This window comes from Glycine soja, chromosome 13 (genome assembly GCF_004193775.1).
Source record: "Glycine soja cultivar W05 chromosome 13, ASM419377v2, whole genome shotgun sequence".
NCBI lineage: Eukaryota > Viridiplantae > Streptophyta > Magnoliopsida > Fabales > Fabaceae > Glycine > Glycine soja.
Genome location: NC_041014.1, coordinates 28,877,129 through 28,945,723, shown reverse-complemented (window position 1 = coordinate 28,945,723; position 68,595 = coordinate 28,877,129). Strand labels below are relative to the sequence as shown.

Sequence of the window (68,595 nt, the reverse complement as noted above, 5' to 3'; positions counted from 1 at the left end):
GCTAAGTTAGATACGACTGAGGATGGGTGTCTTAGTTTTCAAGAGATTTCAGTTGTTTTTTGACTTATGGGGATTGTTAGGGGTTCATTGCTCGGAAGTTTAATTTAGTTGTTATTCCTTTTTTAAAAAAACTAAATAAATTCCCTTAAAACAAACCAAAGAGTATGAATATATTGACGTTTCGAGTACAGGAAGGGATAAAAATTAGGTTTAAATGTAATTCGTCTTTTATTCTTTAAAATTTATGAACTATTTTTTAATAAAGATATTTTGTCCCATATTTTTTAAATATTTATATTTTTAGTCTTTCTATTTTTTAATTGAAACATTTAGTCATTCACTTTTTAAAAAATAAGTAATTTTAGTCCCTTTTTCAGTTTAAGACAATTATGTATTTTTTAAATTCTTTTTTTTAATAAATTAATCTTATTATCAATTAAATAATTTAAAAAAAAATATTTGTCATGTGGATAATAAATAGACACATGTCATTCAACATTTAAAAAATACATAGATAAACGTTTGAAATTGATCATAAGGACTAAAATTGTAGATTTATCTAAAGCGAAAGACGAAATATCTCAATTGAAAAATAAGAAACTAAAATCACGAACTTTTTAAAAGTGAAAGATAAAATATCTCAATTAAAAAATAAGGGGACTAAAATCGTAAATTTAAGAAAATAGGGAATGAAAATTGTATTTTAACCTAAAAATTAATATGAATTTATTGAGATTTAGAGTGAGTGTATTTTGTTTTAATTCATACTTAAACTTTATCATTTTTGTAAAGGATTAACTAAGTTTTTAATCCCCTGACCTTTTTCAAATTTTGAATTTTAGTCCTTAAACAAAATGTTGACTAGTACTAGTCCTCGAACTTTTACTTTGTTAATGATCTTTCGCCACTCTATATGTAAAGAGCAAACAATCTAAAACAACATTATAACCCAAACTCAAAAGATATTTTGTTAAGTCAAAAGACTCTTAATTATTTTAATTAGATGTAAATAAATACAAATGATGAAAGTTGTGTCTGACATGTTATATTATATGTCTGATATAGCATTTAAGTAATACATTAGCATTTAAATAGTGCATTTTTAAGATCTTCGTTTAATATTCTATGTCTAATATTTTTATCAAAATGCATGTGCATTTAAGATCTTCGTTTAATATTCTATGTCTAATATTTTTATCAAAATGCATATTGCATACCTACTATAATAGAAAAAATGATTTCTAATAGTTGAGAGATACTTGAAAATAAAGACTATATAAAGAAGAAACTTAGAAGAAATAAGATCCTTTTGACGGTTAAGAATACCCATTTTGTGGTAGACTTCCCTCCATGCCACCGTCCATTGATGACACTACTTAGAGTTCATTCTTATACCTTGAGGATGGATTTCTTTTTTAGGCAATATAGATGGAACCGTTGTTCGTATGTATCATTTTTTGCCTTGCACATTACTTGCCATCATACCCACAAAGGTCTGTTTTATTGTGATTACAAATAAATCTGAATGTGTTCCTTTTAATGTGTGGCATCTCTAACTTGGTGCCCCCTCTAAGTTCATGTTTCTGCGGAAACAAAAATTGTTATTAGTATCAAGAAGGAGTTGTTATAAATCTTGTATTGAGGCAAAACTGTTTCACAACTGTTTTTACATGAGTAAGCCGTGTTTTAGTTAATGAAATGGGTCAGGACTCCGAATACCTTCCTTATCATTCGTTTTTCTGCTCGTTTGATGACCTCACAACTCACATTTCTGATTGTCGTTAATTTTAGAAATATAAATTTACAACTACCTCATGGGTAGCTTTAACCTCATCTAATGCTTTCCAGTAATGCTTTATAGTATTCTTCAAACAATTATTGCATGTTTAATCGTGTGCCCTTATATTGCGTTAAAATTCACAAGGACCCCAAAAATGAAAAATCATAAACGTTATCACACACCGAAAGATTAAGGTTTCTTTTATTTTCGTTCCTAAAGATGTTGTGGACAGGGTTCAAGGCAAGATAAGAATTGCAAGAGACACAACAAAATCAAACTTGGTTCTCAATAAGCAAAATACATTGAAGCAGAATTCAATTTAAAATTAAACTGCAAATTTGATATTGAACTACTGAATCACTACAGATAAGTGACTTTTTTAGTCATTTAGACTATTCATCCTCCTGGCTGCGTAATCTGGCTGTTTTGTTTGTCACAACAACATCAAGCTGTGCGGCTCTCTCAACTATATCTTTCCTCTTTCTTGTGGATATATTGTGGGCAATCTCAGCACAGTAAGTCCTAAATTAGAGACAACGAAAGTGGTCAGCAGACAATAAATGCCAAACAGTCAGAATTAAAAACCTGATCGAGACGAAATGGTTCACCTGTTGTGCATCATGAGCAGTTCCAAGTCCTTCACATTGTGAACAACAAATTTCTTAAAACCATTAGGGAGATAGTGGCGGGTCTTCTTGTCTGAACCATAACCAATGTTTGGCATCAAAGTGCATCCCTTGAACTTTCTCCTAACACGGGAATCGATACCCTTTGGTCTGCGCCAGTTTGTCTGTTGAAATAGTATTATCAAAAGGTTGTCAGGTCAGAAAATAAGAACTGGTTGCTAATACATACTAGAATAATAATTTCATAGCCAAAAACAATTTGAATTGATCTGCAATCTCAGCCGAAAGATGGTGATATTTAGATAATAATCACAGACAATCAGCACATTATTGAAATGTCATCACAGATTGCAGATCAAACAATTTTTCTGATAAAGCAAAAAGTATAATTAGATGAAAATGCTTTATAAGACCAATAAAATTATATTGAAGAAATGTAAACAGGAAAATAGTAACAGAAGGCTTATAGAAAAGAAAACCAACTGTGTCGCAAGGCCTGTAAGAATTTTATATATGCCCTTAAAACGAGATATCCAGCTACAAGACAAAAGTCCGAACTCAGGACATCAGATACCATGGGCAAATAATAGTTAACAAACAAAAACCTAAATTGCAGTAATCACTACTTAGTGAAACAAAATTACTCAAACAATAACATGAAAAGGATGCAAGAGATCAGATGGTAGTGCATGTTAATAATCATCATTCAATTGCAGAATTGATGGATAAATATCATCATATCTCTTTGCAATCACAATTCTTACTACACATATAACAAATTTAAGGAGAAATTTATACAGATAAATAACAATTTTTTTTCAAAAACAGTAGGGGGAGTAACAAGAAATTACTGGGCGGGTCAATTTTAAGGATCAGACAATTAAACTCTCACCAGAGTACCCCAATGGAGCAAGTAAGACTGGGTGTCAAAAAATTGTCATCAAATCCCATATTCAAATTAAATAAAAAGAAATAAAAACCCTAGCAAACACAACAATTAAAACGTCATTAAACAAGAAAAAATCATAATTCTCGTATGATATATGGGATCACATAGTGGATCTTTCACCATGTATAAAAATATAAAGTAAGACTGGGTGTCAAAACTTTATCCCTGTATCCCGTCGGTCCAAAAAATAATTGACACATCAACAACAAATTAAAAAAAACTATAAAATTCAAATAAAATTGACAAAAAATACAAGAAAAAACATATAAAACAGCAGGATCAGTTATAGTGTCAATCACCATATTTACACCTTGTGGTGCAAATTAAGACTGGGGCGACAAAATACTATCATCATATCCTTAACTAAAGCAAAAAAAAAAAAAAATAGAAAATAAACACAAGTTCATGCCGTTCAACATCCATATGCTGTACAAACACATCTTAATATCACAAAATTACTCATCCAAACAACACGTCTTAACTTTGTTCGAATAAAAAAAAAGTGCGTGTAGATTAAGCAGAAAGGAAAATGCTAGAATGTATACCTTGACAGAAATTTTCCTGTCACTCTGAGGCCTCTTGAACTTCTTCACCCTCTTCTTCACGATCTTCTTCGAGAGTAGAGGCACCGCCATTTTCTTTAGAGTGGCTTGAGGTAGAGACTGAGAAGTGAATCGGAATAGAGTAGCAGTATATATAAGCGCTGCTGCGTCTAGGGTTTTTTTGATGGAGGTAAGTATAAATGGGTTGGGCCAAACCGGGGGAGTTATTATTGGCATTAGCACTTTTGCTATTAGCACTACCCACCTGGATGCCTTTCAACAGTATTCTGAAAATACTCTTCCAATAGAAACAGATTCCATTGGCTATACAGCAGTGAAAAGAAAAACAAAACACAATGGAAACATGATTCGTATAAGTGTACAAAGAAATCATATTTTTATTGTGTAATTTTTTTCACCCCTAAATAACACCACAATTTTTTTAGGGAATTCATGAGATTTTTTTACCATAAGATGTGAAGTCAAGTATTAGAGAGTTTACAATAATTTACTCACAATGCTCAATCACTTGAAATAGACCCTCACGATATTCATTTTTTTATATTATATTTGACAAAACTATCAGAACAACTAACTTATTAAATTATAAGTATTTAGTAAAACTAATTGTTAAAGTAACCAAAAAGTCTAAAATGACTAAAAAATAATAAAATCATAATTTATTTAAAAATAATAAGCATGAAAATTTGATAAATATATTAAGGATAAAAGGGAAGAAAAATAAAAAAAACTAGAAACTAATTTTTCAAAAAACGCTAAAAACTATTAAAAAATTGTTAACCAAACAATCAAATGAATTTTTCAACTAGTAAAAATAAATTATAAATTAATTGAAATGCATTGTCAAACATAACATTAATAAGCCCTCTTGATATTCAAGCAATGTTTAATAACAATGAACTTGTTTATTTTACAATAAGAACCAATTTCTCACACCATATACATGATTTTATTGTAAATTATATAATTGAGATGACTTAACTATATAGCTTAATTGTGTTTGAAAAATTCAAAATTAATCATGTTTAACCTTTTATTCTCATAATAGATTCAACACTTTAATTCTTTAACCATTGTTTGATCCTTAATTTCAACTTAGAGTTTATGACTAGAAGTACCAACTTATTTTCAAATGGACTCACTTGATGCAAGGAAATAGTTGGATTTCAAATAAAAGTATACTTAAATATGTTTTTTGTCCCTTCTAACTTGCTACGAAAACAAAAATTATTTGACAACTAATTTTTCATTAGAGACACAGCCATGCTTTAGAAAATGGAATGGGCCAGGATACCTTCCTCATCATTTACAATTAGCCAAATGATCTATTTGGTTATTTATCTTATTTTTTTGTTCAGTTTAGTCATTTATCTTTTAAAATATTTATTTTGATCATTTTTTGTTTTAAAAAATTTTAAAATAATCCTTTCGTTCATATAATGTTAATACTGTCAATGGAATAAATATATAGACGGTTAAAAACTATCACAAAATGTATGTTTCTTCTTCCTTCTCTTCTCTACATCCCCTACCACCACCCATAACCATCGCGCAACCAACCACCACAACCAAGCCAGGCATCAACACCATCAACTAGCATGTCACCATCTCCTCCCAAAACGCTAACACCATCAACACTAACTAGCATGTCACAATCTCCTTCTAAAACACCGACGCACACCCAACAATCACTAGAATGACTCCAACTCTGATGACCCTAAGCACAATCGAAACCACAACATTGCACACACCATCAACCTTAGCCACCTAGATCTACCCAAAACAGCTTAGATTTGCCACCTTCAAGAAGCCCAACACTATCAATCGTGATCCAACCACCCCTGAAAACATCATTAACACCTAGATTCGACCAAAACAACTCAGATTTGCAACCATTGATAATGGTTACTTGAGTTATTTACCTTGATTTGGGTCGAGAGCGAGCAACCCCAAATTAGAAGATGAAATAAAACACAAAATAATGAAAGAGAAAGGTTTTGCCGAAGAAGGAAAATTAAAAGATAGGAGAGGAAAATGGTTTTTGTATTGAAGGTATGGATTTTAGGGAGTGGCCTTCAAACTCCAAAACGATGTCGTTGCAACAAGTAAGTAGCAGCGAGGGGAGTTCCAAGATGGTGAGAGACGGTGACTCGGTGAGGTTTCATGATGACGACAATAACAATTTTGATGAGAAAGGGATTAAGAGCAACCCCGATACTATTGCTTCAAAAGAGCGTGATGGGAAGAAAAGGGTGAGTAGAAACGTGAAGAAAAAATATGGTATTTTCTCTATTGAATATGCTTTTTTCCTAGCTCTTCCTTCCATGAAGCAAATTGTTGACTCAAACACTCTATTTCATTATGACAGTATGTTTGATGTTATGGTGGATGCTCCTTGTGAAGCTAATGAAGCTCTACATTAATAATATGATTCAACATCCACCATCCAAGATGTTAAGTGAACTTGACATCACACTTTAATAAAAAAATATTGAGATTTTAATTTATGAATTTTTTCTTCACTTATATAGTGTTCAACCTTCACAGGCGATATGGAACTTCACCTCATACTTGGACTCCGACACTCTCCAATAATATGAAAAGTCATGCATCTTATGTTTATAATGATTATTATCAGAGAAAGCATAATAGTGGTGGAACTTGTGACTTTGATGGTACCGCTACAATTACTACCAAGGATCCTAGTAAGTCGATATGACTTCTTATTTTTGTGTTAACTCTCATATCCTTATATGGTATTCTTTAACACTTCAAGTTATTTCTTTGGACTGTTACTGATATAACCATTTTTTTTTTCAATTTGCGTACCAACGTTTTAGGAAATTTGCCACAACCCCTCCTTGTTAGAAACAGGAAAGCAGCTCCCGGAGAGTAAAATCATAGATTTGAAAGTCATTGGTCTCTGTATCTATGAGAATGACCAATGGGCCAAGGAAGCAATTATAGTCATAATAACTATTCAAGTTATAAGCATATACCAATGTGCTTTTTATATTACACGACTACTCATCTATGACTTCACTAAAGGCAGAAGTTTAATAAATACACCTAATTCCTCCCACAAAACATGGCTGGATCATAAAATTATGAATTCTTAGTGCCTTCGGTTGGTGATAATGTCTCTATTTGTCATATTAGTAGGGCAAGAAAGCAGAGTTGCAGTTTGTTATTGATTTGAACCTGAAGATCCTGTTTAGTCAAAAAAAATATTAGTTACATTACATCTTTTAATTACTTAACCAATTAATTCTGTGTACTTTGTTGCAGGTTCTTCATCCTGTATATTTGCCAGAAGGTATAGAATCTTAATCTTTATACATCTTCGTTTTATTAGACATAGAAGTAATTATTATTTTTTAAATTTCTTTTATGATAATGGAATATTTTGACAACAGTTATAACTCGAGCACTAGGCTCCAATGGCTCTTGGAAATTCAGGCCCCTTTGGTGCGAGTATGAACCCATAAGTGTCTAGCCTTAAGTATTTGATATCTGCTGTTGGTGTATTTTTGGCTCTGGCGGTGTTATGACCACAAAGGTTGATGCCCTTTAAGTTTCAATTCAATGAAATGTGGTCCTATCGATTTTGTTTCTAACTTGGGCCCAATTTATTTTTCAGATACGTCCCATCTTGTGCATTTGGGGTCATTGTAATTTATCACACGAGAGAAATATAGCGACAGTATCTCTCACATTTACGGATTAAAAATTATTGAAAATTAATAAAAAAATAAAATCTATTAAAATGGATTATTTTTAATAAATTATAACCAATGATAAAAAAATATTCGAAAGAGAGTATTAGAGAGAAAGGGTGGTTAACATTCTCTTTATCACACTTTTAAGATAGTTATTTAATCTAGTGTTTTAGCCAGAGGAGTTAAACCGAATACGGGTCCCATAAGAAATGGCTGCCAGCGTTCTCGAACTGGTGCTGAGAGTGCTAATGCTAAATTACTAAACCACTAAGGAACTCATGCCTTTTATGCCTTCAGCTTCTTGATTCATGCATTTTCTGATGGAAGATACTCTTGAAATAATTTGATCAATCTCTTCTTAATAAACTTATTAGCCTACTTATACTAATATATTTATTGTTTTATTTATAGGACTTAATTTAAAACAAACTCTTAAATAGATTTTAAGTTAATTTGAACTTTTAAATAAGTCAAGAAATCACAGATAAATATATGATAAATAAGTCAATCTCTCACATTTATGACCAAGGGTTAAATATATGATAAATTTTCATATTACAGCTACAGCATAATACAAAATATTCATTCCAAGAAAATTAATATTATAATTTTTTATAATATTCATACTTATACTTTACCATAATAATTTATATTTATTTATAGATTAATAATTTTCTTATTTCTATTTTACTTTATCCTATATTCTATTAAAAATTAGAATGATATATTTTTTTCAAAATTTAAACATTATAATTTAGAATATGTTATATTTTTTGTTATTTTTAATTTAGTTTTAAATATAGATGAAAAAGACATTTTACAATTTCAATTTCACACATCAAATTCACACCATGAAACAAACAGGAACACACAACACGCGAAAAGGAAAACTTAGAAACAAAAGGAAAGACACAAAAATAAAGGAAGCTTCCTTCCGCGTCCGCATTCTCTGCGGTCTCAAATGCAACTGCACGAATCTCACCGTTAATTTCACTTTTGATATATTAAAAGGTTAATAAAATATAAACTAAAAAAAACTTAAAGCGTTGGATTGCGTATACAGAATCCTACAATCACAGTACGGTTACTAACAAAAGAAGCTGCGAAATATCCATAGCAAAGCATTTGTTTTGGCATTCTTAATGAAATTAGATAGATATCCTCTTTTTTCTTTTGTCAAGATTTTTGTTTTGGCACAGAGTGATGTCTTTCCCAGGTGTTTTTCTTTTCTCACTCCACAATAATTTCATCTCGTTCTGAAAGTTTGAAAGAAAAAAAATTACAAGTTTTTTTTTTAAATAAAGAAAACAGAAAATTACATTTAGTTTTAGAATAAAGTTTTGTTCTCTATTTGTGCCCCCTCAGATTAAATTGCATATCTCAGACCCTTGTGTTGATGCTTTTGAATTTGAGGTTATGATGAATGAGAGCAAATGAATTCATGTTAAATTATAGGTTATTCCTTTGGCACCTGGAAGCTAAGGGGAGGTTTTACTTGAACTGGATTATAGGTTCTTATTAGCTTGCAGCTTGAAGCTATGTCTGCATATGCTCATCAAATGGAGCAGCAGTACTCTGCACCTAGTCTCTCAGATGATTCTGGTATGTAATGCTAATTTTCTCACTCTTTAGCTATGAATTAATAAATAAATAAATAAAAATACTATGATCTATTGTAGAGCCTACCCCTAAATAGATTAATGTTTGGAGTTCAGTAATTAATCCATGTACTTACTTTTATGCAATTATCATAGTCATCAATGGATTAACTTGTAAAAAGTAGTGTTTTGGGGATCACAACTTTGTCCTACCCCTCCAATGACAACAAAAGTTGGTGAAGTCAGCTACATGGTTCACATGGTGTCATTCGACTTTGTTAAAGACTGAGTGATCCATGTTAAATGTATGTTTGGATGAGCGTTGACAAAATTGATTTTGGTTAAAATTGATTTTGAAGTGATGTGATTTATGTTTGGATGTTTTCATTATAGAATCTAAGTTAGGAGTAAAATTCAGTATAAATTTTTTGATCCAAAGCAAAAGCTACTCAAAGTAGCATCAACACATACTCAAGTTTGCTCCACTAATCACGTTAACAGGGAAGTGCCACACATGTTGGTCAAAGCCATAATCAAATTTTACTAACTCTAAACTCAAGTTTGGTAGTTCCAAATGTGGAACCAAACAAGCTCTAAGTATATTAACGAATTTTACGTTAGCTGCCGAGAATCTAACACAATCCTCCTCCTCCTTTACCTGGGCTTGGGACCAACTTTATTCTCCCCCTCCAAGAACCTAAAAACAAAATCAGGCTTGTCAATTGATTTGATTCAAGTTGGACTAGTTTACCCTAAATAATGATTTACTAACTGTATGTGATGCTTGTGCTGGCTGATAACAATTTCTTGGTTATCTTATACTTTTTAGCTTCTTCCAAATGAATCTTTTTCTTTCGTGTTTGCAGAGACAGGAAGCCATTATGAATTAGAATCAGGATTCTTCATGAAATCGTTTACCGCAACAATATTCGTTGCTTCACTTGTCACTCTTGGAGTTCTTCTAATTACTTTGGTGATTTCCTTGGTGATTATGCTGCAATCCTGTCAAAGTAAAAGTGCTGGAGTTATCGAGCTTCTGAATATAAATGATTATTACAGTTATTGCAGGGTGTATTCTCTGCATGCTGAGCTCAATAACTTAGAAGGTTATAATCTTCCTGGAATCTGCAGACACCTGGCTGTACACTATATCAAAGTAGGTCAATATGCTAGAGACTTGGATTTGACTATGTCTGTGATTGATGATTACTTCAAGAGTGTTAGACCTTCAGAGGATGGTTTGGATGTGGTTTTGATGGACATAGATGACATTTTTCCTCGGAACTCTGACTCTTCCAATTTGTTTCACAGGTAATCTCTTGCAATTTGTGTTTCCAAATACAAGATGACGGAAAATATAGATTACAGCAGATACAACTAGTGTTGTGGTGACTAAATTTTTTGAGTGGTTTGTTACACTAACTTGCATCAGTTCACCAATTTATATTTCTTGCTTTTTAAAGCTCTGTTGACTATTAATTTAGCACCCTTTATGCAATTCTTCCAACTTGATGCTGATCTTTATGAGTATCTTTTATTGTGTTGCATATAATTTAACAAGTGGTTTCCTTTGGTGTAGGTTTTATAATGACAGCACTAGCAACTGTATTAAAGAGGCAAAGAATGTAAAGCTCATGTTTGTTACTAGACTATACATGTACCTTCAAACTGGTGGATGGTCTATAATTTTGTTATCGAGAGAGCCTAGAACACACCGAAATGTCACCATTAATCATCTTGACTCAGCGGGACTTAGAAGTTGGTCTGCCTTGATGATGAGGTATGGTGATCATGTTCCTTTTATATATCCAAGATCAAGCCTTGTTATTTTTAACATGTTTGGATTAGATTTAACTTTCCCCAAATCACGTGGAAAGTCAAAGCAACAAATAGTTGCTTCCACTTTTTTAATTTTTCACCATGATTTTTGGGTCCCAAAATCAATTCTAGTAGCTATCCAAACATGCTAGAAGTCTTATGGGTTCTCAATCAGTTATGCTTTAAATAGCTCATCTTGGATTGAGGTTTACAAACATATTTTAAGAGTGCTGTAATATTTCAGAATATAAGTTGATATCGAGTTATCTATCAGGCTACCACTTAAGTTAGCTTTAGCTCTTTCAAAAGCATTATAGAGGTGCATTTTTACAAACTTTGCTTTAGCTTTACCAAAAGTATAATGTAAGAATTGAATCTTATGCTGCCAATAATTTGCATTTTTGTAGAGCAGAAGATTCAGATCCTACCAAAGGGTACGAGTACTTTTCTAGGCAAAGGAATTTGATAAGGAAGAAGAGCTTCCGAATAAAAAGTATCATAAGCAGCCATATGGATGCCGTGACAGTTCCGGAGACCGGAGTGCGGAATTTTTTGCTTCCAGACCCTCTATGTTACAAGTGTGAGAAGCAGATAGAGCATAGATACTGAACGTTAGTTTCATGATTCATCCTTCAGGAAGAGAGTTCCATTCAATTAGATAGGTTCTTATTCTCTGAATCAAAGTTTGTTCTTGCTACTCATTTAACGTCAATACTACATAATTTAATCTTAACTCGAGGCATAGAATAGCTCTCCAACTTAGAGTTTGGTATGTAGTTGTAGATACTTGCACACCCATGTGATACAATATATTATCAAATATCTTTTTTTAAGCTGCGACGTGTTACAATGGACAGTTTTACATACATATATGAAGTTTTTTATTTTTTTTTATATGTATAATAACGACAATGAATACCTAAGTTTTCATATCGAATCCCATCACTAGACCGACCTGAGTGGATTTACATAGGAAGATTTATGCACCCAATACGAGACATACCAAACGCGACGTGCAAAATAGACATAATAAACATTGGAAAGTTACAGGAATTACTGAAATACTCGTAATCATGCTTCTTTCTAATGCTTAATATTCACGCTTAGCTTAGGAAACTAGGAGTATGTTTGGAAGGAAAGATGAAAAAAATAAATAAAGAGAAACTGTATACTCTTTTAGTGAGACCTACACATTTTACACTCTTATAATTAAAAAAAAAATTATCTTCTATTTTTATCTTCTAAACCAAACATACTCAATGACAAAAAATGCAGTCTTCGAGCGTCAGTTTCCAATTCAAGAACAAGGTCCTGCAACTTAAAATAATTATTGAGACTTCAAAGGTCCATAAACTCAATAGTTGTAAAAACGTGGTTCCCTGTTTAACTTGGTTTCACCATTTTGCCTTTTTTCTTTTTTCACAAGAAAAAAGTTGACATTGTGGTTGCAATTCGCAAATAATAACATCTGACTGAATCAAAACCATAGGCAAATGGAAAAGTAACTGCAATAAAATAACATTAAAATAGTATTAAGAGACTCCACTACTATTTATCAACTATTACATTATTGCGTCAACTAGTTAATGATATACATTTTTAAGCTTCCAAGTATACTCAATTTGGGAAATCACTCCCTGAAAAGTTATATCATCCTCATATTGTAAGGAACAGACCACTGCCTAAACACCACATTCTATGAAGAACTCTAAACTAAAAAAAAACTATGAAAGTATGACAAAAACCTAGACTGGAGGTGGACCACCAGACTGAAGCCGCTGCAACCATGAGATCCTCAGATTAGGCGTTTTCAACTGCAGAAAAATTTCCCTATATTCCTGCTTAAGGAATACATCTAAAGCAAACATGTAGAGATCACTTCCTTGCTCTATTTCTTCCATTCTATCAAGGCATTCAATGCATTCACCGATACTATAATTGTGTTTGCCTTCGGTGGATGAAACTGCACTAGCATTCTTCTGAATACTCACACCATTTCTTGATGCAACAGCATCACAATGACATTCAGTTTTCTCGTCTAAGTTGTCTGTATCAGGTTCTTTTGTGTCTAAAGGGAAAGTAATAACACTACCCTCACTTTTCCTTTGTTGCGCAGCAGGTTCAGTCTCTCCAGTAACAGTAGTTCCATTAAAGATGGTTTCCAATATGTCAGTGAATTGTAGTTCCTTATAGCGAAATTGTGCAGCTTCTGGATTTTCCTGTACCAAAACCACTAATGTGAAATGAGTGAAAGTGGAAATCATGAAATTCTGTAAGATTTGGAAACTTGCATGGACTACAAATTAGATGCACTCAGCAATTTAACATACCTGTAAATAGTTGGTCCAATCTTCTTCACCAGCCTCAAACTTCTGGTCAGATGGATCCCATTTCATGTAACTGGTGCCAATAAGCTTACACCAAGTTCTCCATTGTTCCTTGGTAGAATCCCAGTGATTCTTAAGTTGTAATCTACCATAATTCAAACCAGTTTTTGCATAAAATGATTCCATAATGTTCTTCCAACCTTCCTTTGTAAAATGTGTGCCAGGCTTATTCCCCTTTAATGTCTCTTGCATACATAGATTAACAAAGACCTTGTGCAGTGTAGGAGTCCATGCGGCTTTGACCTTGGTATATGATGAACTGGACATGCTCTGCTCACTTGGAATTGTGCGGATTGGGATGGCATTAACCATGATGGCACTCTTTAATCCACAATCCCGACCAACATTCCTACGTTTCTTCTCATGCTCTCTTCCATGCAATGTAGCTGAAGCATCATTCTGCCTCTTAAGCCTTGTTATCATTTCCTCAGTTGGCATAGCTCCATCAAAGATGACGTTTAATTTGTCAGAAAACTGGAGTTCCTTAAACCGAAATTGTACAGCTTCTGGGAATGCCTGTGACAAAATGACTTCATTACTATTAAATAAAAGATCTATCACAGCATTGAATGAATATTAATAATTACCCTGAATACCTTTAGACAATTGTGCCAGCCTTCCTCAGAAGCACCAAACGTTTTGGTTTGGGGGTCCCATTTCATGTTATCCTCACCAGTCAACTTAGCCCAGATTTTCCATAGTTTCCGGGTTGAATCATAGTGATTCTTAATTTGTTTTTTGTCGTATCTCATACCAGTCTTTGCATTAAAGGATCCAACAATATTCCTCCAGCCCTCCTTGGTAAAATGCGTCGCAGACTTGTTCCCCTTCAATGTTTCTTCAATGCATAAGTCAACAAACATTTTATGGTATGCAGGTGACCAAGAAGCTTTTGGTGTTGGTGAATAGTCAACCATAATGGTACTATCTGATTCACAATCCCTATCAAAATTCTTGTGTTTCTTCTCTCGCTCTCTTCCACACAAGGGAGATGTAGCTGAAGCATCATTCTGCCACTTGACACTGGCCCACCTTTTCACTTCCTCAATTCGATTCCCTCCATCAAAGATGATATCCAGTTTGTCTTTAAACTGGATTTCCTTAGACTGAAACTGGGCAGCTTCTGGAATTGCCTGTGACAACATGGCTTCATTATTATTGATATGGAACTATGAAGATGCATCTTACAATCTTGGATGAGCATCAATAATAAATTAATAATCCCTATCCATACCTTTACGTAATTTTGCCAGTCTTCCTCGGAAGCACCAAACGTCCGCATTTCTGGATCCCACTTCATGTTGCTATCATCAGTCAACTTGACCCAGACTTTCCATAGTTTTCTGGTAGAATCATAGTGATTCTTAAATTGCTTTTTGTCATATCTCACACCTGTCTTCGCATAAAAGGATCCAACAATGTTCCTCCAACCAGCCTTAGTAATTCGCATTGACCCGGGCTCATTCTTCAGCATTTCTCCAAGGCATAAATCAACAAATATTCTATGGAATTCAGGTGTCCAAGAGGCTTTTGAAGCTGGACTGGACATCCTTGTACCATGAAAATGTTCTGCTATTTTTTACAGGCAATCAACTAATATGTATTAATCTAACCAACAATAAGCTCCTATCCTTATTTTCAATTCCCCCATTTGTATCCCTACCAATCACACCCCAAACAATAATAACATCTTGCCAAGACTAGTATATACGGCAATAACTACTAACACGTGAAAAAAATGACATTAAAACTAAAATTACTCGAGTGGGTACAATGGTTACAAACCCTTTTTTCCTACGATGAATAACAATACAAATTTGGCAAAAAAAATGTATTTCCAACCTCAAATGGAGACTCAGAGCCATGATATCTAAGATTCACCTACATGCACGTGCATGCTCTGCTTATAGAATGGATCAAAGTATGGGGGAAAAGGGGTTTCAGTAATAATGGGATAAAATTGAAAGGAAAAAAATGAAATTTGAATTAAAAACGTTGAATTGGTACTATCTTTGCATGCATGATGAGTTATAAAGAGTCGAAAAATATTAGGTGGGAAAAAAGATAAGAGGGAGTGAGAGCGAAGAGGCGAAGTGTTATACCTGAAGTTCAACGACAATGCTGCATTCGGAACAAAACGTGAATTTGATCGTCGTAAGCGCTTCGGAAACTCAAGATATGTTGTTTCTTTGTTCTTTTTCCCATGCGATTAGCTTCTGAAACTTTCTCTCCTTTATGAATTATTGTTTTGTTTTGTTAATGATTATTACAAACGAAGTCCATAATTCAATGGGCCTAAAGTCGGCTCTGTTCACCACACAAATTGAGAGAGCCCAATGTCTTTTCTCAACTTTCTATTGACAAAAAAAAAATAGGTTAATAGTGAAATTGGTTCCTAAAATTAACATGTGCTAACAAATTGATCCTTGAAAGATAAAAAATTTAAATTTATTTTCTAAATATGGAAAAAGTGAGATAAATAAGTCATGCGTATAATTTAATAACAAATTAGTCTTAAACTTTGTAACTTAATATCAAATTTATCCTAACAAAATATAATTTATTGTCAAATTAATCCTTAAACATTACAGCTTAACGGTAAAATGGTCTCAAAATTTTAATAATAAGACTAATTTGTCACACTTTTTGCACATTTAAAGATTAAATTTATATTTTTTATTTTTCAGAAATCAATTTTTTATTGTATCACACTTTCAAAGACAAATTTGATTATTTATATAAAAAAAAAAACTATTTGTTGGAGAGGACTTGGTTCAATCCCCACAGAACTTGGGAAGAGGCAATGGATCTAAAGTATGATTAAGTTTCGAATCGAGAATTAGTTTTATAGCGTGTCAAAGTATCAAAGTTTATAAGAATACCTCAAGGTCCCGACTAGAGACAATAGTGGTTGATAAAAAAAGATCTTCATTAAAAACCAGACACATTTGTGTCTAAACATACTAGTATTTTTATGGAGTGGTGTCTCAGGAAATTTTTTGTCTTTTATTTAGAAAACAGGTTATATATTGACAATAAAATCATTTTATATTGTCATTCAATTATAATTTATTATATATGATAAATTTATTAATTTTTACTATAATTAACCTAAAAATTACCTTGATCCTATGAGTACATCATTAAACCAATTAATTAATTATAAAACTTAACACGACGTAAAATAAAAAAAACATTTATATTTAATTCTAATTAATTAATTGTGTGGTTGTTTATGTTTTTCTTAACTTCTATCATTTAACTATAACAATATTATTACTATATATTTGATACATCTAAAAAAAAATTTAAAAAAATGCAAACTGCAAATATATGATACTATTAAGTTATAAATCTTTTTTTTCTGTTTGGCCTTCAGAAAGCATCCAAAAAGTCAAGTAAGCTATACTACAAAATAAATTAATTAAAATTGTGATTAATTAATTATGAATGATCAGTGTATGCACAAGCTCAAGTTTGTTTCCCTTTGCTAGGCCAAGGAAGCTGTATCGCGAACAATTTGATAAACCATTGTGGCAAAACAACATCGTTTTCTTTATGATACTTCCATCCAAATAAAATTAAATTTAAAGCAACAAATTATTTTTTTATAAAGGACATATAAATAATCATAATTAGATACTAGAGTTGTTGCCATATATCTTATTTATCAGCCTCTATGCAACCTAAGGGTTCTATTTAGACTATTAGGTAATTAAAAGTACTCTAGGTCCCAGCAAAATACAGCAAAATAAAAAATATTAAAATCTCTCTCTCTCTCTCTCTCTCTCTCTCTCTCTCTATATATATATATATATATATATATATATATATATATATATATATATATATCTTCTGTTCCAAATCCTTGCTATCCAAGCTCCCATTAATCCTTAACCCACGATAAGTTTGAACAATCCATAAATTAGAATACTGAAATTATAGTTTCTTCACCTATTTGTGATTTACTAGAAATGTTTCAGTAAATTGGAAAATGACTTTTCGCAATACTGAGCTTTTTATTGAGTCTGGTTTATTCAACTTTCAATCATCGGTTAATATGTTGTTAACTACAAGAACCAAGGTTATTTTATTGGGTAATTAATTTCATTCTTTGAAGTTGATCTTGTTAGGTAATCAATGTTGTGCTATTTTTCTATATGGAAGTTTAACGTGCGCAAAGGCGTTATAAGAAATTGCCTGCATTTGCAGATTAGCAAAGCAAGCATAACGTCAGTGGCAGCATTGGTTACATGTAAAAGAAAATACATGCACACACGCACAAAAAAAGGTTGTATGCGAGAAGAAACAAACAATTCTTCACTTATCAACATCACTTTTTTGATGGAAACATAAATATTCATCAAGGATGAAGGACCCTAGCTAACAGCCTAACAACAAGCATATAAAGTGAGATGGAGTAGTAGTAGATTCTTTTAATTAAATACAAGCGTTAATTATAGGCAAAGTTTTAAAAAGGTTTTTTTTTTCCCTAAATACATCTTCTCTTCTGTTTTTTTTCCAATCTATACTATTATTTTTAAAGATATTTTCAATATATTTTTATTATAAAAAATAACTCATATTTAATGGTTATCAGGATTTTTTTGATATTTTAATCTTTTCTTTTCATACCATATCTACAAGTCATAAATAATAAAAATATCAATTCTTATCACTTAAGCAAAAAATAACTACTAAATAAATATTTTTAAAAATATTTTCAATATATTTTTATTTAAAGATATTTTCAATATAACAGTTACTACTCTTTGAAATTTTATGTCTATTGTATAAGATAGATGTATCAATTATTGTGTTTTTTAGTTTATTTTAGTACTATTAACTAATTTTCTTATTTTTTTAATTAACGAACATAACAAAAAAATATCAACAACACATAAATTTAACTACAAAAGTACATACAAAATAACTAAAAAATTATATTATAATTTTATCCAATTTTTTATTTTTCTTTATCTGTATATTTTTTATTTAAAAAAATAAAAAACAAAATTATAAAATTTAATTTAATAAATAAGTAATTTTAAAACCAATTAAAAAAATTATATAATATAATATTTTAAATTTTAAAAAAAAAACAAAAAGGAGAGAGAAAGTCCCAAATAATATATATTGAGAATTAAATTGTAAAGTAATATAAATTGAAAAAAAAAATAGAAGATAGGTGATGTATTTACAAAAAAAAAAAACACCTTTTAAAAAACACTCTGAAACCTTAATTTGGACTGCAACATCACTAGTCACTAAACTCAAAATGAGGGTCGGTCCAAGAGTAAAGTAACTAAAATTTGAATTTTGGGTCTACCAATATTTCCTATTAGTTTTTTAAAGCAAAAAAAAATCATACATGTTGATTGAAAGACCTTACATATCACTCTTTTCTTTAAAATAATAAAAAAAAAAGTCTCAAATTTTGTTTTAGGTTTCACTTTCTTGGGTCGGCCCTCAAAATTTAAGGAATTTAGCTTGTACTATCCCTCCAAGCACTGTGATATGATAATGATTTATATAAGAAGCATAGAACTAAATTTGGTGGCAGTTAAATAAAGTTAGATCACTTGGACATATAATGCGTCAGAGGTGGTGGTGGCTGCCTTAAGAAGGTAATCCGTGCTCCACCGAATAGCAGCTCTGGCATTTTCAATTTGGTCCTGCATTGAGCTTCCAAATTCAATCACACTCCATGCTAACAATGTAATGGTAAAAGCCATTGGCAACTCAAACTTGCCGTTGTCTCCAGCATCATAATAACCACATACTAGGTCCACCTGCATTACAAGAATATTAATTAATCATGCTTATTAAACTGTATGTGATCAAAATTAATCAGATTAATTTTCAATTTTTATATATATGTATATACATGATAGGAAGAGCCATTGGACAATCCAGAATCTCCCCTCCATGTTTGTTGCTGGTTGGAAGGCAATTTTCCAGATCGTTGTCCCTCAAAGAAGATAATGGATTTTTCAAGAGCTTCATGGTACTCTTGCGATGTGAAAGCTAAGCTTAGCTGACCAAACGAAGAACATAATATTGAGAACAGAAACTGCAACATTAGTGAAAATGTGGTGACTGAAGCCATCCCTTTTGGCATGTGCACTTCTTTCTTTAACTGACAGACAGACAGAATTAGAGGGCTTTAGACTCTAGAGAATGGAGTGATGCTTTGTTTATAACGTCTAAATGGGTTGTATTTATAAACGAGGAGAAGTAGTAAGTTGGGAGGTTAGTTAACTTGAACAATGAATGATCGGATCAACTGACTGATGTGGAATTATACTTTTTTTTGTTCAACTACCAGACATTTTTGGCTTTCCAGTGGGATCTCAAATATTCCCACAAACTTTAGTCTCTTAAGTGGGTTATAAGATTAATCCTTGATTAGAGACTTAGTCACACTTAAACCTAATCATTCCTCCTTAATAATATATTATCTAGAGATCAAACTCATGTCTTCTTCTCATAAACTCAACGTGTATTGTCAACTTAGAGTTATCTCCTAATGATACTTAATTAATAGTCTTCGGTTCAAATTCAAGATGTACAATTACATTAGAAGTTTTGTCGAATAAAATTATTTTTCATGATGCTTGTCTATATTAAAAAAAAAAACAAAAAGTTAGTTAACTTAACGGTAATGCTGATTGGTCACAGGATTAACTGCCCCAAACCGGCTAGCAGAAAGTCCAAACATCTGACTTCTTTATTATCATTATTATTATTGGATACTTGAGCTGAAAAGGCCATTTTCACAAGAATATATATACATACTAAATGCACGTTTTGTTAGAATATTAGATATGGATATAGATGTTACTGTGATTACAATTGGCGTAACTTACGCCAGGAAATTGGACATAAAACTTATTAGAAGTTGTAAAAAAATAAATAAGATAACATAAAAAAAGAAAGAAAAAACATTGTAAGAAAAATGAGTAGGATAAATAATAAAATGATTATTTGTTATATAGAGCAAAGTTATTCTGATCAATTAATCGTGCATTGCACGAATCGTATTCATTTCTATATTTTTTCTAATATGACTTATGTATATAACTATTTATTTTAAAATAAACAATAGAACATATGAGACAAAATCAAGCAATCAATAAAAATTTGTATATGAATTTATCAAGCATTTAGTCAAAATTGTATCATTTAATATTAATATTGCAAATAAATAAAAAGGAAAAGGAAAGAAAAAACATTTTTCAAAAATATTGTAAAAAAATAATAAAAGGAAAAAAAGGAAAGAGAAAAGGTAAAATAAAGAAAAGGAAAGAGAGAGTGTGTGAGAGAGATGAAAGAAAAAAAAAAGAAAAAAGAGAAAACATGTGATAGATGAAAGAAAGGATATAATGGGTATGATGGGTATTCGGCCTAGGCCGATGGTGTTAATTTGTGGTTAGTTGTTGATGAGGTCTTAATAGTGATTATATTGCCTTTTAAGTATTTTCCTTCCTTTAATCGAGTGGTTCTCTTATGTATGATGGGTATTCGGCCTAGGCCGATGGGTGTTCTGCCTAACATGGTAGGCATATGTGATAGATGTCTTGACCTTTATCCATGATAGTCGAAGGGAGGTGTTCGGATCAAAGTGGGGTTGTCAATCATACCCTTGTTATTGGTTTGACCCCTATGGTTATCGGACACAATATCCCTCTTAAGTCTTAATGCAATTACATATTTATTCAAGATTATGCGCTTAGTGGTAATTAGTATTTTAGCATGGACAATACAAAAAATAAATGTTTTTTGTATAAATAAATTTTATAATAAAGAAATATTTTAAAAGAATTTAATAATCATGTATTATATCAATATAAACTTTTAAGATAATTATTGTTAATATGACTTTTAAAATAATTATTTTAACACTCAGCCCATTCAAGATATTAGTGATTTGTGATCAAGTGAAAGGATAATATTGTTTTCCAGGAGATATCCTATTTTCTCATCTTTAAATAGGTAAATTATACCACAAATAAAATTTATATTAAATAAATATTTTAAATATATAAAGTATATTTCAAATATACAAAAAATAATTTATATTGTGATAAAAAATTATTTTTATTTATTGACCTTTTTTAATAAAATTATTGAAATTCAATACATGAGCATATTTTCAGATTTACATCAAATAATCAATTAAATTTACCACATACTTCTAATTTAATCAACTTTCATTTTTCAGTAACTTAACTTTCAAATTTTGCCTTTTTTTTAATCTCATGTTCTGTTCTATTTATTTATTTTTCATAGCATACTTCCATCGGAGATTTTCATTCCATCAAGCTTTCATTTCCTCAGTTTAATGCTCAATTATATTAGGAGTGAGAGAGAAATGGAAATTAACAACACGAGATTTTTTGTACAATGTAAATCAGAAAGAATAACTCCCCAACTCCAAAGCATAACATACATTAGAATGAAAAGCATGACATGTTCAAAGGACAAATCAATAGGGTAGGCTGGTGAAAATCCTAAATTACTTTTTCACATGCATAGGTGTAAGTTCCACTTCTTTCTATATTGGTGTAGAGCATTACAAATATCTTAATTGAATATTCTTGGTATAAACATCAGCCTAATCTTGCTTCTCTTTGTAACACCTGGAAGATAGAAACCCCGAAAGGAAATTATCAGTATAGAATGTAGTTAACAGTACACATGACAAGAAAAACCACTGACAGCGTACCTCTTCAGCAAATTTTATCAAAATTGTTGTCCGCGGTCGTTGTTGACCTTCCATGGGCACAAAATGAGCTGTTACAACAGCTGGAAACCCAGCACCATCCAAAACGCCCTTCATTGATGAATGAAACAAAACAAAACTACTATTTAGAACTTTCTCTAAGAATAAGATAACTATTTGACAGTAGCTGAACAAAGCAAAGCACTTACCCGTACTATTCCAGCAACAAATGCTCCACAGTTAAACGTTCCCATGTCCTTTGGGATAGAAATGAATCTATAAAGCAGAGATCCATAACCTCACTACTAATTGATGAACAAAAAATCTAGTATGTGTAATTGTCTAATAAAATGTCGAGACTGGAATTACTTGTTTACGAGGAGCTCCTTTTCACTGATCATGTATTCATCTTCATGTTCAGTTCCTTTCTCCAGTGAATCAGCAACCTAATATTAGATAAATAAATAAAAATAAGTTGAAACTTAGGGAGCTGCTAAAAAATTAAGATAGTAGATAGTTGACAACTTTCCACATTCCAAGGAAAACGAGTATATGATACAACCAGAACAGAAAAAATAGTCCTTGATTGTTACAAAAAATTGGTACTAATGCTCCATTGGGTTCAAGTCACATCTCTTACACCATTCATTATGATTATAACTACCAGATACATGCCTAGGTATTGAATAATTTTCACAGCTAATGCATTCTATATGTGGTTCAGGTCTATAACACCAGATCTGCAAAGTGAACCAAAAATACAAGCTTTCAAAAGACTCAAGGAAAATCATGCTATAGAACACACATGACAAAAATATAAAGGTTGATCAAGAACCAAGATTGTATCAATGTATTGATGATTCTTTGCATAAATAAGTAAACATAATGATGATCAACCCAACCCAAATGCCTTCAAGCACCAAGGTCATGGTCTTTTCAATAGATTTCCATGAGTAGTGGAATATAACACTCTGACCAATAGAATGTAAAATAAAACCACAATATATTTAAATGCTCAACATTTACAGTTTTGGTGATTAACAGTTCTCATCCCAAGGACTACATCAAGGTGAACCTTAAGGATCATTAGTTAAATTACTCCCACGAGCTTGCTAAAGCCAATCATCATAACTTTCAAGTACGTACCTTTTCGCCAGTCTGGAAAGGCCATACCATAACAGGATGACAAAGGCTCAAGACTAAGAAATCTCATGTCTCTAAGCAAAGGATATTTCATGTCATTGTTTAACAAACAAGCAAATTTTGATAAAGAAGCTCACCTTTCCAAATAATACTTTCCATACTGTACTGTGTACAAAAGAAAGAATACCCAACAGCCGTGTCTCCCTTCTGTTTCCCTGTAATTCCAAAATAACTCTAAATCAATCATGCTAAACACATGCAAAAATACATAGATATTCCACCCTCATGACCAAACTCAAATCAGTACATGTCAATTTTCAATATACACAAACAATCAACTTGCTGACACAATGAATATGCAAGTCCATCTTTGAACTATAATATCAAATGTACAAAATAAAATTGAAAGTGCACGGGATGTGCATGGATTATCTCACTTTAGATATAGAATGTTAACAAGCAAAAAGAGTGGATGAGTCTGTTTAAGACAAAGAGAAATAATGTATAAATAGCACCTCTTTTAGTATAGGTTCAATTAAAAAAAAATTATTATAATAATGGATGGCTGGATTGCACAAACACTGATACAACTTCTTTTTCTTAGTAACAAATTGCCATTACCAAATTTAGAATACAGAGTGGAGAAATGATTATGCAATTGCCCCAGGCTCAGACATCATATTGGATGATCTGAACCCAAGTGTTTTATCTCCCCCTCCCCCCTTCATTTCTTTGATAAAAGAGTCAAACCAAAGTGATACTGCAATCCTGATAGAAAAAATTGCTTACAAGTACAAGACTTCAAGCCCAAGCTCATGGATCAACATATAATATTGATGCATAGTTTTATACCAAGGGTATATGAAAGTAGAACAGATTATACCATTCAAAATGATAAATCCTTCAAAGAGAGGAAACTGCTGGGTAACCTAAACTATAGTCCAGTATAAGACCCCCTCTAATCAGGGTCCGAGGTTGCCTAATTTGATTTCCTCGATATTTAATCCAGGTTATGATAAACAACTAATTCTTTTACGAGAACTAGTGACAGAAACCATACCTTATCTCTGTGGCAAAGCAGCTCAAGAACTCGAGCCCCAACCGCATATCCAGCATCCTCCAGTCTGGGGGATTTACATTGTTAATTACCAAACTAATTCACATCAATTTGAATATAATAGTGTTTTCAAGCCAAATCAATCTAGAATTTATATCTCTTCAAGCTTCTTAAGTTTTAAACAAAGTACGAAGGCACTATTGAATTGTAACTAAAATGTTAGATAAAGTGTTTACTGTCCTGGATCCAGGAAAACAAATCATCCTTAACAATCAAGTACCTAACTTATTATCAGATGATCTCCCAATTCCAAACCTAAGGAGAAACTAAAACAAAACCAAATCAGCGCTTCTCTTAATTTCAGAATGCAGTGGATAATAATAACCTTCGTTCAAGCTCGCCAATATTGTCGACCTGCGTTTGGTTGTACTGAACAAGCTCCGAGAACAAGAACGCGAATGCGCTCAAACTAACCTGCACCAACACATCAAATTAACCACGGAAGCGAAGTGACGAATAACGCGAGATCTGAAAGGAAATCAGAGAAGAAAAAGAGAGAGAGAGAGAGAGAGAGAGAAAGGACCTCTTGCTTGCCCTTGGTGAGGGGCTTGTCGAGGACGTTACTGTACTGCTTGATCTTTCCGACGCCGATCATCCTCTTGCTACTGCTACTGCTACTACTTCTCTTTCTTAGGTTAACGGTGATTTGGCTACCCGATCATTTTTCCTATGCTATATTCAGGTACCCTTAACAAACAGAATAATTAATTATTACATTGAATTTTTGGATGTACCCTTAACAAATAGAATCAATTAAAATATACTGGTAATGTAAAAAAAAAATACAGAAATAATGAATTTATATCTTTTTCACTTCACAAATATGTGCTTTTTTTTATTTGGCATGGTTGATTAATACTGATAATGATTAATTTATTTGTAAAATAAATGATTACCTTATACTGGGTTGTTAAAATTTTTGAAAACCGTTAAATCGATAAAAATAAAAAATAAAAAACTACTTATATAAAAAATCACAAAAACCAAAAAGTTTAAAACATCTCATTTTTTTGGGTTTGATTCAATTTTTATATCTTATTATAAAAAAATCAAATTAAACCAAACAAATGGTACATTATAAGTATATTAATTAATTTTATTGTAGTATTAATAATAAGTATTAAATAATTTTTTTTATAATAAAAATGTATATTTTACTTTCATGTGTTAAAAAATGATATATTAATATTGTAAAAAAATAATATTAAATATTAAAAGATGCACAAATTATTATTATCTTAAAAAAGTAGGTAATATCATTTTATATTAATGTCAAATAAAATTAAAAAAATACTATTTTTCAATTAAAATATATTAAATAAAATTTAATAAGAAAATTAAATTCATTTTAAAAATAATTTAGCATAATAATTAGGAAGTTTAATGGATAAATTTTAAATTATGATAATAAATTAAACAAATAAAAACCATCAAATTGAACCCAATTATATTGCATGAGATTGATTTAATTTGGTTTGAATTTAATGATATATTTAAAATGAATTTCATCTTTATGTTATGTTTAATTTGAATGACTTTTTTTTAAAAAAATCAAATCAAAACCTGTCACAAACACTTTTATCTTATACAAATTTATTGTTGACCGGAATTGAATTGGATTTTTTAAGTAAAGTTTTGTATTTGAATCTTACAAAGGAAAAAATGATTAAGAGAAGTGATCAGTCACATTTTTTGATCGAGATTAATTATCACTAGAATAATTAATTTTTTTTAAGGTTGAACATATAAGTCTATATATGTGCCACAAATTTTATATTTAACCTATACACTAAAAATTTATTAAATTGATTTCTATACGTGTAAAATCAAAGAAGCAAATCATGGTATGAAAGGGTTTTAACATAACTCGACCAAAATGACTTTTTAAAGCCTAAACAGCAACCAATCATCAATAAACTTCAAACAAAGTGGCATCCATATTTTCAACAAAATATTCGGTGGAAATAAAAGGATAAATAAGCTCCCTTAATTTTGTTTCAGTGTCTCAATGAATGAAGCTTTGGATGTAAAAAATGGATCTTCGTGCTTTGACCTTTTAAAAACCAAAAATATCAACAATCCCAAACGTTTTAGTTCTTTTGAAATGAACCAAAGAACGAGAGGTTAAGAGAAGGGTTTTGAGGTTTCAAGAAAAAGTGTTAGAAGGGGTGACAAAGAAATCATGAAGAACTTACTTTAAATGAACCTTCTGTGGTGCCTTAAGAGAGAAATCAACGCAATATCACTTAAGCTTTGACATATTTAAGAAGGCTCATTCTTCGGGTCATACATATTGTATAATTAGGCAGTAACATATGCATATGTCATTATGCAGTTTACATTTTTTACAGTCTTATGTTATTCTTGCTGGCTCATTACCTTTTGTGGGGAGGGTAGAAGCTACCCTGGAAACCTATTGGGCATCTTTCAAGTTCTCAGTGAAGTTGTAGTGTGGCTACTACAAGTCTATGCTTAAATGTAGGCTCTTTGCTATTTATCTTTTTCTTGTTTTGGGTACAGCTTGTACTCATCTAAAGACCTTTAAGATATGGAAGGTTTATATAGATGAGAAGAAAGCAAAATGGAAGACAACTTGCTTTCTAAGATTTTTATGCGTAAAATGAGTACTCACTTAGAGTAAGTGTACTTTACACTAGATTCAAAAGTCTGAATATTGTATTTAGAGACTAATTATGTCCCAGATAATCTAAATTACATAAACTAAATAATTTTGGGTTTTTGTTTGAGTTTGAGGATTGTTTGTGTTTATGTTCAAGAAAATAAAACTAAAGGCATGCAACAATTTTAAAAAAGAAATATGTATGAGTAGAAGTGACTCGAATTATGATTTCGCATGTACTGTTTTTTCTCTAATTCCTAATTTAATTAAGAACTTTTGGTTATCAATTAATCACATAATACCTTTTATTTTAATTATCAGAGCCTATGACCAAGGTCTGAGTGTACTCTTCCCTCTAAATCAATCCTACATTGGGCATTTGAGATTTAATTTAGGATTAAGGATGAACAACAAAGAGGTCTGTCAAAAAAGAAGATTCATGCCACCAATTTGTTCATATTAGCTTTATGAACCATATCATTCTATAGGTCAGTTAATTATGAGAAGATGGTCACAAACACGTAATCAACTAATAATCTAAGTTATCAATTCCAATATAGAAGTGAAGGCAATAGAAAGATAAAATCAATTGAATAACCTAAAAAAACTTTATTAAAAAGAGAAATTAGAGTACATGAATACAACTACATCACAATAAGAGTTCTAAGGGGTTTAGCCAACCATGGTCATATTGATAATTGTTATTCAAGAGTACTAAATGCATTAAAAATGGATAAAAAGTAGCAATGTGCCTCTAATTTTATGGTTTCTTTTGTGAGATTTGTAAATAATTGATTTTTGTGTGAGTTTATACAATGGGAGTTCCATTTGAATGACTAATGTTGAAATTATTTGGATTTTTAAGCTAAAGAAGAGAAGAATTGGAAATGTTGCTGAAGGGCTCGCTCAGCGAGTCAGATTGACTAAGTGAGGCCCATCCGCTTAGTGAGGAAGCCAGCTCGCTCAGCGAGAGAAAAACCCTAGAGAATGTTAAGTTAGAGAACAGAGCGCTAAGCGCGTCGCCAGTCCGTCCAACAAAACTTTTGTATCTTCTCGCGCTTAGCGCGTCCAAGCCCGCTAAGTGCCCAATCACTAACTCTTGCTCAGTGAGACATGCTCTTTGAGTGCGCATTCATAATCTAAGAAGCCCAAAAGTCTTTAAAACTGGAATAGGAGAGGGAAACCAAGCGGCAAGCAGCTTAGGAAAGAAGGAATAGAGCATCAAGGCTGAAAGAAGACATTTTTCTTCACACTTTCACTTCACCATTCCATTTCCATACTATTTCATCCTTGTATTGAGCCCTCCTTGCTAATGGAGGGCTAAAACACTTCATTGTTAGAGAATTTTTCCACTGAGCACTCTTGATGTAAAAACTTTAACTATTTATTTAATATTATTGCTAGTGGTCTTTGCTTCTATCTGTGTTTATTTTTCATATTTGTGGCTTGATCACCCATTTATATGTTTTGTTAGGATTTAAGTATTGTAAAATGCTTTTAGTCCTTAGAACTTGGTAGAGCAACTAGAGGCCTTCATTTCTAGGAATAGTGTGAAGTAATATAGTAAATACTATATATTTTACATAATGCGGCTCGCTTAGTATGAGTTTGTTGAGAAATCAAGAACAAAACTAGGAGAGCTAGGGTCTTTTGTGTGAGGAATCACGACTAGAGTAATCTAATGGTGCAAGGGACATTAGGATAATGTTAAATAGAAAAAAAACTTCTTTAATCACGTCAAGAGAAAGTTCAGTAGAATACTCTCCAACACATTCACCTTGGTATTTGTCCATTTTTACAATTCTGCGTTGGTTTTTGCTATTTGTTCTTAAGCTGAGAAAAATTACTACAATCAATGGAAAACATAAATGAACTATTTCATTTTATTTCACTGCAATTAAATTTGCTTACAAATTGAACATGGGTCATCTAAGTATAATAAATTCCATGTGGATACGATACTCGGTCTTACCGTTTTAATTACTACTTGAACGAATTGGTGCACTTGCCAATCGTCTAAACACATAGAATTGTCAAATAACATACAATATTGCATTAAAAATATAAAATATTGAAAATCCTTATGGATTTGGACTCCAATTCTTCTCAGTGCAATTCTCCTTCAAAAGATTTTGTTGTTGGTAAATAAAATAAAGCATCACCTAAAAGATCTTTTACACTTCTATTTATAAATTTTAGAATAAGCTATAGCGTGAAGGTCAATACGGGTTGTGCTGGATCATCATGGTCTTCTACAAGGATTTGGGGTGTTGATTCAACATGTGTGCCCCATGTTGAATCAATATGGCCTGCAGGTTTAGCATGGCTCGTGCTAGTAAAAAATGCTCAGAATTCCCATTTTCTTATCTCCTTCGGTGCTCTTGCCTCTTTATTAGCTTTTCGGCTCAATTATTCACACTTAACATTTACCCATGAGCTCTACAAACAAAATAAGTAAATACAAAACAAAATGGGATAAAAATTAGGGTCCAAATACAATCTAATAACGGTTTATCATTTGACCAATAGAGAAAATGGGCCAAGGATGTATGCTTTCATGTTGTTAATAATGAAGGTACACAAGATAATAACCATACCAAGGAGGTTGGCCTAGTATTTGAAAAGATGAGACTTAATGATGAAGTGAGAAGGAAGAGGAAAGAAAGGTCACATGTTTTATTTTTATTTTTATCGATATTTCTATCGAAACTAATAAATTAATATTTTTTGATAAAAAATCATAAGAGAGTGTATCTCGATTAGTTGAGTAAGATGCATGAGTTGTTGTAAATCAAATAATATTTATCTTTGATTCCTATGAATAATAATAATAATAATTATAATAAAAGACAAGATAATAGCCAATGGTAAAAGGGGGTTAAGTGATTTCCTTAACCTAAGAGCATGTCTATCACAAGTATCTTGCACAATATTTCACAAAAAGAGTATTGGAAAGATTGAGTTCTTAAGAGATATTTAAATTGGAAGAATAATGATACATAAATCATCGTTTATTTTAAACATCTTATTAACATTTTTCATTTTTCTCTATTTCTTTCTTCATCTCACATCGTAAATCCTATCATACTTATTTTTATATCTTTTTTCTCCTTCTTTCTCTAGGTGTATGATAGCATATGAGATGCTTATCCAACATTTTCCCATTGGAAAAGGTAAAATTGAGTGTATGTGTGTGTGTATGTATAAACAAGACCCATTTAAGAATCCAAAGAGAGATGTTGCATGTCTCAATTAGAGAGGATTTAGGACTTTTTACACTTCAATCTACTTGCCAATGAAGGCTTCTGCCTTTTAACCAAAAAGGGGTAACTTTTTTCGAATTTATCAAATAAAAATAGTTTTTGAATTAATTCTCAAATGAGGGTAAATTGTATGAATCCTTATGACTTTAAGATAAGAACACCTAAACTTTTTATAACTTTTGCTTTTTTATTTTTTAATGAAGTTCTAAAAAAAATTACAACTTTTTTGATTTTTGATTTTTTTATTTGCTTTTTAACTGAGAATTTAAAGTCACACAATCCTAAACAACTTTAAAGGCGTGTCTTGTCTTACCTTACGACTTCTAACTTATTTTATGTAAACTATTAATTTGGTATAACTTTATAGTATTATTAAATAAAATTATTTTAATATTAACGGCAGAAAATAATTTACTAATAAGAATACTTGTTAAAATAAACTAACATAATACATTAATATAAATTAAACAATACAAATTAACTACACACACGATTGAAAAGTACACATAATATTAAGTGTTGACTTGTTTATATGGATAATTACTATAATTATATCCTTTAGTTTTATACAATGAGCATATTTTAAGTTTGTTTGGAATTGATTTGCTCCTCTTATTATGTATATATGATAAGTGACTGACATTTAAGTATTCCAATGCATATATAAAAGAACTTGGTGTGAGACATCAAAGGATTACAACGCATATATAGAAAAACTTAGTGTGAGACATCATTTCACTATTAATATTTTTAGACAAAAATCTATGTGCAATACTTTTTTTTTTAATTTAAGTATTTTGTTCACATCATTTTTTTATTCCTGTTATAAATAATAATTCATAATATTAAAAAAATAAATGTAGAAAATAAATAAGTTAGAAGTTATAAGGAAAGAGACAATTTTAAAATGCTTAGAATTTTTTATAAAAAGATCACAAAAGTCGTGATATTTCTTATGACTTCGTTAAAAAGAAATTAAAAAAAAATAGAAGTCACAAAAAGTTTATAACCTCTTGTTTTAAAATCATGGAGATGCACACAACTTATCCCTATTTAAGAATTAATTCAAAAATAACATCCATTTGATAAATTTGAAAAAAAATTACCTCCATTTTTTGTTAAAAAAGTCGAAGGCTGCTGATGATCTAGAGTAGGACGTCCAAATAGGTATCAAAAAATGGATGGAATTTTTCAATTTTTTTCTTATCTAAATTGGCTAATAGGATTATTAAATAATAAGTAAAAAATATAAAAAAATTAGGTAATTGAAGTATATTTAACTTTAATATCTATGATAACCCCTTTCTCTAATGTGTGAATCACACTTTGAAATCAATTGAAGTATTCCTTGTGCTTGACAAGGAATCATAATTATTTTAATAGACAGTGTTAAAATTAATAAGAAGTAATCATAGTTAAGAATTTAATATCTATGCACTAATATAAAACATCATTCAATTTATTATTATTTAAATTATTTTAAGATAATTATTTTAAAAATTAATAAATTTATTATGTAAGATGTGATTATAATTAGATGATTGTGCACAATTTTATATAATGTTATTACATAACCCTTTTTTCCATAATTAATTCCCATAGTTTCTTAACTATTTGCTTAATTTCGTAGCATAATCTTATATTTTTAGCTTACAATACAATCTTCCCTAAAAAAAAGCTTACAATACAATCTCAATTTTTTAGTGAAAAATGTTACTGAAACTTACTCACAAAAATTATACATATTTATTGTTAAATTTTCTTAACTAAATATAATTTTTCACTTATAATTATTTTCAATAAGTTTCACAAATTAGAAAAGACGGAGTGTTACATTGGGTCTTTACCTGTCAAGAAAGATTAGAAAAATAAAATAAATACAAGTTTTATTTGTATTAACCTTTTGTTTCGAGCTAGAGCAGAATAAAATTATGATAGTCTTGATGAAGTCTATTGGTCCCAAATCTGCTTTGCCAAAAAGAACCAAATCATATGTAAAATGCCAGATGATAAAAAAATATTCATTTTATACAATACACTTATTAAAATATTAGTTATTGAATAGTTTTAAATACAATCAATAAGATTATTTTTTATATTAAAACTGGAATTGAATATAATTTAAATATTTTTATTTTTATTATAAAATTTTCAATTGGTTTACTGGGTCAACGACGTTAAATTGAATTGATTGTTGAGAATGGGGAAATTTATTTTTATATGAGACTTTTTTAAGAGTTTAATTTCTGTACATGGTTAGCGTAATATTATAAATATTTTATATAATATTTTTGAAAGGATTACTATAAAAATCAATAATCTTAGTATATAATAGTAACCGTCTATAATTTGATAATGATCAATATATTTAAATTAGAACAAATAATATATATACATGAAGTGCAATGATTTTTTAAATTATATTTAATTATAAATCAACGTATTTAATTACAAATCAAAACAGTTCTTCTAATTTTCGTGCTCTGATTGAGTTGTTGCCCATGATGGACCACGACATTGAGACATAAAAAAAGAAAAAGATAAAAAAAAAAAAGCAGCGTTAGTGGATTCTACCAAATGAATAAAAAAAATGTTAATGGACACAGCAAGGATATTTGTATCCTGGTTCCTAATAGACATGCTAGTAGTTATTATTTCCAATTAAAATCTCTTCATTTTTCTCTCTTTGTTACATTTTCATTATGGTGACCAAGATATGATCTGTTATCAATATATATTCAATGACATACACAGTCCCGAGTGCTAAACCTGAGTTGTGTCTCAAGTTGCTCTTCTTCTTTTTTTCTTTTCTTTCACCCTCAAAATTTCTCACTCTCTTTATCTTCACCTTTTCAGTTTAAAGCTTCAGATCACAACAGATCCACCATTCACCTCACCACTTTCTCTTCACAAGGTATGCTGAAAATGAAATACCCACTTTGACTGTGTTAACTTTATACTATTTCATTTCTCTGACCAAAACAGATTCATTTTGTACGAGGATTTTTTTTTTTCTTTCAAGCTTTCAAAGTTTAACCCTTTTTCAAGCTCATTGTTGTTTTTATGTTTTTGGTTCATATGAGTAGCTCAAGTTATTGTGACAGGCAAATCTAACAAGAAAAAGTAGTCTCTGAAGCCGATCCAGTGTCTTGTGAATTTGGAATTGGTGGTGAATTTAGATCTAAAAAGCCATAGCAATGTCTTTTATCGGTACCCAGCAAAAGTGCAAGGCTTGTGAGAAAACGGTTTATCCAGTTGATCAGCTTTCTGCTGATGGCACTGCTTATCACAAAGCTTGCTTCAGATGTTCTCACTGCAAAGGAACATTAAAGGTGCCCTTTTTCTTTATTATTGTTGTTTTTTTGTTTTTTTCGCTTGTTTTGTTAGCTGCATTATTTATTATTTTATTTGATAGCATATAAATATTCTTCTTTATTTTTTATTTGTTAAATTCTGCTAAAGATCCTTGCTTTTGTTCGACGCTGCCTTGCATCCATGAAAAAATTCCATGAGAATTTTAGTTGGTTGATAAAAACATAGTGTGACTTCATGGTTTGATCAGAAAATGAATGGGGACACCACCCTGATGAAACCAAGAATTTTTGGAGTGTAAAATCTTCAGTTGATTCCTGTAATGGCACTGATCGGCTCCTTTTATGTCATGTTTGGATAAACTGGAAAAGAAAATAAGAAGGTAAAATGCGTTGAACTTCTCTCATAAGCTAAAATCAACTTATGTGCAGCATAACTTCTATGACAGTGCTTCTATAAAAGTTAAGTGCTTAAGTTGATTTTAGCTTATGAGAGAATTTCGATCAATTTTACTTTCTTATTTTCTTCTTTTATTAGTACTTATGAAGTTTATTCTGACAGGACCTTAGTAATGTTGGACACTAATTGAATTAGCATTTGTGTATGAGTTTAAAGTTTTACACGGATTATAGTTGATGATCTTTATGTTTCAGCTGAGCAACTATTCCTCAATGGAAGGTGTTCTTTATTGTAAGCCTCACTTTGAGCAGCTCTTCAAGGAGAGTGGGTCCTTCAGCAAGAACTTCCAGTCACGTATGTGTTCTTCCTTTTCTTCTTTGAGAATGAAGCTGTGTTTGTGTGGTTTTTGAATCATATGCCTCATTAATTGGCCATATATTCATTTTGAACAGCTGCAAAGCTAGCAGATAAGACAACACATGAGCTGGTAAAATGCTTAATTTTGCAAATTTCAAACTTCATTGTGATAAGTAGGTCTAAAGCATTCGGTCTTATTGAATAACTATTGGCATCTTTTGTTTATTCCAGACAAGGTCTCCTAGTAAAGCTGCGAGCATGTTTTCTGGCACCCAAGAAAAGTGTGCCACATGTGGCAAAACTGCTTATCCATTGGAGAAGGTAGGATTCAAAAATCTTTGAAACAAATTAGTTGATGATATTCATTATAATAAGGTTACAAAATGTCTGTTACAATTTGGGTATATGGATGCTCATGCCTTGAGCAAGGAAATTTGTTATTATTCCTATCTAGATCATGTTGATTACTAGAGTATCCTTCTTCTCTATCTGTATATATGCGAGTAACCTTATTTAACATTGATATGTCTTTCTCTGAAGTTATAAGGGGATAAATGGAGCATAAAGAAGGTTGACGTAGAGTGCCTCTTTATGTCCTATTCAGGAAATATTGATAAGTTTTGGCTTAAATTACCAGCATTAAAGCACATGTATTAGTTTAACCTTTTGCCTTTGTTTTGGTACTCATGGTTCTGTGAAATCAAGCAACATGGGTTACTGCCTCCCAAAATATCATTGTGCAAAGTCACAGGAGTTTGAACTTTATTTTTAATTTGGACCACAAATAGACTTTGGTTTGGCTTCCTTATCTTAATGGGAGATACATTTGCAAAGATAAAAAAAATCATATTTAGTTTATGTGCTTGAGATGATGAAAACTATATTCTGATTTAGTTCATAATTCTCACTAGTCAAGTAAACAAAATTGTTGCTTATGAATAGTTCTGGAACTTCTTCCTCCACCCACAAACGATTTTATAAAAAAAAATTCACAAAATGAAATCGATGTCGATAGCGACATATACCTGACAACTTGTGTTTGTGGTAATATCAGTTTATTCTATTTTTTTGTCAATAGGAGGGAAGAGTAGATTGACAAATAGCAATTGTTTTGAAAACAATTTAGCCCTGTTTAGATAAACTTCTCTATAAACTTTTATAGGAGAAGATAACTAGAAGGAAAAATGAGAGAGTTTTTTATTTGAGAGAGCTAAGCACTGCTGAAATGAAAGTGGATAGTATATAACCAAACTGAAGAATCTACTGATTTTATTTATCAGTAATTGCATGAATGAGTAAAATGTAAGTCTAATTATTATAAATCTGCTGTTCTGCAGTTAACCTGAATTAGAATTTCATCTTGGTTTTCTTGTTACTACGACATGTGAATATGTATATATCTTCGTTGAGTGTAGGTAACAGTGGAAGGGCAGGCCTATCACAAATCATGTTTCAAGTGTTCACATGGTGGATGTCCCATAACGCCGTCGAATTACGCAGCCCTTGAGGGCATTTTGTATTGCAAGCACCACTTCTCCCAGCTTTTTAAGGAGAAAGGGAGCTATAATCATCTTACTAAGTCTGCCTCAGTCAAACGTGCAGCAGCAGCAGCAGCAACAGCAACTGCAACGACCGTGGCCTCTGTTCCAGAATCTTGAATGTTGGTTCCTTCAATTGCCCTTCCTTTTTCAAATACATTTTGGTCTGTCAAGCAAGTGCTTGTATGTGTGGCCTTTTTTGGTTTTGATTGTTCTCTCGTGACTTTGATCATTTTCTGATATTTTTACTTACAACATGCGTGGCGTGCAAATCTTGTGTGGTTTATTTTATACAATGGACATTCAGTAATGACTTGACTAATGAGAGCGTGATTTGCAAGATACTATATCATTCCAAGGTTTGGTTATCTTGCTGCCTTTAGTTTCTTGGATGTTTTGATTCAGGGCATCTGGAAAGTGATTTCTTATTAAATATATTGATCATAAATTGAGAAAATATATTTTAATAAAATATAAGTATTTGTTATCTTTTAATCGTTTTCATACATGTTTTAATGGGAAAAATAATATTTGAACACTATGGAATTGATCTTGTTTTTACCTACTTAAGTCAATATATTTCAATAAATATATATTATCTTGATGAAGAAAGAAGCGAACACTTAAAATATGTTACTTTAGTCTCAGTTGATGTAGATACCACATGATGGAGTAATTTGGATACTTAAGTGGCATTTCATTTAAAGTAGTGTCACATCAGTATTTTTTTTTTAGATAAGTCACATTGGTACTATTAATGGTGTTAATTAATAAATATTTATATTAAAATTAAGGTTAAATTAGTTTTTTTAATTTATTATTTAGGTTTAATTTGTATTTTGGTAAGAAATGTGTATTTTATCACAATTTAAAATTATTTAGAGATGATTTTATCTTAAAGTTTAATTTGTTTAATTTCTTAACATGATTGATTTAGAATGATCAAATTGTATCAATTTAAAAAAAATAAAAGAACCAAATTAAATTAAAAATAAATTAAAGAACTAAAAAAATAATTTAGCATAAAATTAACGTAAGATGCTATGCAATTTTAGAGTTATTTCCCCTTCATCTGAAATCTACCACAAATTAAAAAGGAACTACTGTTACTTAATTATTTTTACTATAACTGTTATTATGTTTGATATAAAGTTTGAAAAATATTTTTGTGAATTCTAATGTATATTTGCAAATTTTAATATACAAATGAAATAAAAAAATATAATTTTGAAAATAAAAGTACTTTGGAACTATTTTAATTTTAATCCGCATTTAGATATTCATTCAACTTCAATCCCACTTACTTCTTACACATAGGCTATATACACAAGGGGGAAAAAAAAATCTCATACTTTTTTTTATCCTTAGCTAAAATTCAATTAAAATTGATTATAAAAGAAATTTAGCAACATTCCCAACTCATTGTTGAGTTTAATCCATACACAAATGAATCTAGCCACTCTTAAATCAAGTAGTTCACTCTCTTGCAAGAATGTTTAAATTATACGCTAGTTCACAACTTTTTTATTATCCAACTGATTGTATAAATATTCTTCTTATAAATGAAATAATGAGTTCTATTTCAGGAAAAAAGAATTCACTGAAAAGTATATATTTATTTTATGAATCTGACTTGGTTAATAAGTCTTTCTCTTAATTTTATAATTTTTAATAAAATTTTAACTAATAATAATAAAAATTATTATTATTATTATTTAATTAAAAAGTGTAGTTAATAATATTCTTTGCAAAATATATGTGTTTATATAATTTTAAATGAAAAATGTTAATGGTACACTCTTTTACCTTTTAAATACACTGTTTATCATTAATTAAAATATCATATAAATAAAAAAATTATAGAATTTACTTCTTATTCAGTGAATTTTATTAATAATTTTAGTAGTTTTCAATTAATAGTTAAAAATATGTTGAGAATTTTTTTAATCCATATCAGTACATCTTTTTAAAACGGCCACTGCGCAATGTCGTCAAGCCTATTACGGTGCCGTTTTAAGAAAACCGGCAGTGTTGCCATTAGCGGCGGAGTAACCAAAACCCTAATCAGTGCCAATCGATGAAACCACCGTCACCACCTTCCCCGCTCCGAGAGCTTCTTCTCCGTTTATCGACCGGAATCGCGGAGACTCTGGCCACCGTTCTCCGTTTATAACATAGTCCGTTAGTATTGATTCTTTTCATTTAATTATAAGGGAGTAACAAATTACATGGCCCTGTTTTTATAGCAAAGGAAGTTTTAGCCAAGGGAGCAGAGGTTTTTTAATTTTATTATTTTTACAAATTTACTATGTTTGATTAATTGACTTCAATCTTATCAAGTTGAGAATGAATCGATATAATGCTATTGGGGCAGATTTTGATTGTTATGTCACAAGTGAAGAATTTTTATTTACTACTTGAGAGTGTTATTTAGTTTGGAAAAAGTTATATAACTAATTAACTTCCCCATAAGCCATATAAGTCCAAAAGTTTCCTCAATATCTAAGGAGTTGGAATAATAGGCTGTCCTTTTGTTTAGACTCTTGGCTCTTTGAAGCATATCTTGCATCTTGATTTCAATCTATCATTATCTTGAATAGGTTTGAAAGGAAGCTAAATGAGATGTTAAGTCACTTGGAGCGCCAGCCCAGAAACAAAGAGCGCTGCATCACATGGCTTAAATCTGCTGATTCACTATTTAATGGAGTTGATCTTATGCTTTTAGCTCACTTCAGGCGCATTTTCCCATTATTTTTTCAGTGGATGCATGCTGATAACAATGAGATTATTATTTTGGTTAGTACCTTTAAATATGTATTGAAGCTTTGGATGACACTTTTTAAAGTTTATCTTACTGAACCAAAATCATTGGTTGTAACCTGCAATGTTGAAATAGTTTTACATTCAAAATAGTTGCAATTGCTTTAACTTGGAAAAGGTTTCGACATTAGCTTTCCTTTCTCTATATATGGTTTTGACATTGAGGAACACACATGCTACTTTGTTCTTTTAGTATTTGGTAAAAAAAAAGTAATTTCCGATTAACTCTTTGATATGTTTTTTATTCTGCAGGTTCTGAAATGTACATATATAATTTTGAGACTGACGTGGATAAGGAACTCAACGTTTGTTGCAAAGTTAAAAAATTACCCTATGCAATTTTTATTTCAGATAAATGTGGCATTGATGTGCTTGAGAAATAGGGAATCCTTTACTTGTTTGTGTCGTATTTGTATTATAATCACAATATTATGAAATCCTCTGATGTGGCTTCTAAAAAAATGAAATCGTCTGCTGTAAATATTTTATTGATATTATCTCATGATTAAATTTGATTTGCTATGATATTATTTGAAGTCTGTAAGTTTCGTTTCATTTTTAAGATGTTTACAAAAACAGATGGTCAAGAAAGGGAATGAACATTAGAAGATGAGGCCATGACTTACTGATGTTTGATATTTATTCCATCAAGGATTGATGTTTGCTCTCATATTTTTCAACGGTCATCATCTTGGTCTCTCTCCAACTCTAGGGAAGGGATGCCTTAGAAGTTAATTTTACTGTCCATCCATTGATATACTAGAGATTTAGACTACATCTGCATCCCTTTTCTTCAAAACCCATTTTTAGGAAAATTCCGAAGTTACAGAAATCAATCTTGGTTTCCCACTTACGTGGTGGAATCCTGGGTCTGTGGATATAAACATCTTTATTTCTTATCCTGTATTTGCCTCGTTGATATAATTCATTTGTAGCACATGGTTTGACTTCAGATTGGTAGATGAAGTTGCTCTTGTGTACAAGGAGGCAGCATTAAGAACAGCCCGGGAAGAGATTAGAGCAAATATATGTCAGATACTGATCCTACTTCAAAAGTAAGGCTTTGTTTTTGGATTAATTTCTACAACTGATATATTCATTCCCTCATATAGTCCATGTATATATTCAAGAGCAAATTGCATGAACGAAAAATATATTTAAATCTTATCTTTAGCAACAAACAAATGTGAATAGTGTTAAACAGTGGATGTGTAGATATCCAATTTTACAACTCTTTTTCCTCCAAGAATAAATGGCAACAAAGGATTCAATTTTCGCAACATAGGTAAGCTGGAGAGAGACACCAGTCACTTATTGCAACTATTTCTGCATCGTTGCTAGTACAAGAGGAACACCTTCAATGAGGTTTAACGTGTGGGGAAAAATTGTCTGCATATTAGAGTGAGAAAACTTTGGATTCTGATCACCAGCGTGCTAATCAAATTTGCCTTCTGGAATTGCTGTGTGGGGAAAAACCATGAATGATAGTGTCAACACGGACACAATCCGAATAAAAAACTAAAAAAATAAAAGGTTCAAAGGTCAAACACAATCCGCAAAAAAGAAAACAAAGAAAAAAGAGCTTCAAACATTAAGGGCAAGATTGACTACAAACTGTAGAATGAATTGTGAAAAATGAACCACTGAATACAGAACAAAGGGAGCACCATGTCGCAATATATTAGTATTTGTATTAGAAAGAATCATGAATGATATTGTGTCAACGCGGACATAATCCGAAAAAACAAAAGGCTGAAAGATTAGACACAATCCAAAAAAAAATAAAACAAAACAAAAAAATCTTCAAACCTTAAGGTCAAAACTGACTACACTGTAGAAAGAATAGTGAAAAGTAAACCACTAAATATGGAACAAATGCTAAATTATAGATAGATAAACAATGAGAACACCTTGCCGCAATATTTCACGACTACCTACAAAGCTCTGCGTCCTGATTACAAGAGCAAATAGCTGCTGTTGAATGGAATATCCCAGCACATGACCAAGCAAAGCAAAACGAACCAAAGGCACACACTAAAGACTAGGAAGCAAATGAGGTAATCATAAATCAGATACTACTTTTATTTTCAAAGTTACCACAACCATCCATAACTTCTAAGTTACAATCTTACCTCAAATTTGATGACCATTGGCTGTAACCTGAAAAGTTGAAATTAGCAATTGCTTCAAGTTGGAAAGCATTGACTTTCCTTTCTCTTTATATGGTTTTGACATTGATGGGCATTTATGCAACTTTGTTCTTTTAGTATTTGGATTAAAGAAAAAAAAAAGTAATTTCTGATTAACTTCATGAAATGTTTGTTATTCTGCAAGTTCTAAAATGTAGGTGCTTGTATAATTGACTGGCGTGGATAAGGAACTCACTATATGTTGCAATTTGAGTTAAGAAATTACAGTATGTGTAATTATAAATTACAAATCTTGGAGCGTGAATAACAAATACGTAAAGCTTGATTTTTTGTTTTATTTTACATTCTTTCAATTCATTTGTTACTATTCAGTATTCACTAGTTCAAAATATCACAATTCTCAAATGATATTATAGACATTGGACAATGGGCAAAAGTATGAATTCTATCATTAATAAACGATGTAAATAGTGTTGAACAATAGATGTGTAGATATCCAATTTTACAACTCTTTCCTCCAAGAATAAATGACAAAAAGTTCTCAACTATCCTATAACATGGGTAAAGTAGACAGACATCACTTATTGCAACTCTTGTCCTGTGGGCTATTTCTGCATCGTTGCTAATACAATGAGGAACTCGTTCAATGAGGCCTGACGTGTGGGTAAAAAAATGTATATTAGAGTGAGAAAAATCTGGATTCTGATGACTGGCATGCTAAACAAATTTTTCTCCAGAAATCTTGAGGTTGACTGCGCGCAGTAATGAAAACTAAAATGTTGTAGTTGTTGTAGGGTATAATTAAAGGTTGTCCTTTCAGTGCTGCTGAGAGCATGAATGATGAATTAGTATCACTTGCTTCTCTTTTTGGCTTCACTGTAGAGTATAACTCCAAAGACTGTGAGTGAGTAACCCATCATTCCAGTGACTGACACTGGGTTTCTGAATATTAGAATTGAAACTACTACTGCTACTGCCCCTTTGGCATTTCCTAGTACCTGCATGAGCCAACTCTTAGTAAGATTATCAATTGAAATGAATCAATTTAAGAATAATGATCAGTAGTTTAATAGCAAAATGAATAACTTGAGCAAAGGCAAAAATCAGACTTAATTAAAACGCAAATCTTTCCATTGCAGATACCTTAAACAGTAATTTGTATAATATTTTGCAAATTTATACATTAATTTTTCATCCTAAATTCATTGCTAACTTGATCAGGGATTTACATAGCAGAAAGTATCAAATATGATCATAGTAAAATGGGAGTTCAACAAATTAGGTTAATACTTATAACAGTCATCCTACTCCGAGTGGACAATAATTTACTAATCAGCAAGTTCTGATCACAAGTCATCTTGAACAATTGTGCTTAGCAACTAACTTGAACACTGGGAGCACCAAACTTGAATAATTGAACCTTACAGACAATATTTCATTAAACTATTCAACCACATTAGCTTTATATGCTTGTGAACTATCAGTAGCAATGTTTGAATATACTGGCCTAGCACTAGCTTTAGAAATCCAGCAGAATGTTTGAATAAAGTTTGCAATAACTATTTTTGAAATATCTGGCAATCACACAATCTAAATTTCCCCCTTTAGAAGAAACAAGAAAAAATTACATATTTATGAATTTTGAGAAAATAGATTGCAAATGCAAAATCTAGGCAATGCAAAACTTCACATGATCTGAGCTAATTTGTTTTCAAAGAATTCCATTCTCAAACAAAAGAAGAATAATGAGGGAACAAAATAACTCAACCACCAGTCACATTGCAACAGAACTAACAAAAAACAAAAAGTGACCAAAGACAATGCTGATAATGTGATACATATCTTGTGATTTGACAACCACCAAAATCTGATGTCCCAACTACCAACAGATGAGACAACAGACAGTTTGTTGGAGTGAAAAGTACATTTAAAAAAAAGAAAAGGAATGAAAGCCAATTTGGATAAATATTAAATAATAAGGACTTACCTGAAGGGTCAGAGCACTGGTATGTTTAGTGACCAAAAAGTTGGTCAGGTTGACAAAATATGCAAGTGACGAATTAAACAGCAGATACCAAATGATCTTGGAATCATCTCTGGCAAGAGCCAACGTGATGCCAACCACATTCTCTTCCATTATAAGTGTTGCAGGAAGAAGGAAAACCACAGCCATTGGAGCCATGTAAAGCAGAAGGTTCATAGAATTCAGCTTCTCTCTGACACACAAGAACTCTGTCAGTACCCATTTGAAAATGTATCTCAAAACCCAAAGACAAGCATAGAGATAACTTAATCAATTGAACACTTGGTTAGTCTCTATAATTGTCCGCTGTCTATATTTTAGTCCCAATAGGAGAAAATTGCAAGTTTTAGAACCTGTTTGGATATAAGACTAAAAGTCCTTTTGACAGCTTTTGAGAGTTTCTCTACTGGAAAAAAAAACTCTATTTATAGTAGAAAAGCTCTCAAAAAAAGCACTTATACCTTATATCCAAACATGCCCTTAGTCCCTCGCGTTAACATCATATGAAACTTTCTGGCGGTGTAAAATCACTTTCCGCAACAAAAAACTGTGTAAGGACTAAAACTTACCATTTTCTGTATCGGGACAGATAGTTAAAAAGGGGACAACAATAAAAGGAACGAATGAATCATAGACCAAATGAATCTGGAGTTTCTTGATCCTTACCCTTCGGAAGCAAGCAAAATCCCTTGTAGCACTGATTTAAGAGCCCTTGCAGCCGTAGCCGCAACACATATAATAAATCCAAACAGATGAAAACTCGGTTCCCCCTAATAATAGCCAAATAGAAGAAGACACACACAACACCCGTATCAGAAGCCATTTAAAAAAAATGTTATTTTTATATTGAACCAATCTGAAATCACTTCAGAAACAAACCCATTAACCCAAATTAACAGCAAAACATTAAAAGAATCAAAAGGGTGTTATGTTATGTTATGTGACAATACATACCCCACTTGCAATGATGACTCCAGTAACAACAGGAACAAGCGTGAGGTAAGTGAGCCAAGCCTCCCTCTTGAACGTCATAAGGTAGGCAAAAACGGCAGTGAAGAAGGGCGTGGTGGCGCCAATGGCTTGGTTAAACGACACGGGGAGGTAGCGGAGAGAGATGTTCCCGAAGACAACGGAGACGCAGAAAACGAGGCTGAGAGCAGAGATCTTGAAGAACTGCACCTTGGATCGAAGGGTCTGCAAAGGCACGACCTTCATCCACGCTATGGCGACGTAACTGAACAACGAGCACGCCGTCATGTGGCACATGGTCAGGAAGATTGGGTACTTGAAGCCGTAGTTGCTGAGCAAGTACTTGTTCAGGAGAAGCACGCCAATGTTGGAGGAGTACCACGCCGCCACCAACCCCACCGTGAAGAACCGGTTGTTCGAACCCTTCATTTTTTTTAACCCTTCTGAGATTTGATCTTCTTCTTCTTCCTGCGGTTTTTCAGTTAATGGTGGTTTAAGTTTGACTTGTAAAGGTGTTGAATTTACGAGGACAAGCCATGGATCTGGGAGGAATCCATGGCTTGCTTGTTTTGTTTTTTGTTGGGGTCGGAGCAATTAAGGTCGGGGATTTTGAGGATGACAAAGGAGAAAGAAAAAAAAAATGAAATGTGTTTGTTGTAATGTGGGATGTGCGTGTGCCTGCCAAGGCCAACCTCTGCAAAGCTAAAACAGACCCAGACAATGGAGACAGGGAAAGAGGAAAGAAGAAAATACAGCATTTAAAGCCGATCAACTACTATTAATTATTGTTTAGGTTTTATTAGTTGAAGGGAATTGAAGAAGAAGAACCCCTATCAGCTATTACTAATTAATAAAGTGATTTGATTTGGGCTGATTTGCACCATTTACTCGTTTCGTTTGCAATTATGATAAGATGTACGTTGCAAGAAAAGTATAACGAGGAACAGTTAAATTAAATTTAAGAATAATTTTGATAGTAGTTTTTTTTACAAAGAAGTTTGATTTTTTTTGGAACATAAAAAAAAGTCTGATAGAAGATGATAGTAGTTTTTTTTTATTAATTTTAACTGAGTACCTAAAATAATTGGTACAAAATTATGTTGTATTAAATATTTATCTGGAATTCGAGCTCCAATATGGAATTGTGGTAACTATTTAAAAGAGAATTTTATTGTTGATAATAGTTTTATTAGATTTGATAAGATTGTTTTCAACAGAGAATACGTGAGATCTTAATTTTTTTTAAAGTTAATTTATGTGGTGGTGGAAAAAATAGAAAATATTTTTATAGGATTGGGATTCAATTTCCTTATTATCAATTTTTTGTTATAAAAAATAAAAATAAGGTACTTATAGTTGTGTAGTCAACGGTTGGATGGAAAATTTAAAAAGGTTCTTTAAATTGTTTGTATGTATAAAGTTATAAACTGTAAAGAGGACAATAATAGGGTAAGTGTTACGGAATAAAAAGATGCCAAAAATATATTATTATTATTATGTAAAAAGATGAGTAATAATTTCGTAGGAAACAAATCAAAGAAGGGAATCGTATTTGGGAGGATGAATGAGTGCACGATCCATGAATCGACCCACGATTTTGTACAACTGGGAAAATACATTTTAATAGTAGTATAACTTTAGGCGCAAAAATTGGACTATTAATTAATATTGTTGAGCGCAACGCGCTTCTAATGCTAGGTGCTTTCAAGTCAGGCACATTGAGTTGACCAAAAAAGTTTGGCATATGGAGGTGCCAAGAAATGCCGTCCAAATGCGGCCTTATTTTCTACGTTTTAAACTTTTTTTGTGAAAACAAGAAACATTAATACTTACTCACAAGACAAAGGGGGTTTAGCTTTAGCATGTGATCGTGAGGCGCAGTTTGTGAAGTTAAGTATTCTCTTCTGTTTCTTGCACAAAATTTGGGTCACGCAGAAAACACACAATAATGTTCCCCGGGGGAGTCGTGTTTAGTACATGTTTGATCCAAAAACGTGAAACTTATGACAACTGACTTCTGGTTAAATATATATAAAAAAAAAAAAATCAAATTCACGACGTGTAATTAAACTCTATTAACCAATTATCCTGTGAGAACTCACTTGTTTTTGTTTTAGGAGAAGGCAGATAAAAAAACTCATACCTATCAAATCCCATTAGCAATTTGTATCTTTATCCAAGAGAAAATCTTTGGAGGTAAATTTATCTGCTTGATTGATAAGACACTTAGACATCTTTTGTTTATGATATTTTATGGGGTGTTCATTTGTATAAAAAGTGGATAAAAAAAAGAGAGAAAAATAAACAACAAAATAATATGAAATTCATATTTTTATATTTTATTTTAATTCAAAATTTTTAATTTTTTTTCACTTTATGGAAGAAATCCTTATGGAAACAAGTAATTAGACAAAATTAACAAATGAAAGGGAAGATATGGCACAGTTATAAATGTAGTTGTCTTCGGATCCTCTAATTGCAGAGAGGTGTCCTAGTTTTAGTGGACTCTGACATGTATGTTATGCTTGCAAAATTGGAACTGAAAACAAAAAACATGTTTCATAAGAAGAACCATGTCCTAGCCAAAGTGACCAACTGAACCAACCATTGAATTCATTCATAGACTTGAATTAAATTGAAAAGTCTACTGCTAAAATCTTAAGGGGGAATAGGACTTTTGAGGGTAAGTCTTGCGTGCAGAGTGGGGACCAAGTGTATTAATAAATATGGTTGAAAAATGTGAACACTAGAAATATAGGTGTAGGAAGAAAATAAAGACCTGACACAAGTAGTAACAGATTCACAGGGCATATAGCTGTTTACATGTAAAATACAAATTCACAGGACATATTCGTTGAGAAGAGTATTAGAAATAATAATCAAATCCTTATTTTTTTTTAATTTTTGGACCATAAGACTAGCCAATCCATATACACCAAAAACAAAAAAGAAAAAGACAAGCCTATCCTTTGTGGATCATATTTAATGTGGGCCTTTGGGCCCATTCAGTTCGATTTTGAGCCTTCTGTTTTTTGCAAGAACATTATGGTTAATCAGTTAAGTTTCTTCACTTTTCATTACAAAAATGATAAGTGAATTTTTTATATTTTACGAGTATTTTAAGAGAAGTTAAAAATAGTTTTTTGTTACGAGGGAAAAAAACAAACAAACTAGTGAATAAAATTTTTTTCCTGCGGCATATAATTGTGTAATTCATTTATTTATTATTCTTTAACACTTATAATTCATACAAAGACACTGTAATTTAAAATATTTTTTCTAAGTAAGTTAGAATAGTTTATTTATTAACACAAATAAAAAGTAATGAATATTCTTATTATGAATGATTAATAATTAAAAAAAACGTGACCTAAGAACTATAGTTTAAGGAATAAAGGAATGAATAAATAGAAATTTTTTGTTGAAGATTATATTCAACCATGAAAATGTATAATTTTCAATATAAAAGTTTTTTACTTTTTATCTCTTAACCAGTGACGTTTTCATATGGGGACTCAAAAGTAAGAATAATATTCAAGTTAGTTTGGTTACCTTTTGTGCTGACCAACCATGAGGGAGAGAGATAGCTCCTCCTTCAGATACCTTCACCACGACACTTGTCTTTCTATCATCGCCTGAATTATTATTATTTGATAAGGCTAACCTTGGAACCCTTTCAAGCCTCCAACTAGGAACCAGTGATGCTAAACTCACTTTGTTTCTTCTTGCAGCATATGATAGTTTTTGTTGTTTCCCCCTACCTGAAAACCACATGACACAATCCAATTATATATCTCTCTGATCATTTGATTTTGCTAGGAAAATACATGTGATTTGAGAAACAAAATAGGAAAAGAGAATAAGGAATGGTTGGTTGGTGAATTTGACAAGATTTATAGTATAGTAAGTAGTACATGCCAGTAATAATAGGTATAACAGTTGCTGCAGGAGCAATAAGCGCAATTTGAGCCATTGAAGAAGCAGCAGCAATTCTACGTATCTAGCCAGCAAACTGAGACACAGGAGGAGGGAGAGGAGAGAATATAGACAGGGAAACTGAGAGCAAAACAACAAGAAACTGAACATGAGCTCTCATTGAGTACCGATTCATGTATGATAGTGATGTTTTGCTTCTTAAAAAAAAAAAAAAAAACTCACATGAATGAATTTTAGAAATTTAGCAGGTAGATCTTCAGAACAAAAAACAATGTGTCAAAAATATTCAAGATTACTGAACACATGTTAGTTTTAGGCATATAAACAATAACCATAGTTAGTCTGTGAATGGATTAACTGGTTTGAAGGAGATTTTTTCCACTTGGCAGGAAATTATTGGTTCATGAAGATTGAAGCCTGAAATTATTTAGCCAACAATAATCACTAGAGGTTACATGACATTCCTATGTGGGCCATCTTGGCAAATGGATATCCGAATCTAGTATAGCATCAAGACTATCAGTGCCACTGCTCGCTATTCTTGCCTATGTTGAATTGTTCACAAGTTGGTTAATTTAAGGTTTACCTTTTTGGTAACTTTTTTCTTTAATTTCCAAAAATTAAGGGTGTGTTTGATTTAGAGGAGAGAAATAAAGTGGATGAAAATAGAAGAATGATAATTTGAAAAAAGAGAAATGAAGAAGAAATAAAATTATATGTTGTATTTTAATTTGAACTCTAGTCCTACGAAAATTGAAATTGATCTAAAATCTTAAAATATTTATATTTAAGTAGTTACGTCGTATAAACAATTATAGATTGTAAAAATATATTTTTAAGTTGGATTTAATTCCATGAGAAACCAAAAACCCGACAGTGACATGCTCTGCTTGTCTTGGGTTTTCTTTGTTTTGTATTTGGGTGTTTTGGGTTTACTTTTGGTTTGTTTTCTCATTATTGGGCTTACGGGTCCAACATAAAAGTGGTCCGAGGTGAAAACAATTACGTGCTCTTCATGGTATTCTTATCCTTCAAAAATTTCCAAAAACGTGCTCGAGAGGAAAATATACTAAAAAGAGAGACCTTAGTTTCTTATTTATAATATTTTGGAGACCTTTCTTCTATCTTTTCTTAATTAAAAAATATTATCTCTTAAATTTTATCCATTGAAATTTAAATCTTACATATGTCAACATGAATTTAATTGGCATGAAAACTCATTATTACACCTGGGTTGGGTTTGTAGATAAGCTCACGATTACAATAGATCAAGGGTACTAATATTGACACAAGGAGGGAATTGAGATGGGATTAAAAAATATTTTAGGACTTATTTTTTTTGCTGTAAAAAAATTGGGTTAGAATCTGGCTATGGATATTTAAATGTCTTTGATAACTTTGTACTGCATTTATTTTCCGAGTTTGATCACAGGAAATATAGATTGAATTAATTTTTAACCTGAATTCTTTTGCAGTGTGTTGTGAATTTGGTTAGTATTTTGAATTGTGTTGTGTAACAGTTTGCAAAGTATAATGCTCATGCATAAATAATTTGGATGACCTCTTTTATGAGTGAAATTCTATTTACTCTTATTGATCAATCTGATATATTGTGGTGACTTTAGCAGTTGTATTAAGGTGACCTCTTTTAGTCTTCTAAATTTTATTGAGTCTTGAGATGTCAAAGTTGTTATTTCTTAAATAGGACACTGAGTTGTCTGGAATTGTTCAATCTGTCAAATTATATCAGACAAGAGCTCAAAATTATATGATTTTTTTTTCCAGATTAGTTGCTTTGTTGTTTCTTAGATTAAGATTATTGATATAGGTAGCTTGTGTTTTTCTGCACTTTGCTTTTTCAATCTACCTATACTATGTCAAATAAACTGGTTTTTAAATTAAATGTTGCAGATATTAATTTATGTGGACTATTCTTTTGATAGAATCCGTTTCTCTTAAAAAAAATTAGAGGTTTGAAAATTGATATATATATATATATATATATATATATATATATATATACAATATCATACTTATTTGTTTTTATAAATATTGTATAATTCTCTTAATATATAATTAAAATATGTACTCTCTTTTTTCTTTCCGAAATTCCATTTTCAACACTTGCTATAAGTTTTTCTAACATTTGATTTCTTATTTTTATGAATAATTATAAACTTGTGACGTTGTTTTTTTTTTAAAAAAAAAGTTTGTTTCGAAAACAACAAAAACAAGGTAACATTATTTTTGTAATTCAAAAAAATAAAATAAATAATATTTTCTCAAACCAAACAAATTATAATTTTTTTTGCCAGTTTTGCATTCGTCAAATATAAATTCATTTGTTAAAGTCAGTATACATTATAATTATTTAAAATTTGTTTTTATAATTTAACAATTTGACCTATTAGAGTCCATCCATACATGGAACTGGAACTTTAATTTGAACTCTAGTTATAAAAAAATTGAAATTGATCTAAAATCTTAAAATTTTATGTTCAGGTCGTTTTGTTGTATAAACAATTATAGAATGTAGAAATATATTTTTAAGTTGGATTTAATTCCAAGAGAAACCAAAAACTCCACAGTGACAGGATCTTTTTTTTTTTTTTTTGTATATGAGTGTTTTGGTTTTACTTTCGATTTTGGGTAATTATATAACGCACCTCGGGTTTGCTTTGGTGCACCTCAAGTACATTGCATCCTTGATACAATCAAAAAATAATGAGGTGTGTTAAGTAATAACTTCGATTCTGTTCTCTAATTATTGGGCTTACGGCGGGACCAACATAAATATAGGATCCTTCTAAACTCTTGGATTCCTTCAAAGAAACACAAAAACGGTGCGTTTCGATCAGGTTGGTTTTCTCCTTCCTCGCTCGCACTTCTTCGTTCAGCATCAGCATGATCTGATTGTGTTTCGTCTCACCCCACCGTTCCGTTTTCAGGTTTTTTCAAAACTAACTCATTTTGTATCTTAACTTTGTTCCACTTTTATTGTAAAAAAAAAAATCATATTTTTTCCTCGTTGCTTTTTTTTTGGAAGATCTAGGATTCCGCTTCATTCTCAATCGTGAGTTTTGTGGCATTGGCTGAATGTTGTTTTGACTTTTGTTACTTGAACACGATTCCTCTATTTTTTTGTCTGTCACGTCTTAAAATGTTTGCACCTGTTTCTGTTAATTGTTTCCACATCGTATGAGATTATTTGTAGATTCTATTAAAACTAGGATTTATTTTTGAATTGGAAATTTGGTTTTTTGAATTTTTAGTAGGTGCAGTACATTCGTATTTCTTTAAATTTAATTAGAAATAGTAATTTAATTATGGTATATAATATGATTGAATTTGAGTTGCTCATTGTAAAATTGTAACCTGTGAGTGACATATTGTGATGTACCACCAACCTTCAGTTCAGGGAAAGTGATGAATCATGAGACTCTTTGGTAATAAGTCTCTTTTAAGCTCCCTGAAGATGGAAGCATACTCTTCTGCCCTGTAACTGTCAATGTCTAAGATGATTGTTTTTTATGGGATTAGTTATGTGATGGCCATAGGATTGGATTTCTTTGCAATGCAGGGAAATGGGTCTGTGGACTTTACTTGAGGGGTTTCTTCTTCTTGCAAATGCGCTAGCGATATTAAATGAGGACCGCTTTCTTGCACCTAGAGGATGGGGCTTCCAAGATTTCTCGGGTGGAAGGACTAAGTCGTTCAAAGGCCAGCTTATAGGCCTCATTTATGCAACTCAGTACCTCAGAGTTCCTCTCATACTTCTCAATTCCATCTGCATTTTTGTGAAGTTGGTGTCCGGATGATGCTTGACTAGGTTAGACTGAGATGTCTACTTCAAGCTTTTTATTCATTTTATATACGATTATTCATTAATGATTCAAACAAACATTTGTTGTTATTGGAGTGCCTTGAGCTCTTTATCTGTTTTAATAATGAAAGAAAAAATGTGAAAATGGACTTCTATGGTTTTTTTTTTAAAAGATGAAATCTGCATTTTCCTGAAAGTGATGTTTGAGCCATTTTGACTAATATTTTTCTGGCATCAGAGTATCATACTACTCCATCATATGCTACTGATTGACTTTATACATATGTGTACATGGGCTGTAATTTGTTAACAATTTTAGTGATTGTTAGTTTATTACTCACCTCCGTTCTGATTGTTGTACATTATTATGAATTAAGTGCCGACTTTTGGTTTGGAATAATGGTATCTGAAGTTCTGATGAAACTAAGGTCATAGTTCAATGAAGCCTAGCCAGCATAGTCAGCAATCCTTAGCATTTACCTATCTTTGTCTCTTCTCTATGCACCTCTTATGAAGTTTGGACTTTGGACAGCATAGAACTTATTTTCTTATTTAGGGAGGGGAAATGACGGTAGCATGGCCCTTTACATTACATTTGTTTCTTGAATTATTTATTTACTGATACAGATGTTTACTTCTTAAATATTGCATGTTCAGGTGTTTCTGTCAGATGATTGCACAAAGGTCTTCAAGACAGTAGGGTTGCCAAATTCCACTGTAGAAATATCAATTGAAGTAATTGTCTTGTTTTTTGTGATATTGTTCATTGCCACACAATAGTGTTCTCAATAGTAACATAGGCTGAAATGAAGGGCATTATGATTTTAAATTCAGTTTTCTATTCAATTTATTGAGTATGGATTGGCATTTCTCATTTTTTTCTAATTGATTCTATAGCTTATTTTGCTTGACCGAATTGATGCTGATAGAGTAACTCCCAATATGATAGTGCCAAATATGTGTATTTTACTGATCCGAGTCACCAATGTTGGCCAAAAGTGCAAGGTTAACTCAACAAAAACATTACTACATTGATACAACACAATCTTCTGCTAGGAAATTATATGCCTAATTTTACTTTTAAAATGAAAGCATCTGAAACACTAAAACCTCTGGCGTTACAATTGCTGAAAGAATAGAATGAATTTAATCACAAATCTGCAAAAACATGGAATGTTTTGGAGTCTATGGCAATGAGCCGTATGGCCGAAATTGTTGCTGCAAGAGACATAATGGAAAAGAAACCAATGTTGAGCCAGTGCCAGAGCTTTTGTGAGCTGTTTAGTTTGTCCTTCTTTGCCTTAAGGTACATGTGGTTTGCAAGAATAAATGTAAGGGGAAATGTGCTTATAGCTCCCGTGAGGCTCATGAAATCTCCAAGGAATGGCAGGAAAGCCGCCACAAATGTGTTAAAGGCCAGGTAGCCACCTCTTACCACCATTCGAAATGACATGTTTTTAACATTCATTGCACTTCCTTTGATCCCATATTTAGTATCCAAAAACTCGTACATTGGACTTGCAAAAATCTAGTAGAAACAGAACCGGAGTTGTTATTATTAATGTTAAGCCAAGGAAATAATTCAAGTAATACATTCAAGAGTAGGGAGAATTCTAGTTTAAATGTATATGTATGTACATGTAATGCAATGACAGATTGAAGAAATGCTGTGATATTAGCCAAAGCCTTCACCCAAACTGCACCATTCACACTATTCAGCAAATACACTTCTGTGGAAGACCCATAAGCCCAGTATCCTGTAAAGGCAACAAGGTACAATGGTAGAACTCCAACGGTAAACTGAAAGTACAAGGCTTTCATCATGTTCTTGACAACTGGTTGTTTAATCGTTGCCTGCAAGTTTTATTATACAATCAAATAAAACTCAATTTCTAGAACACACAATGAAACTAAATAGAATTGTGCATCAACGAAAAACAAACACAATATATGAAGATTTGCAAGCTTCTGTCTTACTTGTATCTCAGGAAGCATGCCAGTATTAAATGCAAACACGAGGTTAGCAGATGCCCCAATTATTGTAAATATTTTGCTTACACCTTCTCCTGGAATCTCGTAATCTCGGGGTGGTGATCGTAATCCTGATAACGTTCTATTGGTTAGTGCACAGTAACACGGGATGTCTTTCACAATACATTCAAATAAACTAAGTAAACATACGAAACTATATTGCAGGTCAATTTTTAGTATCGACTTGACAAAAAATCAAACATTCACTAAATGTGTGTTGGGATACCCGTTTTAATTAGAAAAGTGACATCAATCCTCCTCCTAGATGTAAAAACTTAGACTAAACTACTTGTTATTCGTCTGACTTGCAAGGACAGACATAAGAGAGGCAATTTATTACCATCTTTAAGCGACAACACAAATGATATAACAATATATGCTAGGCTGAAGACTGTTGAAAATCCTAGCCAAATTCGAAGAGCTGAAAGATGAGGAATGCAGACGGCAAACATTGCACACACAAGTCCAGCTATGGCAATACAATATGGAAGTTTCAGCAGACCATCATCCTTGAATAGAACATAAGTAGCCTGCAATCACAATGAACAAAAATTTGGTTTAGAAAAGAAGAAAAATACTTCAATAGACATGTATTTGAAAGATTCAATTTTAATATGAATTGAATGGAAAGAAAATATATACTTTGGTGTCCTAAATCTCTTACTTTCAAGGCTGAACCGGCCAAAATGATGTAGCCAGTATTTATCATGAAAAGATTGATATACTGCAGAACCCATGTGAGATTATAGGCTTTCTTACCTGAAATGAGAATGAAAAACGAACATAAACTGAATGGAAATGACCTGACAAAGTGAAGAGATGATGGCAGAAGCTAATAATGTGGCTTACCGTATATAAATCCAGCAAGATCTCTATACCTAATGTGCCTTTGTCCTCCTAATTCATGGAGATAAGCAACTAGAGCATTTGCATAAAGTGATACAGCGGTAGCAAGAATTAGACCAATCACACCCCCGAACCAACCCAGGGGAACCATCACGGTCCCGGGATATCCAAGAACAAAGGCACTGTTGATTCCGGTAGTGAGGATAAAAGCCACTTGAAACCATGAATCTGCACACACAAAAAAGAACAGTTTTTTTTATAAAAAAAAAATGACATTAAAGGCGAAGAAAGAAGGGTCAAACAATTAATGGCACAAAATTCCTTGCTACAAAAAATGTCGGTAATTGTTTTCCACCTCCAACTTTAGTGCATGATTAGAATTCCGTTAAAGCTTGTCCGCGAGAATTCCAAACATGCTCTCAATTTTAAAATGTTCAGATACAAATTGTATATTCCCCTCAGTTTCATTTTCACAATTCCAATACTTAATAATATAATTGAAACATAAGCACGATTCTATCATCATAATCAAAAAGAAAAGGACACATTGAACATAGATAAGAGGCGGTTGAATAAAGTCAAAATTCAGACATAAAATAAATGTATCACACAAGGGGAAATGTTGACTCCGCCAGGAGATAATCAATAGGTATAGGTAAAAACAAAAGGGTAGTTTTGAAAATTCAATGATTTTCCCGTGTCCTGTACATTACTTTGTTAAATTAAGAAAAAGCATGTGTTAATTGCGTTCTTCCTAGTTCCTACCATTTCCATAGATTCAGCTTCTCAACCTTGGACTCTGCGGATTCCGTTAACACATGAATTTTGTAAATGTAACGAATGAATTGTAAAAGTGAAAAGCAATTAAGAAGATTACAAACCGGTGCTAATCTGATGAGCGGTATCTGGGACTTCAGCGTCGTTCCCGCGTGCATCCTCGTAGTCATAGACCTTGTTTGTCTCGAGTTCCATGTTTCCTTTCCTCATTATATTTGTTGTCGTTGTCGTTGCCCTCGTAGAGCAGCGTCACGGTAAGAAGCTGCTCCCACCAAACAAGTCTTGCAGCCAGCGTGAACCAAGGAACCAACGTTTATATTTATATATGAAATGAAAGATTTTGGCTGTTCAAACAATAACCGCCCAATTGTACTTCCTTTTATTGACCAGAAATATAAGGTAAATATACAAGTACCAATTTCTCACTATTTCACCCCATTTTTACTAATACATATGTTTGTTTTTACTTATTGAAAAAGGATGTTAGAGTGTCTCCCTAAGGTCGATTTAGTTAAATTTTTTTAAAATGTGAGAGGTCTAACTCAATTTTAAAAATTACGTTGAAAATAATTGAAGATTTCAAATCTCGTATAAGCTAAAAATAATTTTAACATGTAGAAATATTATTAGAAAAAGAATATTTACCTTATTTATTTATTTTTTTCATATAATTACTTTCAGAGAAATTTACACCAAAATTTACTCTTAGTATCGATCTTGTCAGAAAATAAAACAATGTGTGTGAAAGTGTTAAAAAGACATTAAATTTTGTTCCTTTTTCATTTTTATATTTAATATATTTTTTTTCTAATGCAGTACCGACCTAGCGTAGCGCGAGCAGATAGAACGCGTATTCCAGATTTATTCAGTGTGTCCAGACTTGTGGGACCCACAGCCTCTGCTTCCATTCCGACCATCGTCGTCTTCACATCTTGGTCATTGACTCCTTGTAGTTGGATGAATCATCATCCCACTATTTTTTGGTCTTTGCTTAAGTATCAATTTCTATCTAAATTCCTAATTGATATTTTTAAAAAAAAAATCTTATTAAGAAGTATTCTTACGATATTAGTTTAAAAAAATTTAAAAAAATATTTATTAAAAAAATCATACAAAAACGTAAAAAAATCATGGAATGCACAATTCAATTTTGTTCATTCTAATAAAAAACATATTTTAGTTTCTTAACTAATATTCTAATATTCACCTTTAAAATGTTATAATATTATTATAGTATTTTATTTTTTAAAAATGCTACTCCATAATAGTTATAATTTTTTTAAAATATCTTCACATTTAATTTTTATGGAAGACTAAATTAATGATACAAAAAAGTCATAATAATTAATTATTATTTATATATTCAAAGGTTTGATTTAAAACATTACCAAAAAAAAGGATTATTTTAATAAAAGAATCAGTTCTTAAAAGTTTAACTGAAATTTTAATTTTGAGGACATTTTTGAAGGGTTTATTTTAAATTTTCAACTTAAGAATTTAAAAAATAAGAACATTTTAAGAATTTTTTCTAGTTATTTAATTTTTTATTTATTTAATAAATAATATTAACTAATGAGGCATTTAATAGAAAATAAGTTTTAAATGCACATTTATTATTAGATATTAGGCGAAAGATAATACACATTCATTAATGGTATCATCAATAAGCTTTTGGATTCATTAATTTTATTTTTTATTGGATCCATCCATTAATTAGTTAGTATTCATTCATTTATTATATTCATAATTTTGAATTTTAAAAAATGAAAATACCATATTTAAAAATGGAATCGAAAGAATTGAAGTTTTTTTTAATAAAAAAATTGAAATTATTCATATGTAATTATAGTTTAACAAAAAAATTAAATATTTTTATGATACATTATTGTTGGAGGTTAGTGTCATAGAACTAAAGAAACAACATGAAAAATTCGTAATTGGAATATATATATATATATATATATATATATATATATTAATTTAATAGATCTCTTGTACTCATTATCATTAAAGTATACTCTTTTTAGTCCTATAATGACTAATGTTTAAGATTTTTAGACACATATTAAAAAAAATAAGTATTTCAATAGAATTAATATTTTTAGAGAATAATTTTACTTAAATATTCTTATTATCTTTCTTTATTTCAATAAAAATATATTATTAAGCATTTCAAAATAAAAATATTTATCATATGAAAAAATTAGAATAAATATTTGAATATCTTATTAAAAAGTGAGAGCATGTATCAATTTGAAAAATTTTCAAAAGACTAAAAGTGCATTTATATAAATTCAACATTTAGAAAAAATCTCTCACGATTTCAACATTAATTTACAAAATCAGACTATTTATTATATAAATTCAAGAAAGTATGTTTGAGAAGAAGGAAAAAAAATAATCTGAAAACGCGATTATTTGAATAAAGAGGTGATCCAGAATCCCCTATTAATGATTGATTGATTATGATATAGCTGCTGTTAGCTCATACCTAAAACAAAAAAGCTTACGTGATGGTGGGCGTTGTCCCCTCCCATGTGATTCCAAATGAAAGGTTGGTCTTCTCTTCCTATTGGATATGATATGATCGAAGGACAACCCGATATGTATTCGTAACTTTCGAGAGTTTTGGTTTTGGGTGACTAGGTATAAATCACTTGAAACTAACGCCTTGTTTACTACACTGACATTCTTTTTCTTTTGGTTTTCCTTTATATTAAAATAACACTGTATTCACTACACAGAAAATTTAAACTGGGTAAGATTCTAACAAGATTTTTTAAAGAATGTGCGGACAAAGATTTTTAAAGAGAATGATATATGATATCATTTGGAATTCAAAGGGTCGGTTCCCATTTTGACTGTTAATAATCGATATGATGCTTGAGCTTTTTAATCATGTTGACTCTCTTTTTTAATAAAAAATACAAAAAAAAATCAGTCATTTAAAAACTGAATAAAATTTGTAAGCATCATCAAAATTATTGTTTTAAAAATACAAGGTTATAATTAATTATTGGTATATAAATACCATGTTAGGAAGAAAGATTACATTACATGTCGTCAAGTAAGTTTCCGACAAAAATTACTCCCAACAAAAAAAGAATTAATTAATTTTATTAAATCATGTCATTTATAACTTTTTTTCTAAACTCCTCTTCATTATTCAATGTTGATATTAAACATGAACTCTCTTTTAAATAAAGAGTATTTTAAACATATTCTTATTAAATAAAATATAAAAATTGTGTTTTTAAGATTAAATTAATTTTTTTTCCTCTAATTTATTATTTAAGTTTAATTTAATCTTTTATTTTTTTATTCAATTTGATCTTCTAATTTTTTAAATTATTTTAATTTGATCTTGTCAATAAAAAAAATGACATGTTAGAAAATGTATAGACGGTTTGAAATCACTCACTCGGTGATGATTTTAAATTTCAAGAGAAAGTGTTATTTCTTATTATTGTTGATCTAATTTAAATTGTATGACCAAATTAAATCAATTTTTAAAATTAAAAAAAAAAAACAAATTCAGTCTAAGAAAACTAGATAATCAAATTGAACCTAAAAAATAAATTCAAGCAAAAAAATTAATTTAAACTTTTTTTTCTTATAAAAAAAACAAATGAGTAGTTCTTTAACAAGACTAGTATTCCTAATTAAGCAAAAATATTATAGTGACCCAAAATATTATGTTGAACATTACACTCATGAGCCAACTTAAGCAAGACTAGTATTCCAGTGTTCCTTCCAAAATTTTCATAAATAGCATTATTATTTTCCCCCTTGCTTTTCCTTTGATCAAATTATTCGTGGAAATGGTTAATTTTGAATGCAAATCATAATTAATTTCGGGATCGAATCGGAATGATATAATTTTGCTTATGAACTTTTGATAAAATAACCTTATATAATATTTTATGAAATAAAAGGTTACGTATGGATGGTGTGAAAAATTTTACACATTTAATCATAACTCATTATATATATAAATTTATTGACTTTTAAAATAATTATTTTAAAATAATTTAAACAATAATTTGTGATTGAATAATGATATAAAATATATATATATATATATATATAGACATTAAACTCATAATTTATAAGAGAAAGATGGATTTCTAAAAAGGTTAATAGGAACGGAGTAGTGCTGTTAACCTTTTTTTTAACAATCATGCATGAAGTTGTCTCCTTCGTGGTGCATGTTTACTCTTTTTTTCCCACCTTGAATGACTTTCTTTTAGATGCTTTTCAATTATCACTGATGCTAAACCAAAGAATAGCTCCTATTTCTCTTTTGCTACGAAACCTAAGGTGGAAAATGCAATCACGTTGGGCACAAACCTTTCGTGTGAAAAACTTACTTCTTTTTAATTAGCAATAGCACATAGTGCTGGTTTTAAATTCAAAGACAAGAACGCAATTATATTGGGGAACAAACCTGACGTGTGGAAAACTGACTTCTTCAGCAGCGTTTTAAAATTCAAAGAAAACGAGAATGCCCTTTGGAATTACGACGAACTTATACATAAGGATATTTGTCATAATGTTTTGTTAACCTACGTCTTTTGATAAAAACATATAGTTAGAAGCCAGTCATTTTTCATTCTTCCTGGCGAAAAGTAAGAACTAATATATAGCAGAAGGATAAAAAATTAACTATAACATTTTAATTCCTTATAACATTGTTTTCTAATTAAAATTAAAATTTTTACCTTCATAATTAGTAGGTATTATATAAAAGAAAAGAGATGTAATACACATATACAACGTTATTTTGTGTTTTTGTCTCTAAGTTATGTCGAAATTCTAATTATTTCATAATATTATTATTTAACCAATATAAGGATTAAAAAAGGAGCTGTAAGTTGATTTAGTTGTTGGGAAAGATGACTTAAAGATGAATGAATAAAAAATTAGAGAGAGGTAACATATTCAAATCTTCTCACTGATATTTTTAATCTAATTAACATTTGTTGTTAAAAAATATTAAATATTTTTTATTAAATGCTCTAAATATTATAAAAATAAACTACATTATTAAATTTTTTATTGATATTCTCCTTCATCACATTAAACTGAAATAGTAAGAAAAACAAATGATTTTTTTTTAAAAAAAACCCTGCATCATATTTAACCAATATAAGTCTTAAAAAAATCACTGATGCATTTTTATTTTAAAAAATAAAATAACAAAAAATATGAAACAAATTAAAACTTTAAACTGACAATGATTTTATTAGAAAATAAATATTTAAGGATAAATTAAAGAAAGCGTCTTTTAATTTTTTAAAGCAATAAAAAATTAAAACAAATAAAGTTTGAGTTTGAGAGAGTTTATATAAAGCTTATTTATATTATAGTTTCTTTCAGGTTTTTTTTATGCTTCAAAATACTTTCTTTCGGCTTGAGTTTTGGTTTTGGTCCCCTTAAACTGTTCTTGTTCTGTTCATTTCTTGGTGTGTCTTAGGATCTTTAATGTTTGTGCCTCTGTGATGACAGCCTTGTTTGGTTCATTAATTAAAAAAAAAAGTTAAAAAATATTTTTAATCCTTATAAATATAAAAATATTTAGAATTTATTTTTATAAAATTTTCAATAAATTTTGTGTCCTTTCAAGATTAAAAATGTGTTATTTTTTAACTTAAACAAAATTTGGACATATAAACTTTTTTAGGTTAATTATATGTATAAAACTTTACATCAATTATATGAATAACTCATGTAAAGTATTATCATTAGATTTGAATAATATTCGATAAAAAATTATACATTTTAATTTTGTGAAGATGAAAGGTATTAAAAAATTATAAAAAAATTAAATATTTTCATATTTATGAGAAAGAGAAATAATTTTTTAAAAAATATACTAAAAAAGTAATTTACAACTCTTACAAGTTATTATTATCTTATTTTAGTAAGTTAAGACTTTTATAAGTTTCTTTTAATTTATTTTAGTAAGTTCCATAGTTAAATTTATAACATAAATTGAAATTTATTTACCAAAACGATCTTAAAACTGTTTTATTTATTTATTTGTTGTTCTACATTATAAGCTTTCCAAATGCGTTACCAAACACTATGATGCAAATTATTTTTATTGGTTGCTCTACATTTTCAACACTTTTCACTTGATGGCGCAGACTCCTAACCCCGAAGTGACAGGCTTCTCTGTTGCTTTTGGAGCAACCTACAATTTGCAAGCCCGCCTAATTTTCATATTTTTTATCTAATGAAAAAATTGTGTATGTCAGAAGCAAACAATGAAAGAAAAAGTTTCTTTTATCGACAGAACATATTTCCTCAAAATAGCACAAACTCTCGCAATAGCAAAGTTCATACCCAGAAGCCGAAAGTAAATTTTGCCCTTTATAAATGGATGCTACAAACTTGCAGATAGTTCATACTGGTGGATAGGGATGTTGATAATTTACAGATTTACATAACTATAACCATATCAAATAAATAATTAGATTATAAGTGAATATTATAATTATAATTATTTTTAAAAATATGAGTATAATTTGATATAATTAGTTATTATTTTTAAAATATGAATGTATAACTAGTTATATAACCAATTATATAACCAGTTATGTCTAAAATCAATCATATAACTAATTATAAATGATCGAAAATAAGATATTTGAAATACTCATTTCTATAAAATTAGTTATAGTTTTATAGTTATAACTAATTTTTAAATAAAAATAAGTTATTTAAAATATCTATAACTATAAAGTTAGTTATAGTTTTATACCTATTTTTATATAACTAGTTATATAAAACTAATTATAATTATAGTTATAGATATTTTTTTAAAAAACTAGTTTTTTTAGCATCCCAGTGTGGATTTTTAATGTCATTCATGTATTGAAGGACCGAAGCCCACACAGACAAAAAACAAACTCTGTTGTGTGTTTCATTCTCCCAAACGACAAAAAGGTTTAAAAGCTTTTAAGTTAAGAGGGCTAATGATATGAAAGCCCGCGTATTAATTATCTCCCAAGCCTATGAAAAATGCAACATAGCCAACTATTTATTCTATCAAACAATCACTCTTGCATTATGTCAAAATTCTTTTATTTTCTGTCATTGTTCTTAGTTCTTACCTCAATTTCATGTTAAGAAGAATGCCATGAAGAATAAAAACATGGCCAGGCACATAATTCACCAAGCACTTTATTTGCCACTATAAGTGGAAATCAAATTCACAAAGAATATGTTTACATAAACCACTAAATTAAGTGTGTATCCTGTCAGGTCTATATGAAACTTATTACAATAAATTAAAAAATATATTTTGATAATTTTTTTTATTATTATAATATTAGTTTTATTAATAATTAATATCTGTAAAAAAATCTGATTAACTAATTGTAGCAAAGTTTATCCTTTTAATTTTATTTTTTTCATTCATAAAACTCGAATTCAAAATAAAACATTGTTTAAATACTTAATTGCAATAAACTCAAGAATTTATAGAAATAGAAAATTATTTTCAGAAGGCACGGAGAAGTTATCCTAAACACCTTCAAAGACTTCATTTAGCAAAACTGAATTAGGAAGCATTCGGTTCTTCCCTCCTTCCCCTGATTCCAAGTGCTTGGAAAGCAATACAAGATTGACAAGGATAAAACTTGAAGGAAAGAAGAGGACAAAGATAAATATGAATAATTCCAACGCAGCTGGATGCACTTCTAATATTGCTGTTATCCATCATGTTTCTACATGACTACATCAAAGCATCCAAATTAAAGTAGATGCTGAAACCTAAACCAAGGGTTGTATTTTTCATTTGTGAAACATCAAGTAAATTCCATTCTCCCTGCACGTACATACCTCTTCTGTTGGCTATTTATATCTCTTAGCATGACTCAAAGAAAATGAGACTTTGGAGAGATCAAGGGACATAGAATTTCAGTTAAGATAGAGGTTATGTTATATATGTAGCCCTTATGTCAGGGGAGAATACTATATCCCTTATTTCAATATTGTTGGAGGATACCACACCCCCCTCAATCTAATTGGAAAATACCACATTCTCTTCAGCACATGCATACATAAAATATTAGTAACAGGAAAAAGCATCAAATCAAAATTCACAAACAAATTACACACACTTTAACAATAAGCTTACATCCACGGATGTAAAGTGTCAAATTTGAATGGAACACAAATCTATCCTATAGGCTTCCTTACAAAACAATCTCTCTTGCACTCTTTCTCATAAGTAACCACCCTTAAATAACATTCCTAGTTTTCTATTACAATAAAATCTCTGACATATCTTTTAAATCTTTCACAAACATTCTAAACATCTTCCACCTATCCACGAATACAATAAGAAACTATCCATAACAATATTTAATGCAATTTAGCTCAAACCCAACACACAACAACGAATAAGTAAATAATAACTAGCGACATATGGTAGTATATCACAGCTGCAACTGCAAGCATGGCCTTTTTATATGCTGCCAAGAATAATCAAATGTTACAACAAAATTAAAACCAAAGTGGTTTCCCAAGCAGGGCGTGCCTGTGCACATATATTTTACACAATCCATTACAAATAAATTTTACAGTATCATATCACAATCTCCTACAAAAGTGTATATATATATATATATATATATATACACACACAAATCTATCCTCCACATCACATAAATACACAATTAACAACAAAAGTTACATTTCAAACAACATTGATCATCGATCGATCACCACCTACGCTCTAACTCTGATCATCATGCGCATTTTTGTCAACAGCCACATCAATTCTCTCATACCTGACATCCGAAGAAGGGTGATCAGGTATTTTCACAAGAGACTCCTCTTCACCCTTTTGGAAGAAAATCACCCACATAAAAAGCACCACAAATGTCACCAATGCAACACACCCAGTTCCAAAAATAACCCAAGCTAGAACCGTCAAGGGACACACCGACTTCTTATGCTCATCCTCAAACTTATTATTATTATTATTACTATGAGGATCCGCAGGTAGAGAATGCAACCCATTTGAAACCTTCTTCAAACTAACCCTCCATGAATAGACACTAACAACCTGAACCGAGTGGGCCCCATTGGAAGAACTTAAAGCCGCAATCACAGGATTCTTACCCCAAATCTTGGAAAAATCGATGTCATGAGAAACAATGGGATCAGAAGGCTTTTGTTCACCCCATTTGCTTAACCTAACTTCCAAAACCTTAGAACTGGCTTCGTAATCAACCCAAGCTTGCAACTTTTCACCGTTGTTGAGAACCAAATTCAAATCTGAAACATTTGCGATGGCCACCGACACGTGGCTTCCGACATCGATGCTGACGTGGTTCGCATTCGGGTCTCCGGCGTTGTCGTCCTTGGACGTGTCGAACTCCACGCCGACGTAGTTCGAGACGTTGCCGGCGGCGGCGAGGACGAGGAGGAGGCCGTGGCCGTGGCCGGAGACGGAGAAGGAGAACTCCGTGGAGAGGGATGTGGGGTCGGAGAAAGCGAGGGGCTCGCGGCGGCGGAGGATGCCGGAGGAGGAAGGGGTGGGGCGCGTGAGGCGCACGTGGGAGTCGCCGTTGTCGGCGGCGGCGGAGACAACGTGGGCGTCGCCGAGGAGGTAGATGTTATCGGGGTCTAAATTGGGGGGTTGTTGGGTCGAAGAAGAAGAAGGTTGTACGAGGAGGATTAAGGAACAGAGGATGAAAAAGGAGAATGCAACCATGCCGCTATGTTTTTTGGATTGAAGAACAACAATGCCTCTTTCTTTGTCCCTGTCTCTGTCTCTTTGTTCTTCAATCCTCATTCTTCCGCGCATTGTTTCTGTTTTTGGCGTGAAACCGCTCACAACAACCTTTGCGTTTTCTTTTCTTCCGCTGTTTGATTCATCCTACTACTGTTACCTCCACCGCTCAATCAACCTCGTTTTTAGTATAAGAAAAATTGTGTACTTAAAAGAGTAAAAAAGAGAGAGTAATTACTAATTAGAATTTGTTGAGTCAATGAGATTAATGGCTATTTTTGTCTTAAAGAATACCCTTTCTAGTCTAATAATGATTTTTATTGTGATAATTGGATAAATGAGGAGCTGGCTTCCCGTGGATCTTAAGGTTAGTTTGCTGTAGCTGTACTACTACATGAACATGTGACTTTGCAAAGCAAGACCTGACTCATTTTTATAACAATATTCTTTATTATCTCGTATCATGTATAATGTGTGTGTTTGTGTCGGTGCCAAATTAAGGATTTGACACTTTCTAATAGGAAGTTTTTATTTTTTTGGGTCGAAGCATGAGGAAGATGATTATTGATGGCCAGCTTCTCTTACAATATACTTTCAGAAAGAAAAATATTACATCAACATGCATTATATTATTTAATAAAGGAGGTGTTGATAGGTCTAAGTGAGCATGAGGGAATCCAATTATGTTAGATTGAACTTTTTAAATGTTTATAGATTAAGTTTATTTTTAAATGTTTGAATCAAATTCGATTCAATTTAATTAAGACTCAATTATATATGAATTTGGTAATAAGTTTTTTTTTCAACTTGACCCAATCAAATTCAACTCATACCATATAATTAAATTTATTATTATATATAAATTAATTATTAAATACAAAACACATTAATTTTTAACTCATAATTTATTAAATCATCCATAATTTTTGTTCTTTTTTAAGTTATTGTTTTTATCTTTGTCTTGATTTATTTATATTTTTTATGTTAATAAAATATTTTATTTCTATCTAAAATAAAAATATTATATTAACATTAAAACCATTAATCTTATTAGTCAAATATTATCATAATTTTATCTCTTTTGAGTGTATGTAAAAAAATTAGACAACTTCCACCCAACAGGTGAAATTTTGACCCAATCCAACCCATGAATACCCATGATTTAACACCTAGAGAGAAAAAATAGAGAAAAAAAATACAAATATAATAAAATTTATGATGTGATAAAAAGAAAAATATTAAAAAATGTTTAAAATAATCAAATATTTATATATCATCACTCAATAATAATAATAATAATATACTTTTTTTTTTACCTTTTGGGCTTTGTAATTTTTATCTCTTGTTCATTTGTACAAAATTATATGGAATTTTAATAGATATTGTCAAATGCACCTCTTTCCAGCCTCTAACTCTTAAAACGTGGGAAATCTAAATATAAACAAGATCGTGAAACTGTATGGTTAATATTTTTTTTAACTCAGTTTATGATGAAAGTTTATAATTGCAATTCTATATTAATGTATTCCGGATATAGATCCTCTCAGAAAACTGGATGCAATCTTAACCCTTGATTAATTTAATATTTAATCATTTTAATTTTAACATATAAGAGATTGAAAATTGTGTATTGAAAGATTAGATTTATAAGCTGAACACTCTCTAGTTTTTTTCAACTGCGGAGGATATTGTGAATTTATTTATGTCTCTGTGATGGTGAGATGAGACGTGATTTTTTTATTTTTGGGTTCAGGGTGATGAAAAGTGCTTGAGGGAGTTCACTACAGTTGTGTTGGGTCCATTATAATGTGGGCTCAAGCTTTCCGCCCAAGCTCAGTGACCAGGGCAGTGAGGGCACCCTACTCAAGGGCTGTTACTTCCTGCACTTCTCCGATTACTTCCTGCACTCTTTTTGAAATGTTTTTTTACCTCTCGGATTGGTCATTCCGTAAGTCAAAAAAGAGAGTACATTTCAAAATATAATTTAATATTTCGGATTGGTCATTCCGAAAAGGCAAATAAAAGAGTGCAGGAAGCAACTGTGATGTGCATGAAGCTATAACCCCTACTCAATGGCTCATATTTCTAGCCTAACCGCAAAAACAAAGTTCCATAGCTGAAATGATTTGGGCATGCACATACTTTTGAGAGGAGTACAAGTATTTGTCAATATACTTTTTAAATATATTTTATTATTTTTTATAAATTAAATTTTTTTATAAATTAGAAAATTATGTGAATCTAACTCCTTATCTAATAAACTTTATTTATAATTTTGTGATTTCAATAAATTTTCATTATTAGTAATAAATGTATTAGAAAGAGTATATTATTAGTGAATATATTTTTCCTTTTGTAACTAATGGAATGTCTACTAGAGCTTTTCATTATTAGTAATAAATGTATTAGAAAGAGTATTTTATTAGTGAATATATTTTTCCTTTTGTAATTAATGGAATGTCTACTAGAGCTAGTACTTAGGGGTGTATTTAATTAGGATTAGGATTTTAAAAGACTTATTTTTGTAAAAAAAATATTGTAGTATTCAATTAAGTTTTTTAAATAATAAAAATAAGTCTTGTGGTATTCAATCAAAACTATTAGGATTTTTTAAGAAATTCAATAAAGTTCATTAGTATTCAATTAAGATTTTTTACGATTTAAAAAAATCTAGTACTCAAAAGTGTATCAATTTTGGTGGATTTTTTCTTATGATGAATTTCATGAGATTTTTTATGAGAAAATATACATTAAACAATCTCACTCAAACCCTTGAGATTTCACGAGACTTTCTTTCTTTCTTTTCTTACAAATTGACATTTTTTTGTCACACATAATCCCTTGTCTTTTTGTTGAATGCGCTAAATATTCATAATTTTTTTTATTCTTTCGAACAATGGTCAATATGTCTTAGAATGTGTGATATGAGAGATTTTTTCAATTCTTTAAATTTGGGGGGACATCTTAACTACAGATTTATACATATTAATGTGAATATATACGAATATAAGAAATATAATTTTAATGAACGTGAAAACTTGACTCATGTATAAGTGGATAGATATATAAATGAGACTTGAAATAATTGTTTGACATGTTTTTTGTTTGGTAGGGTCGTTATTGTGAGAATGATAATAAGTATTCATACTACTGACAAACATTATGGAATATATAGTTTTTATACAATTAATATGATTAATGATTGAATGAGAATTAACCTATTGCGCTTGTACATATGCTAGAAAAAAATTAAATTGTTATGTAACAAGTTTATGATTTTTTTATAAGATGAATTTTATTTAAAGTGTTAGGTGAACCAAAATTTATGAATTTTTATCAATAATTTTGAATGTTTTAAAAAATTCACTGAGTCCTTTAAAATTTTAAAAATTCATAATATCCTTTTAAATCTTATGAATTCATATTTTGTAAATTTATTAAAATTTGAAATACAAAATATTAATCATAATTTTTTAAAAAAAATTTAAAAATTATTATATTCTTACAAAGTCTTTTAAAATTCACATGATTTTTTTATGTCAAAATAATCTTTTAAAA

General features: G+C 30.8%; 11 protein-coding genes, 1 long non-coding RNA gene and 4 other non-coding genes across 23 annotated transcripts; 5 read left to right on the top strand and 11 right to left on the bottom strand.

Moving 5' to 3' along the window:
• Positions 1–1,956: 1,956 nt before the first annotated feature.
• On the bottom strand, positions 1,957–4,057 carry LOC114380744 (60S ribosomal protein L32-1-like). The gene is made up of 3 exons (XM_028339778.1): positions 3,901–4,057; positions 2,389–2,570; positions 1,957–2,302 (listed from the first exon to the last, which is right to left on the bottom strand). Exons 1-3 carry the CDS (start codon positions 3,988–3,990, stop codon positions 2,173–2,175), a joined length of 402 nt encoding a protein of 133 aa, XP_028195579.1. The 5' UTR covers positions 3,991–4,057; the 3' UTR covers positions 1,957–2,172.
• LOC114382909 lies at positions 2,677–2,759 on the bottom strand. The gene has a single exon (XR_003660364.1). It is a non-coding gene; the product is annotated as a small nucleolar RNA Z196/R39/R59 family (small nucleolar RNA).
• LOC114382906 lies at positions 3,076–3,152 on the bottom strand. The gene has a single exon (XR_003660361.1). It is a non-coding gene; the product is annotated as a small nucleolar RNA Z195/SNORD33/SNORD32 family (small nucleolar RNA).
• Positions 3,276–3,354, bottom strand: LOC114382849. Its single transcript, XR_003660310.1, has one exon. It is a non-coding gene; the product is annotated as a small nucleolar RNA U31b (small nucleolar RNA).
• On the bottom strand, positions 3,632–3,714 carry LOC114382847. Its single transcript, XR_003660308.1, has one exon. It is a non-coding gene; the product is annotated as a small nucleolar RNA U31b (small nucleolar RNA).
• Positions 4,058–6,295: 2,238 nt separating the features above from the next.
• On the top strand, positions 6,296–7,535 carry LOC114381197 (glucan endo-1,3-beta-glucosidase 4-like). Its single transcript, XM_028340393.1, has 3 exons — positions 6,296–6,623; positions 7,207–7,234; positions 7,335–7,535. Exons 1-3 carry the CDS (start codon positions 6,425–6,427, stop codon positions 7,396–7,398), a joined length of 291 nt encoding a protein of 96 aa, XP_028196194.1. The 5' UTR covers positions 6,296–6,424; the 3' UTR covers positions 7,399–7,535.
• A 1,170-nt stretch (positions 7,536–8,705) lies between these two features.
• LOC114381231 (uncharacterized protein At2g39920-like) lies at positions 8,706–11,886 on the top strand. 3 transcript variants are annotated; one of them, XM_028340435.1, is made up of 5 exons: positions 8,706–8,853; positions 9,093–9,239; positions 10,102–10,546; positions 10,815–11,015; positions 11,461–11,886. In XM_028340435.1, exons 2-5 carry the CDS (start codon positions 9,176–9,178, stop codon positions 11,660–11,662), a joined length of 912 nt encoding a protein of 303 aa, XP_028196236.1. In that variant the 5' UTR covers positions 8,706–8,853; positions 9,093–9,175; the 3' UTR covers positions 11,663–11,886. The 3 variants fall into 3 exon arrangements, with proteins under 3 accessions (XP_028196236.1, XP_028196237.1, XP_028196238.1); XM_028340436.1 differs by having other exon boundaries at positions 8,716–8,853; positions 9,149–9,239; XM_028340437.1 differs by lacking the exon at positions 8,706–8,853 and having other exon boundaries at positions 8,864–9,239; positions 11,466–11,641.
• A 663-nt stretch (positions 11,887–12,549) lies between these two features.
• LOC114381347 (L10-interacting MYB domain-containing protein-like) lies at positions 12,550–15,648 on the bottom strand. 4 transcript variants are annotated; one of them, XM_028340581.1, is made up of 5 exons: positions 15,543–15,648; positions 14,675–15,009; positions 14,037–14,573; positions 13,384–13,956; positions 12,550–13,272 (listed from the first exon to the last, which is right to left on the bottom strand). In XM_028340581.1, the coding sequence occupies exons 2-5, from the start codon at positions 14,987–14,989 to the stop codon at positions 12,799–12,801; spliced, it is 1,899 nt and encodes a 632-aa protein (XP_028196382.1). In that variant the 5' UTR covers positions 14,990–15,009; positions 15,543–15,648; the 3' UTR covers positions 12,550–12,798. The 4 variants fall into 4 exon arrangements, with proteins under 4 accessions (XP_028196382.1, XP_028196383.1, XP_028196381.1 ...); XM_028340582.1 differs by having other exon boundaries at positions 14,675–15,012; positions 15,543–15,646; XM_028340580.1 differs by having other exon boundaries at positions 14,675–15,648.
• Positions 15,649–19,013: 3,365 nt separating this feature from the next.
• On the bottom strand, positions 19,014–19,561 carry LOC114381763 (endoglucanase 1-like). Its single transcript, XM_028340980.1, has 2 exons — positions 19,328–19,561; positions 19,014–19,232 (listed from the first exon to the last, which is right to left on the bottom strand). The coding sequence occupies exons 1-2, from the start codon at positions 19,559–19,561 to the stop codon at positions 19,014–19,016; spliced, it is 453 nt and encodes a 150-aa protein (XP_028196781.1).
• Positions 19,562–21,801: 2,240 nt separating this feature from the next.
• Positions 21,802–25,106, bottom strand: LOC114381078 (trafficking protein particle complex subunit 5-like). Its single transcript, XM_028340257.1, has 8 exons — positions 24,949–25,106; positions 24,751–24,839; positions 24,369–24,432; positions 23,446–23,523; positions 22,535–22,611; positions 22,375–22,441; positions 22,169–22,276; positions 21,802–22,082 (listed from the first exon to the last, which is right to left on the bottom strand). Exons 1-8 carry the CDS (start codon positions 25,018–25,020, stop codon positions 22,053–22,055), a joined length of 585 nt encoding a protein of 194 aa, XP_028196058.1. The 5' UTR covers positions 25,021–25,106; the 3' UTR covers positions 21,802–22,052.
• A 7,831-nt stretch (positions 25,107–32,937) lies between these two features.
• LOC114382760 (LIM domain-containing protein WLIM2b-like) lies at positions 32,938–36,282 on the top strand. 2 transcript variants are annotated; one of them, XM_028342361.1, is made up of 7 exons: positions 32,938–33,081; positions 33,165–33,222; positions 33,413–33,640; positions 34,274–34,373; positions 34,472–34,506; positions 34,608–34,697; positions 35,792–36,282. In XM_028342361.1, exons 3-7 carry the CDS (start codon positions 33,506–33,508, stop codon positions 36,032–36,034), a joined length of 603 nt encoding a protein of 200 aa, XP_028198162.1. In that variant the 5' UTR covers positions 32,938–33,081; positions 33,165–33,222; positions 33,413–33,505; the 3' UTR covers positions 36,035–36,282. The 2 variants fall into 2 exon arrangements, with proteins under 2 accessions (XP_028198162.1, XP_028198163.1); XM_028342362.1 differs by having other exon boundaries at positions 32,957–33,084.
• Positions 36,283–37,882: 1,600 nt separating this feature from the next.
• Positions 37,883–40,297, top strand: LOC114382127. The gene is made up of 3 exons (XR_003660186.1): positions 37,883–38,095; positions 38,515–38,710; positions 38,987–40,297. It is a non-coding gene; the product is annotated as an uncharacterized LOC114382127 (long non-coding RNA).
• Positions 40,298–41,311: 1,014 nt separating this feature from the next.
• Positions 41,312–48,014, bottom strand: LOC114382126 (probable sugar phosphate/phosphate translocator At3g11320). The gene is made up of 6 exons (XM_028341363.1): positions 47,791–48,014; positions 47,429–47,637; positions 43,862–44,344; positions 43,574–43,677; positions 42,872–43,100; positions 41,312–41,882 (listed from the first exon to the last, which is right to left on the bottom strand). Exons 1-6 carry the CDS (start codon positions 47,960–47,962, stop codon positions 41,736–41,738), a joined length of 1,344 nt encoding a protein of 447 aa, XP_028197164.1. The 5' UTR covers positions 47,963–48,014; the 3' UTR covers positions 41,312–41,735.
• Positions 48,015–50,590: 2,576 nt separating this feature from the next.
• On the top strand, positions 50,591–52,485 carry LOC114382693 (immediate early response 3-interacting protein 1-like). 2 transcript variants are annotated; one of them, XM_028342269.1, is made up of 3 exons: positions 50,591–50,670; positions 51,393–51,641; positions 52,293–52,485. In XM_028342269.1, the coding sequence occupies exon 2, from the start codon at positions 51,397–51,399 to the stop codon at positions 51,628–51,630; it is 234 nt and encodes a 77-aa protein (XP_028198070.1). In that variant the 5' UTR covers positions 50,591–50,670; positions 51,393–51,396; the 3' UTR covers positions 51,631–51,641; positions 52,293–52,485. The 2 variants fall into 2 exon arrangements, with proteins under 2 accessions (XP_028198070.1, XP_028198069.1); XM_028342268.1 differs by having other exon boundaries at positions 50,621–50,760.
• Positions 52,486–52,581: 96 nt separating this feature from the next.
• LOC114382692 (proline transporter 2-like) lies at positions 52,582–55,614 on the bottom strand. The gene is made up of 7 exons (XM_028342267.1): positions 55,394–55,614; positions 54,516–54,740; positions 54,331–54,425; positions 54,007–54,196; positions 53,613–53,737; positions 53,274–53,489; positions 52,582–53,163 (listed from the first exon to the last, which is right to left on the bottom strand). The coding sequence occupies exons 1-7, from the start codon at positions 55,497–55,499 to the stop codon at positions 52,786–52,788; spliced, it is 1,335 nt and encodes a 444-aa protein (XP_028198068.1). The 5' UTR covers positions 55,500–55,614; the 3' UTR covers positions 52,582–52,785.
• An 8,115-nt stretch (positions 55,615–63,729) lies between these two features.
• On the bottom strand, positions 63,730–65,375 carry LOC114381283 (L-type lectin-domain containing receptor kinase VIII.2-like). Its single transcript, XM_028340502.1, has one exon. It carries the CDS (start codon positions 65,110–65,112, stop codon positions 64,036–64,038), a length of 1,077 nt encoding a protein of 358 aa, XP_028196303.1. The 5' UTR covers positions 65,113–65,375; the 3' UTR covers positions 63,730–64,035.
• Between the last annotated feature and the right edge of the window lie 3,220 nt (positions 65,376–68,595).

Bases quoted from the DNA above. Each gene is read 5' to 3' on its own strand.
- LOC114382692 (XM_028342267.1), bottom strand. From the start codon at position 55,499: ATGAGGAAAGGAAACATGGAACTCGAGACAAACAAGGTCTATGACTAC. The intron at 54,741-55,393 runs GTTTGTAATCTT...TTGTGTGTGCAG, and splicing joins CGCTCATCAGATTAGCACCG to ATTCATGGTTTCAAGTGGCT. The intron at 54,426-54,515 runs GTAAGCCACATT...TTCTCATTTCAG, and splicing joins TCTTGCTGGATTTATATACG to GTAAGAAAGCCTATAATCTC.
- LOC114382760 (XM_028342361.1), top strand. From the start codon at position 33,506: ATGTCTTTTATCGGTACCCAGCAAAAGTGCAAGGCTTGTGAGAAAACG. The intron at 33,641-34,273 runs GTGCCCTTTTTC...TTTATGTTTCAG, and splicing joins ACTGCAAAGGAACATTAAAG to CTGAGCAACTATTCCTCAAT. The intron at 34,374-34,471 runs GTATGTGTTCTT...CATTTTGAACAG, and splicing joins CAGCAAGAACTTCCAGTCAC to CTGCAAAGCTAGCAGATAAG.
- LOC114381347 (XM_028340580.1), bottom strand. From the start codon at position 14,989: ATGTCCAGTCCAGCTTCAAAAGCCTCTTGGACACCTGAATTCCATAGA. The intron at 14,574-14,674 runs GTATGGATAGGG...ATGTTGTCACAG, and splicing joins ACTGGCAAAATTACGTAAAG to GCAATTCCAGAAGCTGCCCA. The intron at 13,957-14,036 runs GTATTCAGGGTA...ATTTTGTCACAG, and splicing joins GCTGGCACAATTGTCTAAAG to GCATTCCCAGAAGCTGTACA.
- LOC114380744 (XM_028339778.1), bottom strand. From the start codon at position 3,990: ATGGCGGTGCCTCTACTCTCGAAGAAGATCGTGAAGAAGAGGGTGAAG. The intron at 2,571-3,900 runs GTATACATTCTA...CTATTTCAACAG, and splicing joins ACAGGAAAATTTCTGTCAAG to ACAAACTGGCGCAGACCAAA. The intron at 2,303-2,388 runs GTGAACCATTTC...TCTCTAATTTAG, and splicing joins CTGCTCATGATGCACAACAG to GACTTACTGTGCTGAGATTG.
- LOC114381078 (XM_028340257.1), bottom strand. From the start codon at position 25,020: ATGATCGGCGTCGGAAAGATCAAGCAGTACAGTAACGTCCTCGACAAG. The intron at 22,442-22,534 runs GTAATTCCAGTC...TCTGCTTTATAG, and splicing joins AAGGAGCTCCTCGTAAACAA to ATTCATTTCTATCCCAAAGG. The intron at 22,083-22,168 runs GTACGCTGTCAG...TCTATCTTCCAG, and splicing joins TGATAAAATTTGCTGAAGAG to GTGTTACAAAGAGAAGCAAG.
- LOC114381231 (XM_028340435.1), top strand. From the start codon at position 9,176: ATGTCTGCATATGCTCATCAAATGGAGCAGCAGTACTCTGCACCTAGT. The intron at 10,547-10,814 runs GTAATCTCTTGC...CCTTTGGTGTAG, and splicing joins TCTTCCAATTTGTTTCACAG to GTTTTATAATGACAGCACTA. The intron at 11,016-11,460 runs GTATGGTGATCA...GCATTTTTGTAG, and splicing joins TGGTCTGCCTTGATGATGAG to AGCAGAAGATTCAGATCCTA.
- LOC114381763 (XM_028340980.1), bottom strand. From the start codon at position 19,561: ATGCCAAAAGGGATGGCTTCAGTCACCACATTTTCACTAATGTTGCAG. The intron at 19,233-19,327 runs GTATATACATAT...CTTGTAATGCAG, and splicing joins CCAATGGCTCTTCCTATCAT to GTGGACCTAGTATGTGGTTA.
- LOC114381197 (XM_028340393.1), top strand. From the start codon at position 6,425: ATGAATTTTTTCTTCACTTATATAGTGTTCAACCTTCACAGGCGATAT. The intron at 6,624-7,206 runs GTAAGTCGATAT...ACTTTGTTGCAG, and splicing joins AATTACTACCAAGGATCCTA to GTTCTTCATCCTGTATATTT. The intron at 7,235-7,334 runs GTATAGAATCTT...TTTTGACAACAG, and splicing joins TCCTGTATATTTGCCAGAAG to TTATAACTCGAGCACTAGGC.
- LOC114381283 (XM_028340502.1), bottom strand. From the start codon at position 65,112: ATGCGCGGAAGAATGAGGATTGAAGAACAAAGAGACAGAGACAGGGAC.
- LOC114382693 (XM_028342269.1), top strand. From the start codon at position 51,397: ATGGGTCTGTGGACTTTACTTGAGGGGTTTCTTCTTCTTGCAAATGCG.
- LOC114382126 (XM_028341363.1), bottom strand. From the start codon at position 47,962: ATGTTCAGTTTCTTGTTGTTTTGCTCTCAGTTTCCCTGTCTATATTCT. The intron at 43,101-43,573 runs GTAAGGATCAAG...CTTGTGTGTCAG, and splicing joins ATTTTGCTTGCTTCCGAAGG to AGAGAAGCTGAATTCTATGA. The intron at 41,883-42,871 runs GTAAGTCCTTAT...TGGCTCATGCAG, and splicing joins CCAGTGCTCTGACCCTTCAG to GTACTAGGAAATGCCAAAGG.